At 38.8% G+C, this 68,750-nt stretch overlaps 3 pseudogenes; all 3 read left to right on the plus strand.

The window, feature by feature from the left end:
- Nucleotides 1–19,458: 19,458 nt before the first annotated feature.
- Nucleotides 19,459–44,221, plus strand: LOC145122566 (uncharacterized; annotated as a pseudogene).
- A 1,633-nt stretch (nucleotides 44,222–45,854) lies between these two features.
- Nucleotides 45,855–52,863, plus strand: LOC145122567 (uncharacterized; annotated as a pseudogene).
- Nucleotides 52,864–54,505: 1,642 nt separating this feature from the next.
- On the plus strand, nucleotides 54,506–60,100 carry LOC145122568 (uncharacterized; annotated as a pseudogene).
- Nucleotides 60,101–68,750: the final 8,650 nt, after the last annotated feature.

The following is a 68,750-nucleotide window of genomic DNA, read 5'->3' on the forward strand; positions in this document are numbered from 1 at the left end:
TTTAAATTTTACTTATATATAAAATTGTATATGTATATAAATATAAAAGTTATTTCGTCAGTTTAATTACCCTTTGTAACATGTTGAGCAAAGGATTACATGCAAAAATAGTTATTTACCAATTCATAAAGCACATATAAATTATAATAGGTATAATATATGATACATAGAACAATTATTCATGATTCAAGTATACTAGAATACATTGTTTTACATGAAACAAGGGTTTTGATTCAAAACAAAACAAGAGTTTACACTTGTCAAATACATGTTCGGAATACTAATTCAAGAACATACTGTCAATCATTTATTTCAGAATGATTGGGTTTTCATATCTAATATACATGTAACGTTTATATGCTTTTTATGAGACATTCAATTCAAGTCGTTTAATTCATTTTAGACAACCAAGGTAAAGTCCTGACATTATAACCAGAATCTCCAGTCCAGGGATCGAAACAAGTTGTGTGTAGATCTATATCGGAATTGACAACCCCGCACTCAGGCTGCTAGCTACAGTCAGGCATACACGCCAATGAGTGGCAATTGTTATCAACAGTCTAAACGCTTACAAGGCGTTTGTTTCAGGCGTTCATGTCTTAGTATGGTTATAATAACTCATTAAAAAGATATTAACAACACGTTAGTGTATAAACAACTAAACGTAAGTACATCTTCAAAGTACCAGTTTACAAAATACAAAGTACAATGGTATACTACAGTTTTCAATAACAGCTGGTGAAGCCAGGCACACTCTCAGTTTCAAGTTTTACAAATATAGAACATTGGTTTACAAAATAGAACGGTTTTATGGGAATAAAACTACTTTTCATATACAACAGAAAATATGAGATTTTCTGGAACAGTTTTCATAATCAAGATACAAAGACACCCTGTCAAACATAAAGACTTATGTACTCACTCAACTTATTGTTGATACTCTATTTTCAAATTACTTGTATTCTCAGGGAAATAATAACAGGTACTCCCCGAGCTTTTTGAGAAGATGGAGCTATTATGAGTCATATCTTCTTCTTTTGTATAACTATTTTGGTTTCAATATACAATGATTGAACACATGTAAATACTTATACTTTTAAATACAATGGTTGTTTGTACTTTGATTACTATGATGCATGTGTTGTGATACTACAAATGAAGTCCTCCACCCCCGGACGTTTCCGCCGTCTGGTTTTGGGTGTGACAGATTGGTATCAGAGCATTGTTTATAGTGAACTCAGTATATCAATCCATAAAAGATATACAAACTATAAATACATTGGGGCTAAGAGCTCTGACTACAAGTGTACTTTTTAAGAATTCTAAGTATTTTTACAAGAAGTATACTAACACTCATACCTAGAAGTACATAGTCGTAAGAACTTAAAAGTATTTGGATGTTGAACATTACAGTCAAACTCGGGCAGTTATGTAATCATATCTAGAATTAATATAGCTTGATCAACTATATTGATTTCAGATATGACCAACATGTGTTTGGGAGTGATAGTAGTGTTGTGACATGTCTAAAACTTACCAAATACAGAAGAAACTCTAGAGCAGAATATAAAATACTATAAGAATATTTTAAACATCTATATGCTTTAGATTTTCAGGCATTTCTCATAACTAGGGGTGTTCGCGGTACGGTTTGAAACCGTGAAACCGGCTAAACCGGTCAACGGTTTGGTTTTACGGTTTGTATTTTTCTTTATGATTTGGCTTACGGTTTCTAATTTTTCAAATCGTAATGAACGATTTGGCTTACGGTTTATAATTTTTCAAAGCGTATAAAAACCGGACCGGACCATAGGGTTTGTAATATATATTAATTAATTTTTTTATATATGTAAATATTATATATATTTATATATTAATTTTTATATATAAATAATAAAATTTAAAACCGATAACTCATTTAATTACACACCCCAATTAGTTTGTTACTTTGTTTTGTGAATTTTGAAGCCCAAGTGTAAAGTCTTCGATTGGAGTTTGTCCATTTTCATTCCTAATCTCGTTGTATACAACTTTATGTGTTGTAATTTGTTTGGTTCATAATGGATGGTGGTGTTTTATTTTGAATTCAGATTTTGATGAGTGAGAAACTTAATGTGATTAAGAATAGTAAAAACTTAATGTGATACTAAAATGGGCCTAAAAAGCTCAAACCGTGAAACCAAACTGGAGCCAAACCGTTAGTAACGGTTTGGTTTTGTTCGGTTTTAATTTTTGAACGGTTCGGCTTCGGTTTTCGCTTGACAAAAACCGTAACTAACGGTTTGGCTTCGGTTTGACCTAAAACCGAAAAAACCAGACCGTGAACACCCCTACTCATAACCTTATTCTCGAACAGACACAATGGCAGGACATCATCTACCAGGGGACCCTTATTTTCCAAATCATGGCAATGAAGGATGGGTAGCGGAGGATCCGGAGGAGGATCCAGAAGAATACTCAGATGAAGAACCATTTGAGGACAGCGAATCAAGTGGTACGGATACAATGCCACAAGTCTGCAACCCGGGGTTACGTCCTCGGAGGCAAGAGGAAGCAGTACCCATACCCGAGTGGGGCCAATACATAAACTATTGGAGTCGACAAGACGGCCAACGCCCTCCCTACGGAATGGAACGGGGTTTCTATAACGTCTCAGAAGGAGGAACAGCCAACAGAGCTCTTCCAGTTATAGTGAACCGAATAGCTCGACAATTCGATCAATCAAGGACGTCAATCAATCGAATCCTAGAAGTGAATGCGGTTGCGCAGGCTAACACTGCAGATATCCTTCGTCTTGAAGAAATACAAGATAATACCCAGCACCATACTGAATCCCTTCAAAGGCAACCTAATGCTGCTGAATCAGAGATCAGAGAACTGAGGGAGCATCAAGCTGCCCAAGAAAGGCGCTGGAAATCGCAAGACGAAGCAGAACCCAGTAACCATCGTAGCAACCGCCGCAAGTAGTACACTACTTTCTAGTTTAATATACTGAATGTATAGACTACTTTCAGGATATGTACAAAATCAAGTATCAATAGAATAATAAGCACTTTACTTCTACAAGAATTATTACAATTTTCACAAACATTCCATTCCAAATATTTTCGGATTATGGATATGTTCCAGTGTTATTTTTCATACTTTTCAATATGACCGCGAAAATTTTTATTTTCGGTAGGTCGGTTTGATGTCGATACTTTCGCAATATTGTGGCCCTGCTTTAAGGTCAAGTATACAGATTACATATATACCAACACAATCGACATGTATTTTCATACTCTTTGAAAAATAACCACTCCATTTTATATTATCCTGTTGCAAGTTGTACTTGCAGTGGACATCTATTTCCAATTCTTTACAAGCTTCTTGTGAATTAAGTGTTTAAGTTCAGAGATATCAAATTCATATTCATTCTTGATGTCTCACTATCTTTTTATTGACTTTTATAGAAAAATATGCCTCCTCGTAGGAATCCAAGACGTAACAATGAAACTGAAGCACCGACGCCACCTCCACCACCACCTCCTCAATTCGATGCTGCGATGTTCCAAGCGGCAGTCACGACAGCTGTAGCGGCTGCCTTATCTCATATCAATACTCCTGGTGCTAGTGGGTCGGGAGCTGGTGCACATCCATCTAACCATGTCGAGGGTCATGAGCACTCGAGAGAGTGCACTTTTAAAGACTTCCCGAATGCCAAACCCAGGACCTTTAATGGAACTAGAGGAGTGATGGTTTTAAGGCAATGGATAGAGAAGACAGAAGCAATCTTTGAAAAGCGGTGGGGTTGGGAGAATTCTAGCACTGGGTCACGAAGAAGCGGTGGCAGACCCTGCAGTGGTCACGGGTACGTTCCTTCTCAACAATACTTATGCATGCATTCTTTTTGATTGTAGTGCTGAGAGGAGCTTCGTGAGCCATAACTTTAAACATCTACTAAATCAAAACTCCCAACCACTAAAGGAAACTTTCACAGTAGAAATGGCTAACGAGAAATCCGAATCCACCAATGATATATACATAGGATGTACCCTTACCTTAAATGACTTGTCTTTCTCAATAGACCTTATGCCGGTCTCTATCAAAAGTTTTGACGTCATAATAGGCATGGATTGGTTGTGCCCCAACCATGCCGACATCCTATGCTATGAAAGAGCTATTCGTTTGAACTTGCCAACTAACGAAACTCTTGTTATTTACGGCGACAAACCTGGAACGAACCTTCAGATCATTTCTTGCATCAAGGCACAGAAATACCTTCGTAAGGAGTACTGTGCATTCTTAGCTCACGTGGTAGACAAAAATCAAGAAGTGAAAGACATCGCGAGCATTCCCGAGGTCTGCAACTTTTCCGATGTATTTCCTGATGATCTGCCAGGGGTGCCTCCCAAACGACAAGTCGAATTTCGAATCGACTTAATCCCTGGAGCTACCCCCGTAGCCAAATCCCCCTACCGTCTTGCACCTTCTGAAATGCAGGAATTATCCAGCCAGCTTAACTAACTCCTAAGCAAAGGTTTCATAAGACCAAGCTTCTCACCCTGGGGAGCACCGGTTTTGTTTGTAAAGAAGAAGGATGGATCATTCCGCATGTGTATAGACTACCGCGAGCTGAATAAACTTACAATCAAGAATCGATACCCTCTGCCTCGCATTGACGATCTGTTCGACCAACTTCAAGGAGCGAACTACTTCTCGAAGATAGACTTAAGATCCGGGTATCACCAGTTACGAATTTTAGAGGAAGACGTTCCCAAAACCGCGTTCGGAACTCGTTATGGTCATTACGAGTTTATAGTGATGCCATTCGGATTGACGAATGCACCTGCAGTGTTCATGGACCTGATGAACAGAGTGTGTCGTCCATTCTTGGACAAATTCGTTATAGTCTTCATTGACGATATCCTTATCTACTCAAAAAGCAAAGAGGAACATGGCCAACATCTTCGTCAAATATTACAAACTCTTAGATCGGAGAAGCTCTATGCGAAGTTTTCAAAGTGTGAATTTTGGATCAGGAAGGTAGATTTCCTAGGTCACGTGGTCAGTTCAGAAGGAATACACGTCGACCCTTCCAAAATAAAGGCAATTGAAAACTGGTCAGCACCCAAAACACCTACAGAAATTCGTCAATTCTTAGGTCTTGCTGGCTATTATCGCAGATTCATTCAAAATTTCTCTCGAATAGCTAAACCTCTTACTACTCTGACCCAAAAGGGTGTAACCTTTAGCTGGGGAGAAAAGCAAGAAACAGCGTTCCAAACGCTGAAGCGAGCCTTGTGTAGTGCACCGATCCTGTCTCTCCCTGAAGGGACAGAGGATTTTGTAGTGTACTGTGATGCTTCTAATCAAGGTCTTGGATGTGTTCTTATGCAAAGAGGAAATGTTATATCATATGCCTCAAGACAGCTAAAGACACATGAAGTCAACTATACAACACATGACCTTGAACTAGGAGCAGTGGTGTTTGCTCTGAAGATCTGGAGACATTACTTATATGGCACGAAATGCACAATATTCACGGACCATAAAAGTCTCCAACATATCTTCGATCAGAAAGAGTTGAATATGAGACAACGAGGATGGGTGGAGCTACTGAACGATTACGAGTGTGAAATTCTTTATCACCCTGGTAAAGCAAACGTAGTAGCTGACGCCCTTAGTAGAAAAGAATACTCGGGACGTCGGGTAAAGTCGTTGACCATGACAATCCATTCGCATCTGTCCACGCAGATCAAGGAAGCTCAACTTGAAGCCTTGAAACCCGAAAACATGGCAGGTGAAACCCTGAGAGGAATGGATAAGAACTTCGAAGTCAGGGATGATGGAGTCTATTATTTCATGAACCGGATCTGGACACCAAAGTTCGGTGGTTTGAGAGATGTGGTTATGAATGAAGCACAGAAAACCCGATACTCCATCCACCCAGATTTAGACAAGATGTATCTGGACCTTAAGAAACTATATTGGTGGCCTAACATGAAGGCCGAAATCGCTACCTTTGTGGGCAAGTGCCTTACTTGCGCCAAAGTTAAGGTAGAGTACCAGAAACCTTTAGGTTTATTACAACAACCTGAAATCCCTGAATGGAAGTGGGAACGGATTACAATGGATTTCATAACCAAGTTACCCAAGACATCAGGTGGTTATGATACTATTTGGGTAATCGTCGATAGATTAACCAAATCCGCACACTTCTTACCAATCAAGGAGACTGACAAGATGGAGAAGCTAACAAGAACATACCTCAAGGAGATTGTTAGACTGCATGGTGTGCCAATATCTATTATTTTGGACTGAGATAGTAGATTCACCTCTCGTTTTTGGCAGTCTTTACAAAACTCTCTGGGAACTAGGCTAGACATGAGTACAGCCTACCATCCGCAAACCGATGGACAAAGTGAGAGGACGATTCAAACGTTAGAAGATATGTTACGAGCTTGCGTGATAGACTTTGGAAAGGCATGGGATATTCATTTACTCCTTGTTGAGTTCTCTTATAACAACAGTTATCACACTAGCATAAAAGCTGCTCCATTCGAAGCCCTCTATGGCCGCAAGTGCAGATCCCCTCTCTGCTGGGCTGAAGTGGGTGACACGCAGCTAGCTAGAGGTCAAACTCCTGACAGTACCCTCACTGGTCCAGAAATTATTCGGGAAACTACCGAGAAGATCATACAAATTCGGGAGCGACTTAAAGCTTCCAGAGATAGACAGAAAAGCTACGCTGACAAAAGGAGAAAACCCTTGGAATTCTAGGCCGGTGACCGTGTTTTGTTAAAGGTCTCACCCTGGAAGGGCATGATACGCTTTGGAAAGCGTGACAAACTGAATCCAAGGTACATAGGACCATTCGAGATTCTTTCCCGAATTGGCCCTGTAGCTTACAAACTTTGATTACCCCAAGAACTAAGTAACATTCATCCTTCCTTCCACGTTTCAAACTTGAAAAAGTGTCTATCCGACGAGACTCTTGTGATACCACTTGAGGAAATCGAGTTAAATGAGAGCCTCAATTTTATGGAAGAACCCGTAGAGATACTAGACATGGAAGTTAAGAAAACCAAACAAAGCCGCATCCCGATAGTGAAGGTTCGCTGGAATGCAAAGAGGGGACCTGAATTCACTTGGGAGCGGGAGGATCAAATGCAACAGAAATACCCACATCTTTTTCCCTAGTCTATCTATAAAGTAAATTTCGGGACGAAATTCTCTCTAACGGGGGGATAATGTAACAAACCATTATTTCAAACCTATGTAATAGTGTAGGTCAATTTGTACTTCTTTTTAAATTAATAAAGAGAAATTTTGGCATACTGTGTATACTTACATAATTGACCCTCAAAAATAAATTATTAAATAATCTCAATTGGGATGAAACAAGTGATAGAGATTGTAACAAGGTTTCCAAAAATATAAAGAACACTAAAATCCGAGTTATAACGAAGAAGTTATGACCAATCGAAAATCCGCGACAAAACCGGCAAAACACTGTTCAGTGTAAAAACTGAATTTTTAATAAAAGGCTTTTTAGCCTTAACAATCTAAATGAAAGTTGTAGTTTATGTTAAACCGAGAACTTTCATAAAAAGAACGCCAAAATCTGACTTCGTATGAGGAAGTTATGATTTTTCTAAATTTCAGTATAACAGTGTACAGCTAAAAACTCGAAATAAAGATCGGGTGGTTTTTAGCCGACACAACCTAACCGAGAATCGAAGGTCTCGTCATTAGTAGTAAATCGGTAAAAAGACAGACAAAAACGGATGTCGGATGAAGAAGTTATGAATTTTTAACGGATTTTCCTGTCCCGGTCTGTTAAAAAGAATAATATTAAAAATAAAGTCAAAACTAGCCGACGAAGTCTAAACGAAAGTCGTAGAGTATAATTTTACCTACACGTACATATAAAGAACGTCAAAAACGGAGTTCGTATGCAAAAGTTATGAATTTTACAAGTTTTTGGCACAAAAATAAAGAAAAATAGGAAAAATAGGGAATTTTCGCATGAACAGTAATGCCACGTCACCCTCGCATGCGAGCTTCCACGTGGCGGCTGCTGATTGGACCGAAGCCATACGTGGCACCTCCTGGTTGGACCGCATCCGAGGTCCACTTAGAAGCGGACAGCTTCGCATAAGACACCCCTCGCACGCCCCTCGCACGCTCCCCTTCGCACGTGCCCTCTTCCCATTGGACCGAACTCTGGTCCAATCCGAGCCAGCCAGCAGCGAGCCTCCGGTCCGAAGAAGCTTCCCTCCCTTCGCCACATGTCCGACACGCGGCAGCCTCGCATGACCTCGGATCCGAGGCTTCGGCCTATATAAGGCATGCGAGGGTTCCGAACTTTTTTACACTTTTCACCCTAAATTTCACCCTCTTTCATATTTTCCACTTCCATAAGCTCATATACAACCCCTAAAGCCCCAGTATCAAGTCTCAAACCCTAAGCAAGCCTCCAAGCCCCGAGATTCCAGAGAAGTAACCTTTCTCCTGTCAAAACTCTGTCCGATTCTCCATCTATCAAGTGAGTTCATACCCCCGTATTTTCATAATTTCTATTGTTTTAAAGGGGGGAGGGGGGGGGGGAATACAAGTATAACACAAGAACTTTATGTTATAAATAAATAATTTCAAATCACTATAAAACTATTTTAAAGCATCAAAAATACTCCAAATATTGAACTCTTTTATAAACTTATATTTTTCCCAAATATTCATATTTGCATTTATATATTAATATAAATAAGATTTAAAAGGCTTAGGACTAATAACTCATTCTAGGTCCTTTTCCTTGTTTGGATGTGGACTTATAGTACCGGTTATTTGTCCGAAGGTCGTTTAAATTTTACTTATATATAAAATTGTATATGTATATAAATATAAAAGTTATTTCGTCAGTTTAATTACCCTTTGTAACATGTTGAGCAAAGGATTACATGCAAAAATAGTTATTTACCAATTCATAAAGCACATATAAATTATAATAGGTATAATTTATGATACATAGAACAATTATTCATGATTCAAGTATACTATAATACACTGTTTTACATGAAACAAGGGTTTTGATTCAAAACAAAACAAGAGTTTACACTTGTCAAATACATGTTCGGAATACTAATTCAAGAACATACTGTCAATCATTTATTTCAGAATGATTGGGTTTTCATATCTAATATATATGTAATGTTTATATGCTTTTTATGAGACATTCAATTCAGGTTGTTTAATTCATTTTAGACAACCAAGGTAAAGTCCTGACATTATAACCAGAATCTCCAGTCCGGGGATCGAAACAAGTTGTGTGTAGATCTATATCGGGATTGACAACCCAGCACTCAGGCTGCTAGCTACAGTCAGGCATACACGCCAATGAGTGGCAATTGTTATCAACAGTTAAAACGCTCACAAGGCGTTTGTTTCAGGCGTTCATGTCTTAGTATGGTTATAATAACTCATTAAAAAGATATTAACAACACGTTAGTGTATAAACAACTAAACGTAAGTACATCTTCAAAGTACCAGTTTACAAAATACAAAGTACAATGGTATACTACAGTTTTCAATAACAGCTGGTGAAGCCAGGCACACTCTCAGTTACAAGTTTTACAAATATAGAACATTGGTTTACAAAATAGAATGGTTTTATGGGAATAAAACTACTTTTCATATACAACAGAAAATATGAGATTTTCTGGAACAGTTTTCATAATCAAGATACAAAGACACCCTCTCAAACATAAAGACTTATGTACTCACTCAACTTATTGTTGATACTCTATTTTCAAATTACTTGTATTCTCAGGGAAATAATAACAGGTACTCCCCGAGCTTTTTGATAAGATGGAGCTATTATGAGTCATATCTTCTTCTTTTGTATAACTATTTTGGTTTCAATATACAATGATTGAACACATGTAAATACTTATACTTTTAAATACAATGGTTGTTTGTACTTTGATTACTATGATGCATGTGTTGTGATACTACAAATGAAGTCCTCCACCCCCGGACGTTTCCGCCGTCTGGTTTGCGGGTGTGACAGATTGGTATCAGAGCATTGTTTATAGTGAACTCAGTATATCAATCCATAAAATATATACAAACTATAAATACATTAGGGCTAAGGGCTCTGACTACAAGCGTACTTTTTAAGAATTCTAAGTATTTTTACAAGAAGTATACTAACACTCATACCTACAAGTACATAGTCATAAGAACTTAAAAGTACTTGGATGTTGAACATTACAGTCAAACTCGGGCAGTTATGTAATCATATCTAGAATTAATATAGCTTGATCAACTATATTGATTTCAGATATGACCAACATGTGTTTCGGAGTGATAGTAGTGTTGTGACATGTCTAAAACTTACCAACTACAGAAGAAACTCTAGAACAGAACATAAAATACTATAAGAATATTTTAAACATCTATATGCTTTAGTTTTTCAGGCATTTCTCATAACCTTATTCTCGAACAGACACAATGGCAGGACATCATCTACCAGGGGACCCTTATTTTCCAAATCATGGCAATGAAGGATGGGTAGCGGAGGATCCGGAGGAGGATCCAGAAGAAGACTCAGATGAAGAACCATTTGAGGACAGCGAATCAAGTGGTACGGATACAATGCCACAAGTCTGCAACCCGGGGTTACGTCCTCGGAGGCAAGAGGAAGCAGTACCCATACCCGAGTGGGGCCAATACATAAACTATTGGAGTCGACAAGGCGGCCAACGCCCTCCCTACGGAATGGCACGGGGTTTCTATAACGTCTCAGAAGGAGGAACAGCTAACAGAGCTCTTCCAGTTATAGTGAACCGAATAGCTCGACAATTCGATCAGTCAAGGATGTCAATCAATCGAATCCTAGAAGTGAATGCGGTTGCGCAGGCTAACACTGCAGATATCCTTCGTCTTGAAGAAATACAAGATAATACCCAGCACCATACTGAATCCCTTCAAAGGCAACCTAATGCTGCTGAATCAGAGATCAGAAAACTGAGGGAGCATCAAGCTGCCCAAGAAAGGCGCTGGAAATCGCAAGACGAAGCAGAACCCAGTAACCGTCGTAGCAACCGCCGCAAGTAGTACACTACTTTCCAGTTTAATATACTGAATGTATAGACTACTTTCAGGATATGTACAAAATCAAGTATCAATAAAATAATAAGCACTTTACTTCTACAAGAATTATTACAATTTTCACAAACATTCCATTCCAAATATTTTGGGATTATGGATATGTTCCAGTGTTATTTTTCATACTTTTCAATACGACCGCGAAAATTTTTATTTTCGGTAGGTCGGTTTGATGTCGATACTTTCGCAATATTGTGGTCCTGCTTTAAGGTCAAGTATACAGATTACATATATACCAACACAATCGACATGTATTTTCATACTCTTTGAAAAATAACCACTCCATTTTATATTATCCTGTTGCAAGTTGTACTTGCAGTGGACATCTATTTCCAATTCTTTACAAGCTTCTTGTGAATTAAGTGTTTAAGTTCAGAGATATCAAATTCATATTGATTCTTGATGTCTCACTATCTTTTTATTGACTTTTATAGAAAAATATGCCTCCTCGTAGGAATCCAAGACGTAACAATGAAACTGAAGCACCGACGCCACCTCCACCACCACCTCCTCAATTCGATGTTGCGATGTTCCAAGCGGCAGTCACGGCAGCTGTAGCGGCTGCCTTATCTCATATCAATACTCCTGGTGCTAGTGGGTCGGGAGCTGGTGCACATCCATCTAACCATGTCGAGGGTCATGAGCACTCGAGAGAGTGCACTTTTAAAGACTTCTCGAATGCCAAACCCAGGACCTTTAATGGAACTGGAGGAGTGATGGTTTTAAGGCAATGGATAGAGAAGACAGAAGCAATCTTTGAAATTTGCTCCTGTTCAGAGGGTAACAAGGTTAAATTTGCTGCCTGTACTTTTTCAGATAGGGCCCTAACATGGTGGAATGGCCATGTTAAGTCACTGACTTTGATAGTGGCTAATACTATAAGCTGGGAGAACTTAAAAACGATGTTGATGCGGGAATACTACCGGCGAGGGGAAATTCAGAAACTGGAACAAGAACTCTGGGGTCTTACCATGGCCGGTGCAGACATAACAACTTACACAAATCGGTTCTGTGACTTGGCGATTCTATGTCCGGAAATGGTTGCTCTAGAGACCAAAAAGATTGAAAGGTATATTTGGGGACTGTCACCCCAGATACAGGCAAGTGTCATTGCATCTAGGCCTGTCACCTTTGACAGTGCCAAGGAACTGGCACAGTCACTTATTGACCACGGAAATCATCCAAAATCTGTGGTTACTGCCCCAGAACAACCTGGAGAGAACAACAACAACAACAAAAATAAGGGTTGGAACAAAAGGAAGGGCAAATCTCCTCTGGAACCTTCAAAGAAGGAACAAATAGTGGCAGTCCATGATACTACTGTACCTGCTACCATACCTACTACTGTGCCTGCTGTTACCCCTAACAACCCAGCACCAACTAAACCCTATGCTGGTAACCTCCCTAAATGCAACAAGTGCAATTATCACCACACTTGAAATTGTCGAGAGATGCAGTGCCGTAACTGTAACAGGAAAGGGCATACTGCCCGATTCTGTAGAACACCACCTCAACCCCTTAACCAAGTATCTGCCGCTGGAGTAGGTCGAGCATGCTACCAATGCGGTGATGTGGGGCATTTCAAGAGAGATTGTCTAAAAGCTGGAAATGCCGGTGGGGTTGGGAGAATTCTAGCACTGGGTCACGAAGAAGCGGTGGCAGACCCTGCAGTGGTCACGGGTACGTTCCTTCTCAACAATACTTATGCATGCATTCTTTTTGATTGTGGTGCTGAGAGGAGCTTCGTGAGCCATAACTTTAAACATCTACTAAATCAAAACTCCCAACCACTAAAGGAAACTTTCACAGTAGAAATGGCTAACGGGAAATCCGAATCCACCAATGATATATACATAGGATGTACCCTTACCTTAAATGACTTGTCTTTCTCAATAGACCTTATGCCGGTCTCTATCAAAAGTTTTGACATCATAATAGGCATGGATTGGTTGTGCCCCAACCATGCCGACATCCTATGCTATGAAAGAGCTATTCGTTTGAACTTGCCAACTAACGAAACTCTTGTTATTTACGGCGACAAACCTGGAACGAACCTTCAGATCATTTCTTGCATCAAGGCACAGAAATACCTTCGTAAGGAGTACTGTGCATTCTTAGTTCACGTGGTAGACAAAAATCAAGAAGTGAAAGACATCGCGAGCATTCCTGAGGTCTGCAACTTTTCCGATGTATTTCCTGATGATCTGCCAGGGGTGCCTCCCAAACGACAAGTCGAATTTCAAATCGACTTAATCCCTGGAGCTACCCCCGTAGCCAAATCCCCCTACCGTCTTGCACCTTCTGAAATGCAGGAATTATCCAGCCAGCTTAACGAACTCCTAAGCAAAGGTTTCATAAGACCAAGCTTCTCACCCTGGGGAGCACCGGTTTTGTTCGTAAAGAAGAAGGATGGATCATTCCGCATGTGTATAGACTACCGCGAGCTGAATAAACTTACAATCAAGAATCGATACCCTCTGCCTCGCATTGATGATCTGTTCGACCAACTTCAAGGGGCGAACTACTTCTCGAAGATAGACTTAAGATCCGGGTATCACTAGTTACGAATTTTGGAGGAAGACGTTCCCAAAACTGCGTTCAGAACTCGTTATGGTCATTACGAGTTTATAGTGATGCCATTCGGATTGACGAATGCACCTGCAGTGTTCATGGACCTGATGAACAGAGTGTGTCGTCCATTCTTGGACAAATTCGTTATAGTCTTCATTGACGATATCCTTATCTACTCAAAAAGCAAAGAGGAACATGGCCAACATCTTCGTCAAATATTACAAACTCTTAGATCGGAGAAGCTCTATGCGAAGTTTTCAAAGTGTGAATTTTGGATCAGGAAGGTAGATTTCCTAGGTCACGTGGTCAGTTCAGAAGGAATACACGTCGACCCTTCCAAAATAAAGGCAATTAAAAACTGGTCAGCACCCAAAACACCTACAGAAATCCGTCAATTCTTAGGTCTTGCTGGCTATTATCGCAGATTCATTCAAAATTTCTCTCGAATAGCTAAACCTCTTACTACTCTGACCCAAAAGGGTGTAACCTTTAGCTGGGGAGAAAAGCAAGAAACATCGTTCCAAACGCTGAAGCGAGCCTTGTGTAGTGCACCGATCCTGTCTCTCCCTGAAGGGACAGAGGATTTTGTAGTGTACTGTGATGCTTCTAATCATGGGCTTGGATGTGTTCTTATGCAAAGAGGAAATGTTATATCCTATGCCTCAAGACAGCTAAAGACACATGAAGTCAACTATACAACACATGACCTTGAACTAGGAGCAGTGGTGTTTGCTCTGAAGATCTGGAGACATTACTTATATGGCACGAAATGCACAATATTCACGGACCATAAAAGTCTCCAACATATCTTCGATCAGAAAGAGCTGAATATGAGACAACGACGATGGGTGGAACTACTGAACGATTACGAGTGTGAAATTCTTTATCACCCTGGTAAAGCAAACGTAGTAGCTGACGCCCTTAGTAGAAAAGAATACTCGGGACGTCGGGTAAAGTCGTTGGCCATGACAATCCATTCGCATCTGTCCACGCAGATCAAGGAAGCTCAACTTGAAGCCTTGAAACCCGAAAACATGGCAGGTGAAACCCTAAGAGGAATGGATAAGAACTTCGAAGTCAGGGATGATGGAGTCTATTATTTCATGAACCGGATCTGGACACCAAAGTTCGGTGGTTTCAGAGATGTGGTTATGAATGAAGCACACAAAACCTGATACTCCATCCACCCAGGTTCAGACAAGATGTATCTGGACCTTAAGAAACTATATTGGTGGCCTAACATGAAGGCCGAAATCGCTACCTTTGTGGGCAAGTGCCTTACTTGCGCCAAAGTTAAGGTAGAGTACCAGAAACCTTCAGGTTTATTACAACAACCTGAAATCCCTGAATGGAAGTGGGAACGGATTACAATGGATTTCATAACCAAGTTACCCAAGACATCAAGTGTTTATGATACTATTTGGGTAATCGTCGATAGATTAACCAAATCCGCACACTTCTTACCAATCAAGGAGACTGACAAGATGGAGAAGCTAACAAGAACATACCTCAAGGAGATTGTAAGACTGCATGGTGTGCCAATATCTGTTATTTCGGACTGAGATAGTAGATTCACCTCTCGTTTTTGGCAGTCTTTACAAAACTCTCTGGGAACTAGGCTAGACATGAGTACAGCCTACCATCCGCAAACCGATGGACAAAGTGAGAGGACGATTCAAACGTTAGAAGATATGTTACGAGCTTGCGTGATAGACTTTGGAAAGGCATGGGATATTCATTTACCCCTTGTTGAGTTCTCTTATAACAACAGTTATCACACTAGCATAAAAGTTGCTCCATTCGAAGCCCTCTATGGCCGCAAGTGCAGATCCCCTCTCTGCTGGGCTGAAGTGGGTGACACGCAGCTAGCTAGAGGTCAAACTCCTGACAGTACCCTCACTGGTCCAGAAATTATTCGGGAAACTACCGAGAAGATCGTACAAATTCGGGAGCGACTTAAAGCTTCCAGAGATAGACAGAAAAGCTACGCTGACAAAAGGAGAAAACCCTTGGAATTCTAGGTCGGTGACCGTGTTTTGTTAAAGGTCTCACCCTGGAAGGGCATGATACGCTTTGGAAAGCGTGACAAACTGAATCCAAGGTACATAGGACCATTCGAGATTCTTGCCCGAATTGGCCCTGTAGCTTACAAACTTTGATTACCCCAAGAACTAAGTAACATTCATCCTTCCTTCCACGTTTCAAACTTGAAAAAGTGTCTATCCGACGAGACTCTTGTGATACCACTTGAGGAAATCGAGTTAAACGAGAGCCTCAATTTTGTGGAAGAACCCGTAGAGATACTAGACATGGAAGTTAAGAAAACCAAACAAAGCCGCATCCCGATAGTGAAGGTTCGCTGGAATGCAAAGAGGGGACCTGAATTCACTTGGGAGCGGGAGGATCAAATGCAACAGAAATACCCACATCTTTTTCCCTAGTCTATCTATAAAGTAAATTTCGGGACGAAATTCTCTCTAACGGGGGGATAATGTAACAAACCATTATTTCAAACCTATGTAATAGTGTAGGTCAATTTGTACTTCTTTTTAAATTAATAAAGAGAAATTTTGGCATACTGTGTATATTTACATAATTGACCCTCAAAAATAAATTATTAAATAATCTCAATTGGGATGAAACAAGTGATAGAGATTGTAACAAGGTTTCCAAAAATATAAAGAACACTAAAATCCGAGTTATAATGAAGAAGTTATGACCAATCGAAAATCCGCGACAAAACCGGCAAAACACTGTTCAGTGTAAAAACTGAATTTTTAATAAAAGGCTTTTTAGCCTTAACAATCTAAATGAAAGTTGTAGTTTATGTTAAACCGAGAACTTTCATAAAAAGAACGCCAAAATCTGACTTCGTATGAGGAAGTTATGATTTTTCTAAATTTCAGTATAACAGTGTACAGCTAAAAACTCGAAATAAAGATCGGGTGGTTTTTAGCCGACACAACCTAACCGAGAATCGAAGGTCTCGTCATTAGTAGTAAATCGGTAAAAAGACAGACAAAAACGGATGTCGGATGAAGAAGTTATGAATTTTTAACGGATTTTCCTGTCCCGGTCTGTTAAAAATAATAATATTAAAAATAAAGTCAAAACTAGCCGACGAAGTCTAAACGAAAGTCGTAGAGTGTAATTTTACCTACACGTACATATAAAGAACGTCAAAAACGGAGTTCGTATGCAAAAGTTGTGAATTTTACAAGTTTTTGGCACAAAAATAAAGAAAAATAGGAAAAATAGGGAATTTTCGCATGAACAGTAATGCCACGTCACCCTCGCATGCGAGCTTCCACGTGGCGGCTGCTGATTGGACCGAAGCCATACGTGGCACCTCCTGGTTGGACCGCAGCCGAGGTCCACTTAGAAGCGGACAGCTTCGCATAAGACACCCCTCGCACGTTCCCCTTCGCACATGCCCTCTTCCCATTGGACCGAACTCTGGTCCAATCCGAGCCAGCCAGCAGCGAGCCTCAGGTCCGAAGAAGCTTCCCTCCCTTCGCCACCTGTCCGACACGTGGCAGCCTCGCATGGCCTCGGATCCGAGGCTTCGGCCTATATAAGGCATGCGAGGGTTCCGACCTTTTTTACACTTTTCACCCTAAATTTCACCCTCTTTCATATTTTCCACTTCCATAAGCTCATATACAACCCCTAAAGCCCCGGTATCAAGTCTCAAACCCTAAGCAAGCCTCAAAGCCCCGAGATTCCCGAGAAGTAACCTTTCTCCTGTCAAAACTCTGTCCGATTCTCCATCTATCAAGTGAGTTCATACCCCCGTATTTTCATAATTTCTATTGTTTTAAGGGGGGGGGGGGGAATACAAGTATAACACAAGAACTTTGTGTTATAAATAAATGATTTCAAATCACTATAAAACTATTTTAAAGCATCAAAAATACTCCAAATATTGAACTCTTTTATAAACTTATATTTTTCCCAAATATTCATATTTGCATTTATATATTAATATAAATAAGATTTAAAAGGCTTAGGACTAATAACTCATTCTAGGTCCTTTTCCTTGTTTGGATGTGGACTTATAGTATCGGTTATTTATCCGAACGTCGTTTAAATTTTACTTATATATAAAATTGTATATGTATATAAATATAAAAGTTATTTCGTCAGTTTAATTACCCTTTGTAACATGTTGAGCAAAGGATTACATGCAAAAATAGTTATTTACCAATTCATAAAGCACATATAAATTATAATAGGTATAATTTATGATACATAGAACAATTATTCATGATTCAAGTATACTAGAATACACTGTTTTACATGAAACAAGGGTTTTGATTCAAAACAAAACAAGAGTTTACACTTGTCAAATACATGTTCGGAATACTAATTCAAGAACATACTGTCAATCATTTATTTCAGAATGATTGGGTTTTCATATCTAATATACATGTAACGTTTATATGCTTTTTATGAGACATTCAATTCAGGTTGTTTAATTCATTTTAGACAACCAAGGTAAAGTCCTGACATTATAACCAGAATCTCCAGTCCGGGGATCGAAACAAGTTGTGTGTAGATCTATATCGGGATTGACAACCCCGCACTCAGGCTGCTAGCTACAGTCAGGCATACACGCCAATGAGTGGCAATTGTTATCAACAGTTTAAACGCTCACAAGGCGTTTGTTTCAGGCGTTCATGTCTTAGTATGGTTATAATAACTCATTAAAAAGATATTAACAACACGTTAGTGTATAAACAACTAAACGTAAGTACATCTTCAAAGTACCAGTTTACAAAATACAAAGTACAATGGTATACTACAGTTTTCAATAACAGCTAGTGAAGCCAGGCACACTCTCAGTTACAAGTTTTACAAATATAGAACATTGGTTTACAAAATAGAACGCTTTTATGGGAATAAAACTACTTTTCATATACAACAGAAAATATGGGATTTTCTGGAACAGTTTTCATAATCAAGATACAAAGACACCCTGTCAAACATAAAGACTTATGTACTCACTCAACTTATTGTTGATACTCTATTTTCAAATTACTTGTATTCTCAGGGAAATAATAACAGGTACTCCCCGAGCTTTTTGAGAAGATGGAGCTATTATGAGTCATATCTTCTTCTTTTGTATAACTATTTTTGTTTCAATATACGATGATTGAACACATGTAAATACTTATACTTTTAAATACAATGGTTGTTTGTACTTTGATTACTATGATGCATGTGTTGTGATACTACAAATGAAGTCCTCCACCCCCGGACGTTTCCGCCGTCTGGTTTGGGGGTGTGACAGATTGGTATCAGAGCATTGTTTATAGTGAACTCAGTATATCAATCCATAAAAGATATACAAACTATAAATACATTAGGGCTAAGAGCTCTGACTACAAGCGTACTTTTTAAGAATTCTAAGTATATTTACAAGAAGTATACTAACACTCATACCTACAAGTACATAGTCATAAGAACTTAAAAGTATTTGGATGTTGAACATTACAGTCAAACTCGGGCAGTTATGTAATCATATCTAGAATTAATATAGCTTGATCAACTATATTGATTTCAGATATGACCAACATGTGTTTGGGAGTGATAGTAGTGTTGTGACATGTCTAAAACTTACCAACTATAGAAGAAACTCTAGAACAGAACATAAAATACTATAAGAATATTTTAAACATCTATATGCTTTAGTTTTTCAGGCATTTCTCATAACCTTATTCTCGAACAGATACAATGGCAGGACATCATCTACCAGGGGACCCTTATTTTCCAAATCATGGCAATGAAGGATGGGTAGCGGAGGATCCGGAGGAGGATCCAGAAGAAGACTCAGATGAAGAACCATTTGAGGACAACGAATTAAGTGGTACGGATACAATGCCACAAGTCTGCTGTTGGATAAGGTGTCTAAGTCCATAACTATTTCTAGTATGTACTTGACCCGACCCGGCATGGTCCATTTGGGTTGCATGGCACCATGCAATTGGATAAACTAAAATGAGAGAAATAACACTTATGGTTTATTAATATATTATAAGTTCTAATATATTAATAATATTATTTAATTAGTTTGATCAAGAATTAATTTAGAATTAATTAAGTGATCAAAAGATAACTAATTAAATATATGGGTAGATTATGTAAATCTTCCATATCTTATATAGTGGGCTAAAAGGCTCCATGGATAATCAAGTTGGGTTAAACCCATTGAATGCTCCCTGGAGGCTCCATGGGAGTTACAAACCCATGGGTCATGGAAATGAAGAGTCATGCCACATTAGGGTTTACATGGTGTAACCCTAGATGTGACACACTATATAAGAAACCCATTCTCCACCAAAATTGGGGACACTAAGAAACAAGAGGGCTAGAGCCGATTTTGCAAGTGTAAGATTCTCTCAAAGTTTACTCCTTTGCATTTGGTGTTGTGTGAAGCATTTGAGGCATCACACTTGGGGTGCTAGGCTCACAAGGTTTCAAGGATCATAATCAACAACAAGGTAAGTTATTCTATCTTTCATTCAAGTTAAAAATGTTCCCCATGTATGCTAGATAGGAATATAACCTTGGAATTCAACTTTGCATGATTATTAGACAAACATAGATCCAAGGTTATTAGGGTTGCATGTACACTTAGGAAGTGTTAGAATGCTCAAAACCCATCAGTGGTATCAGAGCCTAGGTTTGTTTGTTTTTTTTTTGCGTGTAAACAGCTTGAAAAAAAAAAGTTTTTCTGTTTTCTGCTCGTATGAAAGTTTGCACATTTGTTGCTGGAAATGGACTAGAAACATTACCCTAAACTGTTTTGATGTTTTAAAGCTTGTTTTAGATGGTGTAATGTTTATGCTAATCCATTTACAATGGCAATTATTAAAATTACAAGTTTTTTTTTTAAGTGTAATTTTTGATTCTTGAAAGTGTTCATATTCATGTTCTTGAACTTATGAAGATTAGATGATCATAGGAATTGTTTGTAACCTTCATGGTAGTTTAATTCATGATCATAATGTGTTTTAATGGAGTCCATAACTTGTCCTCAAGTTATGGAAAACCAAAAGTCTCACTTTTATTAAAGTCATTAAAAGAACACAAGAGTTATAAAAATGAAGAGTCTTCATTTTTATTACTCAATTAATTCATAAGTTATAAGAAATGAAAAGTTTTGGAAGTTTACAAAACTTGCCCTCAAGTTTTGGAACATGTAAAGTCTTGATTAAAACTTTAGTTCCAACCCTTAGAATTTTAATAGTTAAAATTCAACCCTTATACTTTATAATATTATAAGTTACTAATATATATATGTATAACGTCAAGTCGTCTTACCGCTAGTACGCCTCATTCACGAAGCCGGTCTATAAGGGGGGTATAAGGTTGTTGCCTATAAAATGACAACTTAATGGGTGTCCACTCTCACCCACCGCTTCCTTGATCGGTGGAGGGTCGTTAGCCGAACGGGTAAGACAAGGACTTATAAATTCTCATTAAAAGTATGATGAATATTATAACGTAACTAAATGCTTTTATTAAATTCCCAATCTTAGTTACTTTAGGAAAATGTGAATAAGGTGCTAATCCATGAAATTACACTTTACACTTTGTTTAAGTCGTTGGTGGAGCGTGTGTGGTTAACCGGCACACTAACTTGGACTTAACAAGGTAGGTAAAGGGTGACTTAAGGTTTACCATAGCATCGGTGGAGCGTGTGTGGTTTACCGGCACATCGATTGAGTGATAAACCTTGAGGGTACCAAGTGATTTGCATGGTTACTTCACACCTCGTTTTGTGATCCTCGGTATCCCAGTCACAAAACTTGGAGGGCACACTCGAGATTGAAACATGCCTTTGAAAAGTTCATTGAATCTCAAAAGAATCTAGGAATTTCTAAGAACCAATTAAAAACCTAATATTTATATTTCGTTTTTCATGGTGGAAATTGGTGAATCGTCATTCACCTACCTTTCAAATATGTTATAGCTTGGATTACGGCATACCTCTTCTAAGTTACAATATATTGTGATTGGATCCTAGCCTTAATATTACATTTGGGTGTTTTATTAAGGACTCTCTTAATATCTAAACTAATCTTGTTCTCTTCTTTCACATGTCTTCAAACAATGCTGCTTCTGGCTCTAATCCTAATGGCTCCTTTACCCTTATGAACTTGTGTGGGAAAGTCACTTTTGATGGATCCAACTTCAATGAATGGATCAGAAACATCAGGATGATTACCCGCTACGAGGACAAAGAATATGTCCTTGACAAGGAGCTTAAGGAGATTGATGAGACCACTGCAACTCCCCAGGAGATCGCTGACTTCCGGGCACATGAAAGGGATGCTACAAAAGTGGCATGCATCATGTTGGCCACCATGACAGCGGAACTCCAAAAGTCCTATGAGGACTTCTACCCTTTTGAAATGCACCAAGATCTGACGGAAAGATACCATCAAAGTGCACGACAAGAGAGGTATGAAATCATATGCTCTATCATAACAACCATGATGAAGGACGGGGAATCCGTCACGAGCCACATGCAGAAAATGCAAAGGTATGTGGATCGGTTGCTGAAGCTTAATGTGAACTTCCCAGAGGAGCTTGCAATAGATATCATTTTGCACTCCTTACCATCGTGTTATGATCAATTCCGCATGACATATCACATGAATAAGGAAGAGGTCACACTCAGCAAACTTCAGGGACTCCTCAAGACCGCAGAACAGGTCTTAAGGGTAAGTCGGTTGTTAACACTCCTACTCCAAACTCCGCCCCGGTTTTGGCAATCGGGAAAGGTAGAGGGAAGAAGAGGAAGATCTCTTCGAAGGGTACCAAGGCTAGGACCCTTGATGGCTCTTCTTCAAGTGGAACCAAGAAAGGTTTCGTCACTCCTTCTTCTGACCCAAAAGAGGCTGAATGCTTCTATTGCCATGAAAAGTCACATTGGAAGCGGAACTGCCCAAAATACCAGCAAGATGTGAAGGATGGGAAAGTTAAACCCAACCATGCAGGTATTTACACTATCTTATCTAATAACTCACCCCATTCTAACTCTTGGGTCCTTGATACCGGTTGTGGTATTCATATATGTTCTGATTTGCAGGGACTAAGAAGAAGTGAGAATGTGGAGCATGGAAGAATAAACTTAATCATGGGGAATAGGAAAGCTTTACCTGTCACCAAGATTGGAGTTTATACTTTATCGCTAAGTAGTGGGTTTAGTTTAGATTTGAATAAATGTTGTTATTCGCCAGAAATGGCAAGAAATATTATTTCCTTTCATGCATTGTATAAAAAAGGTTTCACCTTTTCATTTGATAATGAAGTTGGTTCGATTAATGCTTTCTTTAATAATGTTCTTTATTTTAAAGCATTACCTTGTGATGGTGTGTATGAAACTGTATATGTGGTTGATAACTTAGGAAATAATGTATTGTGTATTGATTCTGTTAATGATAATAACTTGGATAAAGCATCATTATGGCATTGTCGTCTTGGACATATAAGCAAGAAACACATAGGCCAACTCCAAAAGGATGGAGTATTGGAGTCATTTGACCTAAAGTCAGATGATAGTTGCGAATCATGCTTACTTGGAAAAATGACAAAGTCACCCTTCACAGGCTCTTGTAAGAGGGGTGAAGGTTTGTTGGATCTTATACACACGGATGTGTGTGGGCCCTTCAAACATGCCACAAGGGATGCTAATCGTTATTATTTGACTTTTACTGATGATTACAGTAGATATGGATATGTCTACTTAATCAAGCATAAGTCAGAGACTTTTGAGAGGTTTAAAGAGTTTAAACAGGAAGTCGAGAATCAATTGGGCAGGAACATTAAGATGCTTCGATCCGATCGAGGTGGTGAGTATCTTAGTTCAGAGTTCCTCGACTATCTTAGGGAATGTGGGATTGTCTCACAATTGACACCTCCCAGGACACCGCAGTTGAATGGTGTAGCTGAGAGGCGTAATCGAACCTTGTTGGATATGGTTCGTTCCATGATGAGTCGAGCTTTGCTACCAATCTCATTTTGGGGTTATGCCTTAGAGACTGCCGCCTATATCCTTAATCTAGTTCCCACAAAGAAAGTTGCCAAAACTCCTCATGAGATGTGGACTGGTAAAGTACCCAAACTAGACCACATTAAGATTTGGGGTTGCGAGGCTTTCGTGAGACGCGAGACTCATGATAAGCTCGAACCTCGAAGTGAGAGGTGTATTTTCATCGGCTACCCACAGAAATCCTTTGGTTACCTCTTCTACAGACCTAGTGAGAGTGTGGTCTTTGTAGCTAGGAGGGCTTTCTTTCGAGAGAGAGAGTTCATAAGCCAAGGAGACAGTGGGAGGCAAGTTGACCTTGAAGAAATTCAAGAGTCAAGTGGTGAAGGAACTTCAAACCCTAGCACTCAACTTGAGGAGGAAACTTCTGTTGAGCCAATTGACAAGTCTGTACCTCTGAGGCGTTCCACAAGGGTTAGGAATGCACCTGAGCATTACTATGGATTCCATATTACTGCGGAAGGTGATACACTTATCAGTGATGAGACACTAATAGGTCTGGATGAACCTAACAGTTACACGGAAGCCATGGCAGGCCCTGAGTCAGCCAAGTGGAAAGAGGCAATGGACAGCGAGATACAGTCCATGTATGACAATCAAGTTTGGAACTTGGTTGAGAATGTACCAGGTCGTAAGACTGTAGGGTGCAAATGGATCTTCAAGAAGAAGACCGATATGGATGGTAATGTACACACTTATAAGGCACGACTGGTTGCAAAGGGTTTCTCACAAACTCCGGGAGTTGATTATGATGAGACCTTTTCTCCAGTGGCCAAGATTAAGTCTATTAGGGTTCTGTTAACCATAGCTGCATTTCATGACTATGAAATATGGCAAATGGATGTCAAAACCGCTTTCCTTAATGGAGAGTTGGCTGAGGATGTTTACATGAGTCAGCCAGAGGGTTTTGTCAATACAAAGTACCCTAATAAAGTGTGTAAGCTTGAGAAATCCATTTATGGGTTAAAGCAAGCACCTCGCAGATGGAATCTTTGCTTTGATGAGAAAGTCAAGGAATTTGGCTTTTCTAGGAGTGAAGAAGAATCTTGTGTATATGTCAAGGCTAGGGGGAGTATAGTTAGCTTTTTGGTATTGTATGTGGATGACATACTACACATAGGAAATGACATCCCAACTCTGCAGGAAGTTAAGTCCTGGCTTGGGAAGTGTTTCTCTATGAAGGACCTAGGAGAAGCTGCCTATATTCTAGGGATAAGGATCTTGAGAGACCGGAGTAAAAGACTAATTGGACTTAGTCAGAGTACCTACTTGGATAAGGTACTGAAGAGATTCGGCATGCAGGACTCCAAGAAAGGAGAGTTACCTATCCAGAGTAACGCCAGATTGAGTAAGACACAAAGCCCTAGTACTGAGGCTGAGATAGCAGAAATGAGTCGAATACCTTATGCTTCGGCTGTAGGATCGATCATGTATGCTATGACGTGTACTCGACCTGATGTAGCCTTTGCTTTGAGCATGGTTAGCAGGTATCAGGGGAACCCTGGCAAGGCACACTGGACTGCGGTAAAGAATATCCTCAAGTACCTACGGAGGACTAAAGACTTGGTCCTTACCCTCGGTGGGAGTGAAGACTTGAGAGTTGTAGGGTATAGTGATGCTAGCTTTCAGACTGATAGGGATAATTTCCGCTCTCAGTCAGGCTGGGTCTTTACCTTAAATGGAGGAGCAATTTCTTGGAAGAGTTCCAAGCAAGAGAGAGTGGCTGATTCAACTTGCGAATCAGAGTATATAGCAGCTAGCGAGGCAGCAAAGGAGGCGATATGGCTGAAGAACTTCATTGGAGACCTTGGAGTTGTACCAGCTATTAAAGAGCCAATGGAAATTTTCTGTGATAGTGAAAGTGCAGTTGCCTTAGCCAAGGAACCAAGGGATCACGGGAGATCCAAACACATCGACAGAAAATACCATTTCATCAGACATCGAATAGAAGAAGGACTCCTCGTGGCAAAGAGGGTATCATCGGATGAGAATCCAGCAGATCCCCTCACGAAGGGACTGACTCGGGTCAAGCATCTCCAGCATGCTCGGAGCATAGGGCTGAAGGATGATATTAGATTTAGTAGTTAGATAACCTTGAAATTTGTAAAGTGTAATTGACATTAGATGATGAATAAAAGGTGTTTTATTTATGAGTAAAGTGTTGCTATCTCTTGTCGATCGTTTACTATATTTCTTTTGCATGTTTTGACTTCCAGAATAATTATGTTTGGTATATCATATTATTCGAACCTCCACAGTCGGTCATATGTCGGAAGTATGTATGAATCAAGACTGTCATGATTGGTTGCAGAGGTCTAAGTTGTTGAACATGGCTACAACACTCATGAGTGCTCATAAGTTCTGAGCATTGGACTCAACCCACGCTCACTGGAATCACTTCATGGAATTTATCTCGAGTGATCGTGAGACGGTAATATCATATAAGTCTTCAAACCTAGATATATGATTTGTTACTTATGAGTTGGTTATGCATTGATTGTATGAAAACGCATTGGTAACTCGATGTTATAAAATGTGATCTTGTGTATAATTCAATGAGTAGTAGAACAAACATATGAGTCTAAGTTTATCTGTTCCTTCTTGGATTAGAAGCTGATATCTGGGCCCCTCGATGATTTTTTTTGACCTATGTAGCGGGCCCGGTCAGAACTAAGTTGATGTGTTCAATTAAGTTCTCTGTCAAACAAATCGGAAATCGGGAAACAAACTGCTGGACAATAAGTAAGACATTGTTCCATGTATTTGTCCGGCTGATATCTAGAACAGAGGATTATATGATCACTTATCTTAAATGGCGTATCATCATCTTCTCAGTTCCGAGAGACCTTGAAAGAGCTACGATTGCCGATCGGTTCCTGAAGTATTGCAGTTATAGTTATTAGACTTATCCAAGTGAGAGACTGTTGGATAAGGTGTCTAAGTCCATAACTATTTCTGGTTTGTACTTGACCCGACCCGACATGGTCCATTTGGGTTGCATGGCACCATGCAATTGGATAAACTAAAATGAGAGAAATAACACTTATGGTTTATTAATATATTATAAGTTCTAATATATTAATAATATTATTTAATTAGTTTGATCAAGAATTAATTTAGAATTAATTAAGTGATCAAAAGATAACTAATTAAATATATGGGTAGATTATGTAAATCTCCCATAGGATGCTCCATGGATGCTCCATGGGAGTTACAAACCCATGGGTCATGAAAATGAAGAGTCATGACACATTAGGGTTTACATGGTGTAACCCTAGATGTGTCAACACTATATAAGAAACCCATTCTCCACCAAAATTGGCTACACATAAGAAACAAGAGGGCTAGAGCCGATTTTGCAAGTGTAAGATTCTCTCTCAAAGTTTACTCCTTTGCATTTGGTGTTGTGTGAAGCATTTGAGGCATCGCACTTGGGGTGCTAGGCTCACAAGGTTTCAAGGATCATAATCAACAACAAGGTAAGTTATTCTATCTTTCATTCAAGTTAAAAATGTTCCCCATGTATGCTAGATAGGAATATAACCTTGGAATTCAAGTTTGCATGATTATTAGACAAACATAGATCCAAGGTTATTAGGGTTGCATGTACACTTAGGAAGTGTTAGAATACTCAAAACCCATCACAGCCGACAGAGCTCTTCCAGTTATCGTGAACCGAATAGCTCGACAATTCGATCAATCAAGGATGTCAATCAATCGAATCCTAGAAGTGAATGCGGCTGCGCAGGCTAACACTGCAGATATCCTTCGTCTTGAAGAAATACAAGATAATACCCAGCACCATACTGAATCCCTTCAAAGGCAACCTAATGCTGCTGAATCAGAGATCAGAGAACTGAGGGAGCATCAAGCTGCCCAAGAAAGGCGCTGGAAATCGCAAGACGAAGCAGAACCCAGTAACCGTCGTAGCAACCGCCGCAAGTAGTATACTACTTTCTAGTTTAATATACTGAATGTATAGACTACTTTCAGGATATGTACAAAATCAAGTATCAATAAAATAATAAGCACTTTACTTCTACAAGAATTATTACAATTTTCACAAACATTCCATTCCAAATATTTTGGGATTGTGGATATGTTCCAGTGTTATTTTTCATACTTTTCAATACGACCGCGAAAATTTTTATTTTCGGTAGGTCGGTTTGATGTCGATACTTTCGCAATACTGTGGTCCTGCTTTAAGGTCAAGTATACAGATTACATATATACCAACACAATCGACATGTATTTTCATACTCTTTGAAAAATAACCACTCCATTTTATATTATCCTGTTGCAAGTTGTACTTGCAGTGGACATCCATTCTTGGACAAATTCGTTATAGTCTTCATTGAAGATATCCTTATCTACTCAAAAAGCAAAGAGGAACATGGCCAACATCTTCGTCAAATATTGCAAACTCTTAGATCGGAGAAGCTCTATGCGAAGTTTTCAAAGTGTGAATTTTGGATCAGGAAGGTAGATTTCCTAGGTCACGTGGTCAGTTCAGAAGGAATACACGTCGACCCTTCCAAAATAAAGGCAATTGAAAACTGGTCATCACCCAAAACACCTACAGAAATCCGTCAATTCTTAGGTCTTGCTGGCTATTATCGCAGATTCATTCAAAATTTCTCTCGAATAGCTAAACCTCTTACTACTCTGACCCAAAAGGGTGTAACCGTTAGCTGGGGAGAAAAGCAAGAAACAGCGTTCAAAACGCTGAAGCGAGCCTTGTGTAGTGCACCGATTCTGTCTCTCCCTGAAGGGACAGAGGATTTCGTAGTGTAATGTGATGCTTCTAATCAAGGGCTTGGATGTGTTCTTATGCAAAGAGGAAATGTTATATCCTATGCCTCAAGACAGCTAAAGACACATGAAGTCAACTATCCAACACATGACCTTGAACTAGGAGCAGTGGTGTTTGCTCTGAAGATCTGGAGACATTACTTATATGGCACGAAATACACAATATTCACGGACCATAAAAGTCTCCAACACATCTTCGATCAGAAAGAGCTGAATATGAGACAACGACGATGGGTGGAGCTACTGAACGATTACGAGTGTGAAATTCTTTATCACCCTGGTAAAGCAAACGTAGTAGCTGACGCCCTTAGTAGAAAAGAATACTCGGGATGCCGGGTAAAGTCGTTGACCATGACAATCCATTCGCATCTGTCCACGCAGATCAAGGAAGCTCAACTTGAAGCCTTGATACCCGAAAACATGGCAGGTGAAACCCTGAGAGGAATGGATAAGAACTTCGAAGTCAGGGATGATGGAGTCTATTATTTCATGAACCGGATCTGGACACCAAAGTTCGGTGGTTTCAGAGATGTGGTTATGAATGAAGCACACAAAACCCGATACTCCATCCACCCAGGTTCAGACAAGATGTATCTGGACCTTAAGAAACTATATTGGTGGCCTAACATGAAGGCCGAAATCGCTACCTTTGTGGGCAAGTGCCTTACTTGCGCCAAAGTTAAGGTAGAGTACCAGAAACCTTCAGGTTTATTACAACAACCTGAAATCCCTGAATGGAAGTGGGAACGGATTACAATGGATTTCATAACCAAGTTACCCAAGACATCAAGTGGTTATGATACTATTTGGGTAATCGTCGATAGATTAACCAAATCCGCACACTTCTTACCAATCAAGGAGACTGACAAGATGGAGAAGCTAACAAGAACATACCTCAAGGAGATTGTTAGACTGCATGGTGTGCCAATATCTATTATTTCAGACCGAGATAGTAGATTCACCTCTCGTTTTTGGCAGTCTTTACAAAACTCTCTGGGAACTAGGCTAGACATGAGTACAGCGTACCATCCACAAACCGATGGACAAAGTGAGAGGACGATTCAAACGTTAGAAGATATGTTACGAGCTTGCGTGATAGACTTTGGAAAGGCATGGGATATTCATTTACCCCTTTTTGAGTTCTCTTATAACAACAGTTATCACACTAGCATAAAAGCTACTCCATTCGAAGCCCTCTATGGCCGCAAGTGCAGATCCCCTCTGTGCTGGGCTGAAGTGGGTGAAACGTAGCTAGCTAGAGGTCAAACTCATGACAGTACCCTCACTGGTCCATAAATTATTCGAGAAACTACCAAGAAGATCGTACAAATTCGGGAGCGACTTAAAGCTTCCAGAGATAGACAGAAAAGCTACGCTGACAAAAGGAGAAAACCCTTGGAATTCCAGTTCGGTGACCGTGTTTTGTTAAAGGTCTCACCCTGGAAGGGCATGATACGCTTTGGAAAGCGTGACAAATTGAATCCAAGGTACATAGGACCATTCGAGATTCTTGCCCGAATTGGCCCTGTAGCTTACAAACTTCGATTACCCCAAGAACTAAGTAACATTCATCCTACCTTCCACGTTTCAAACTTGAAAAAGTGTCTATCCGACGAGACTCTTGTGATACCACTCGAGGAAATCGAGTTAAACGAGAGCCTCAATTTTGTGGAAGAACCCGTAGAGATACTAGACAGGGAAGTTAAGAAAACCAAACAAAGCCGCATCCCGATAGTGAAGGTTCGCTGGAATGCAAAGAGGGACCTGAATTCACTTGGGAGCGGGAGGATCAAATGCAACAGAAATACTCACATCTTTTTCCCTAGTCTATCTATAAAGTAAATTTCGGGACGAAATTCTCTCTAACGGGGGGATAATGTAACAAACCATTATTTCAAACCTATGTAATAGTGTAGGTCAATTTGTACTTCTTTTTAAATTAATAAAGAGGAATTTTGGCATACTGTGTATATTTACATAATTGACCCTCAAAAATAAATTATTAAATAATCTCAATTGGGATGAAACAAGTGATAGAGATTGTAACAAGGTTTCCAAAAATATAAAGAACACTAAAATCTGAGTTATAACGAAGAAGTTATGACCAATCAAAAATCCGCGACAAAACCAGCAAAACACTTTCATAAATGAAAGTTGTAGTTTATGTTAAACCGAGAACTTTCATAAAAAGAACGCCAAAATCTGACTTCGTATGAGGAAGTTATGATTTTTCTAAATTTCAGTATAACAGTGTACAGCTAAAAACTCGAAATAAAGATCGGGTGGTTTTTAGCCGACACAACCTAAACGAGAATCGAAGGTCTCGTCATTAGTAGTAAAACGGTAAAAAGACAGAGAAAAACGGATGTCGGATGAAGAAGTTATGAATTTTTTACGGATTTTCCTGTCCCGGTCTGTTAAAAATAATAATATTAAAAATAAATTCAAAACTAGCCGACAAAGTCTAAACGAAAGTTGTAGAGTATAATTTTACCTACGCGTGCATATAAACAACGTCAAAAACGGAGTTCGTATGCAAAAGTTATGAATTTTACAAGGTTTTGGCACAAAAATAAAGAAAAATAGGAAAAATCGGGAATTTTCGCATGAATAGTAATGCCACGTCACCCTCGCATGCGAGCTTCCACGTGGCGTCTGCTGATTGGACCGAAGCCATACGTGGCACCTCCTGGTTGGACCGCAGCCGAGGTCCACTTAGAAGCGGACAGCTTCGCATAAGACACCCCTCGCACGCCCCTCACACGCTCCCCTTCGCATGTGCCCTCTTCCCATTGGACCGAACTCTGGTCCAATCTGAGCCAGCCAGCAGCGAGCCTCCGGTCCGAAGAAGCTTCCCTCCCTTCGCCACCTGTCCGACACGCGGCAGCCTCGCATGGCCTCGGATCCGAGGCTTCGGCCTATATAAGGCATGCGAGGGTTCCGACCTTTTTTACACTTTTCACCCTAAATTTCACCCTCTTTCATATTTTCCACTTCCATAAGCTCATATACAACCCCTAAAGCCCCGGTATCAAGTCTCAAACCCTAAGCAAGCCTCGAAGCCCCGAGATTCCCGAGAAGTAACCTCTCTACTGTCAAAACTCTGTCTGATTCTCCATATATCAAGTGAGTTCATACCCCCGTATTTTCATAATTTCTATTGTTTTAAGGGGGGGAGGGGGGGGAATACAAGTATAACATAAGAACTTTGTGTTATAAATAAATGATTTCAAATCACTATAAAACTATTTTAAAGCATCAAAAATACTCCAAATGTTGAACTCTTTTATAAACTTATATTTTTCCCAAATATTCATATTTGTATATATATATTAATATAAATAAGATTTAAAAGGCGCATCAAGCTGCCTAAGAAAGGCGCTGGAAATCGCAAGACGAAGCAGAACCCAGTAACCGTCGTAGCAACCACCGCAAGTAGTATACTACTTTCTAGTTTAATATACTGAATGTATAGACTACTTTCAGGATATGTACAAAATCAAGTATCAATAAAATAATAAGCACTTTACTTCTACAAGAATTATTACAATTTTCACAAACATTCCATTCCAAATATTTTGGGATTATGGATATGTTCCAGTGTTATTTTTCATACTTTTCAATACGACCGCGAAAATTTTTATTTTCGGTAGGTCGGTTTGATGTCGATACTTTCACAATACTGTGGTCCTGCTTTAAGGTCAAGTATACAGATTACATATATACCAACACAATCGACATGTATTTTCATACTCTTTGAAAAATAACCACTCCATTTTATATTATCCTGTTGCAAGTTGTACTTGCAGTGGACATCTATTTCCAATTCTTTACAAGCTTCTTGTGAATTAAGTGTTTAAGTTCAGAGATAACAAATTCATATTCATTCTTGATGTCTCACTATCTTTTTATTGACTTTTATAGAAAAAGATGCCTCCTCGTAGGAATCCAAGACGTAACAATGAAACTGAAGCACCGACGCCACCTCCACCACCACCTCCTCAATTCGATGCTGCAATGTTCCAAGCGGCAGTCACGGCAGTTGTAGCGGCTGCCTTATCTCATATCAATACTCCTGGTGCTAGTGGGTTGGGAGCTGGTGCACATCCATCTAACCATGTCGAGGGTCATGAGCACTCGAGAGAGTACACTTTTAAAGACTTCTCGAATGCCAAACCCAGGACCTTTAATGGAATTGGAGGAGTGATGGTTTTAAGGCAATGGATAGAGAAGACAGAAGCAATCTTTGAAATTTGCTCCTGTTCAGAGGGTAGCAAGGTTAAATTTGTTGCCTTTACTTTTTCAGATAGGGCCCTAACATGGTGGAATGGCCATGTTAAGTCACTGACTTTGATAGTGGCTAATACTATAAGCTGGGAGAACCTAAAAACCATGTTGATGCGGGAATACTGCCCGCGAGGGGAAATTCAGAAACTGGAACAAGAACTCTGGGGTCTTACCATGGCCGGTGCAGACATAACAACTTACACAAATCGGTTCTGTGACTTGGCGATTCTATGTCCGGAAATGGTTGCTCTAGAGAGCAAAAAGATTGAAAGGTATATTTGGGGACTGTCGCCCCAGATACAAGTAAGTGTCATTGCATCTAGGCCTGTCACCTTTGACAGTGCCAAGGAACTGGCACAGTCACTTATTGACCACGGAAATCGTCAAAAATCTGTGGTTACTGCCCCAGAACAACCTAGAGAGAACAACAACAACAACAAAAAGAAGGGTTGGAACAAAAGGAAGGGCAAATCTCCTCTGGAACCTTCAAAGAAGCAACAAATAGTGGTAGTCCATGCTACTACTGTACCTGCTACCATACCTACTAATGTGCCTGTTGTTGCCCCTAACAACCCAGCACCAACTAAGCCCTGTGCTTGTAACCTCCCTAAATGCAACAAGTGCAATTTTCACCACACTGGAAATTGCCCAGAGATGCAGTGCCGTAACTGTAACAAGAAAGGGCATACTGCCCGATTCTGTAGAACACCACCTCAACCCCTTAACCAAGTACCTGCCGCTGGAGTAGGTCGAGCATGCTACCAATGCGGTGATGTGGGGCATTTCAAGAGAGATTGTCCAAAAGCTGGAAATGCCGGTGGGGTTGGGAGAATTCTAGCACTGGGTCACGAAGAAGCGGTGGCAGACCCTGCAGTGGTCATGGGTACGTTCCTTCTCAACAATACTTATGCATGCATTCTTTTTGATTGTGGTGTTGAGAGGAGCTTCGTGAGCCATAACTTTAAACATCTACTAAATCAAAACTCCCAACCACTAAAGGAAACTTTCACAGTAGAAATGGCTAACGGGAAATCCGAATCCACCAATGATATATACATAGGATGTACCCTTACCTTAAATGACTTGTCTTTCTCAATAGACCTTATGCCGGTCTCTATCAAAAGTTTTGACATCATAATAGGCATGGATTGGTTGTGCCCCAACCATGCTGACATCCTATGCTATGAAAGAGCTATTCATTTGAACTTGCCAACTAACGAAACTCTTGTTATTTACGGCGACAAACCTGGAACGAACCTTCAGATCATTTCTTGCATCAAGGCACAGAAATACCTTCGTAAGGAGTACTGTGCATTCTTAGCTCACGTGGTAGACAAAAAGCAAGAAGTGAAAGACATCGCGAGCATTCCCGAGGTCTGCAACTTTTCCGATGTATTTCCTGATGATCTGCCAGGGGTGCCTCCCAAAGGACAAGTCGAATTTCGAATCGACTTAATCCCTGGAGCTACCCCCGTAGCCAAATCCCCCTACCGTCTTGCACCTTCTGAAATGCAGGAATTATCCAGCCAGCTTAACGAACTCCTAAGCAAAGGTTTCATAAGACCAAGCTTCTCACCCTGGGGAGCACCGGTTTTGTTCGTAAAGAAGAAGGATGGATCATTCCGCATTTGTATAGACTACCACGAGCTGAATAAACATACAATCAAGAATCGATACCCTCTGCCTCGCATTGACGATCTGTTCGACCAACTTCAAGGGGCGAACTACTTCTCGAAGATAGACTTAAGATCCGAGTATCACCAGTTACGAATTTTGGAGGAAGACGTTCCCAAAACCGCATTCAGAACACGTTATGGTCATTACGAGTTTATAGTGATGCCATTCGGATTGACGAATGCACCTGCAGTGTTCATGGACCTGATGAACAGAGTGTGTCGTCCATTCTTGGACAAATTCGTTATAGTCTTCATTGACGATATCCTTATCTACTCAAAAAGCAAAGAGGAACATGGCCAACATCTTCGTCAAATATTACAAACTCTTAGATCGGAGAAGCTCTATGCGAAGTTTTCAAAGTGTGAATTTTGGATCAGGAAGGTAGATTTCCTAGGTCACGTGGTCAGTTCAGAAGGAATACACGTCGACCCTTCCAAAATAAAGGCAATTGAAAACTGGTCAGCACCCAAAACACCTACAGAAATCCGTCAATTCTTAGGTCTTGCTGGCTATTATCGCAGATTCATTCAAAATTTCTCTCGAATAGCTAAACCTCTTAGTACTATGACCCAAAAGGGTGTAACCTTTAGCTGGGGAGAAAAGCAAGAAACAACGTTCCAAACGCTGAAGCGAGCCTTGTGTAGTGCACCGGTCCTGTCTCTCCCTGAAGGGACAGAGGATTTCGTAATGTACTGTGATGCTTCTAATCAAGGGCTTAGATGTGTTCTTATGCAAAGAGGAAATGTTATATCCTATGCATCAAGACAGCTAAAGACACATGAAGTCAACTATACAACACATGACCTTGAACTAGGAGTAGTGGTGTTTGCTCTGAAGATCTGGAGACATTACTTATATGGCACGAAATGCACAATATTCACGGACCATAAAAGTCTCCAACACATCTTCGATCAGAAAGAGCTGAATATGAGACAACGACGATGGGTGGAGCTACTGAACGATTACGAGTGTGAAATTCTTTATCACCCTGGTAAAGTAAACGTAGTAGCTGACGCCCTTAGTAGAAAAGAATACCCGGGACGCCGGGTAAAGTCGTTGACCATGACAATCCATTCGCATCTGTCCACGCAGATCAAGGAAGCTCAACTTGAAGCCTTGAAACCCGAAAACATGGCAGGTGAAACCCTGAGAGGAATGGATAAGAACTTCGAAGTCAGGGATGATGGAGTCTATTATTTCATGAACCGGATCTGGACAACAAAGTTCGGTGGTTTCAGAGATGTGGTTATGAATGAAGCACACAAAACCCGATACTCCATCCACCCAGGTTCAGACAAGATGTATCTGGACCTTAAGAAACTATATTGGTGGCCTAACATGAAGGCCGAAATCGCTACCTTTGTGGGCAAGTGCCTTACTTGCGCCAAAGTTAAGGTAGAGTACCAGAAACCTTCAGGTTTATTACAACAACCTGAGATCCCTGAATGGAAGTGGGAACGGATTACAATGGATTTCATAACCAAGTTACCCAAGACATCAAGTGGTTATGATACTATTTGGGTAATCGTCGATAGATTAACCAAATCCACACACTTCTTACCAATCAAGGAGACTAACAAGATGGAGAAGCTAACAAGAACATACCTCAAGGAGATTGTTAGACTGCATGGTGTGCCAATATCTATTATTTCGGACTGAGATAGTAGATTCACCTCTCATTTTTGGTAGTCTTTACAAAACTCTCTGGGAACTAGGCTAGACATGAGTACAGCTTACCATCCGCAAATCGATGGACAAAGTGAGAGGACGATTCAAACGTTAGAGGATATGTTACGAGCTTGCGTGATAGACTTTGGAAAGGCATGGGATATTCATTTACCCCTTGTTGAGTTCTCTTATAACAACAGTTATCACACTAGCATAAAAGTTGCTCCATTCGAAGCCCTCTATGGCCGCAAGTGCAGATCCCCTCTGTGCTGGGCTGAAGTGGGTGAAACGTAGCTAGCTAGAGGTCAAACTCCTGACATTACCCTCACTGGTCCATAAATTATTCGGGAAACTACCGAGAAGATCGTACAAATTCGGGAGCGACTTAAAGCTTCCAGAGATAGACAGAAAAGCTACGCTGACAAAAGGAGAAAACCCTTGGAATTCCAGTTCGGTGACCGTGTTTTGTTAAAGGTCTCAGGCTGGAAGGGCATGATACGCTTTGGAAAGCGTGACAAATTGAATCCAAGTTACATAGGACCATTCGAGATTCTTGCCCGAATTGGCCCTGTAGCTTACAAACTTCGATTACCCCAAGAACTAAGTAACATTCATCCTGTTGGATTAGTGTCTAAGTCCATAACTATTTTGGTAGGTACTTGACCCGATGGTGCATGGTCCTTTTGGGTTACCTTCACCAAAGCAACTTGATAGGATGAATTATGGAGAGAAAGGATTAAATATGATTTATTAATATATTATGAGAATAATATATTAAAGGAGAAATCATATTGTTTAATTAATATTAGTCAATAATTAATTGGTAATTAGTTTTGTGGCTAAAAGAGATTAATTAAACTTAAGGGACTAGAACTGTCAATTGTATGATAGTTGAATATTGAGCTAATGGACTACATATTAAAGGGGTGGACGAATTCTATGGGGATACCCATTAGAAATCGTCCTAGGCCTTTAAGGAAGGAGTCCATGGGTTGCTTAGGGCTTAAGCATCCAAATTAGGGTTTCCTTGTTTGATAACCCTAATAGCCTCTCTATTTAAAGGACCCTTATGACTCAAAAACGTGGTGAACTTGTTGATTAGGGTTTCCACACGTTTTTGGTAGCCTCCTTCTCTTCTCTTCTTCATCCTCTTACTCTTGGTGTTTGTGAACCATTAGAGGAGTGACATTTGTGACTCTAAGCTTTCTAAAGTCAATACAAGAAGGATTTGAGATTGTTATTGCTACATAACAATTAAGGTATGATCTAAACCCTAATTTATATGTTATATTGATTATCATATACTAGATCTAGGATTTAAAGTCTTGGATGAATTGCATATACAATAGAGAAACCTAGATCCAAGCATTAGGGTTTGTATGAGCACATAGGATGTTCTTATGGCCTAAACCCATCACATCCTACCTTCCACGTTTCAAACTTGAAAAAGTGTCTATCCGACGAGACTCTTGTGATACCACTCGAGGAAATCGAGTTAAACGAGAGCCTCAATTTTGTGGAAGAACCCGTAGAGATACTAGACATGGAAGTTAAGAAAACCAAACAAAGCCGCATCCCAATAGTGAAGGTTCGCTGGAATGCAAAGAGGGACCTGAATTCACTTGGGAGCGGGAGAATCAAATGCAACAGAAATACCCACATCTTTTTCCCTAGTCTATCTATAAAGTAAATTTCGGGACGAAATTCTCTCTAACGGGGGATAATGTAACAAACCATTATTTCAAACCTATGTAATAGTGTAGGTCAATTTGTACTTCTTTTTAAATTAATAAAGAGAAATTTTGGCATACTGTGTATATTTACATAATTGACCCTCAAAAATAATTTATTAAATAATCTCAATTGGGATGAAACAGGTGATAGAGATTGTAACAAGGTTTCCAAAAATATAAAGAACACTAAATTCCGAGTTATAACGAAGAAGTTATGACCAATCAAAAATCCGCGACAAATGAAAGTTGTAGTTTGTGTTAAACCGAGAACTTTCATAAAAAGAACGCCAAAATCTGACTTCGTATGAGGAAGTTATGATTTTTCTAAATTTCAGTATAACAATGTACAGCTAAAAACTCGAAATAAAGATCGGGTGGTTTTTAGCCGACACAACCTAAACGAGAATCTAAGGTCTCGTCATTAGTAGTAAAACGGTAAAAAGACAGACAAAAACGGATGTCGGATGAAGAAGTTATGAATTTTTAACGGATTTTCCTGTCCCGGTCTGTTAAAAATAATAATATTAAAAATAAATTCAAAACTAGCCGACAAAGTCTAAACGAAAGTTGTAGAGTATAATTTTACCTACGCGTGCATATAAACAACGTCAAAAACGGAGTTCGTATGCAAAAGTTATGAATTTTACAAGTTTTTGGCACAAAAATAAAGAAAAATAGGAAAAATCGGGAATTTTCGCATGAATAGTAATGCCACGTCACCCTCGCATGCGAGCTTCCACGTGGCGTCTGCTGATTGGACCGAAGCCGTACGTGGCACCTCCTGGTTGGACCGCAGCCGAGGTCCACTTAGAAGCGGACAGCTTCGCATAAGACACCCCTCGCACGCCCCTCGTACGCTCCCCTTCGCACGTGCCCTCTTCCTATTGGACCGAACTCTGGTCCAATCTGAGCCAGCCAGCAGCGAGCCTCCGGTCCGAAGAAGCTTCCCTCCCTTCGCCACCTGTCCGACACGCGGCAGCCTCGCATGGCCTCGGATCCGAGGCTTCGGCCTATATAAGGCATGCGAGGGTTCCGACCTTTTTTACACTTTTCACCCTAAGCAAGCCTCGAAGCCCCGAGATTCCCGAGAAGTAACCTCTCTCCTGTCAAAACTCTGTCCGATTCTCCATATATCAAGTGAGTTCATACCCCCGTATTTTCATAATTTCTATTGTTTTAAGGGGGGGAGGGGGGGGGTGAGAATGCAAGTATAACACAAGAACTTTGTGTTATAAATAAATGATTTCAAATCACTATAAAACTATTTTAAAGCATCAAAAATACTCCAAATATTGAACTCTTTTATAAACTTATATTTTTCCCAAATATTCATATTTGTATATATATATTAATATAAATAAGATTTAAAAGGCTTAGGACTAATAACTCATTCTAGGTCCTTTTCCTTGTTTGGATGTGGACTTATAGTACCGGTTATTTGTCCGAAGGTCGTTTAAATTTTACTTATATATAAAATTGTATATGTATATAAATATAAAAGTTATTTCGTCAGTTTAATTACCCTTTGTAACATGTTGAGCAAAGGATTACATGCAAAAATAGTTATTTACCAATTCATAAAGCACATATAAATTATAATAGGTATAATTTATGATACATAGAACAATTATTCATGATTCAAGTATACTAGAATACACTGTTTTACATGAAACAAGGGTTTTGATTCAAAACAAAACAAGAGTTTACACTTGTCAAATACATGTTCGGAATACTAATTCAAGAACATACTGTCAATCATTTATTTCAGAATGATTGGGTTTTCATATCTAATATACATGTAACGTTTATATGCTTTTTATGAGACATTCAATTCAGGTTGTTTAATTCATTTTAGACAACCAAGGTAAAGTCCTGACATTATAACCAGAATCTCCAGTCCGGGGATCGAAACAAGTTGTGTGTAGATCTATATCGGGATTGACAACCCCGCGCTTAGGCTGCTAGCTACAGTCAGGCATACACGCCAATGAGTGGCAATTGTTATCAACAGTTTAAACGCTCACAAGGCGTTTGTTTCAGGCGTTCATGTCTTAGTATGGTTATAATAACTCATTAAAAAGATATTAACAACACGTTAGTGTATAAACAACTAAACGTAAGTACATCTTCAAAGTACCAGTTTACAAAATACAAAGTACAATGGTATACTATAGTTTTCAATAACAACTGGTGAAGCCAGGCACACTCTCAGTTACAAGTTTTACAAATATAGAACATTGGTTTACAAAATAGAACGGTTTTATGGGAATAAAACTACTTTTCATATACAACAGAAAATATGGGATTTTCTGGAATAGTTTTCATAATCAAGATACAAAGACACCCTGTCAAACATAAAGACTTTTGTACTCACTCAACTTATTCTTGATACTCTATTTTCAAATTACTTGTATTCTCAGGGAAATAATAACAGGTACTCCCCGAGCTTTTTGAAAAGATGGAGCTATTATGAGTCATTTCTTCTTCTTTTGTATAACTATTTTGGTTTCAATATACAATGATTGAACACATGTAAATACTTATACTTTTAAATACAATGGTTGTTTGTACTTTGATTACTATGATGCATGTGTTGTGATACTACAAATGAAGTCCTCCACCCCCGGACGTTTCCGCCGGCTGGGTTGGGGGTGTGACACTTGCTTTCATCTTTTATTGGTATCATTTGTCATTAATTTCATTTTTATTTTATATCTGTAGGTGCGTTCATGGATGCCATCAGTAACATGGATTTTGAGTTTGTTGCTTCTGGACATTATGCAAAAGTTATTCACCCCCTTATAGATGAAACCAATGATCTTTCATTTCTTCATCTGTCAAAGGATATGGTAAAGATATGCTCTACTTATTTTCATTACCAACATACTGACACCTGTTAGTGAAGGATACATGTTAGAATTTCAGGTGAAGGATCAGACCTACTTTCTTTCATATCTCTCACAAGCTCAGCTTAAAAGACTAGTGCTTCCTCTTGGATGTATTTACTATTTAAACCAATCAAATTATCAGGATGAATTCCGAAGGCTTTCCCGGATAGTGGATTTGCCTAACCAAGAAAGAAGGGATTCACACGGAATATGCTTTCTTGGGAAGGTATGTTTATGTTATGTTTGTTAACAAAAATCCCAACTTTGGAAGACATATTGGTGGAAAAGAAGGTATATTATTAGAAGCTGAAACAGGTGATTTTTTAGGAAGCGCCCTCTCAAAATTGCGGTTCTTCTCAGTGGTGGCGTTGATAGCAGTGTCGCACTTCGCCTCCTCTACGCAACCGGACATTCCTGCACCGCTTTCTACCTTAAAATCTGGTTCCAAGTGCGTATGCTTTTCTTTTGATTGACATTACATTGCATATACGAATAAAATCATTCAGGTTTATGCCCACAATGTCTGGTTTCGAATATAAACTTAATTTTGTTGGTTATCTAAAATTCAAATTGTAAGTTTTTGCAAATTTGCTCATCTCTTGTCATATGATACATCTGCTCCAATTCATGAATTTAACATCGATTTTTGTGGTGGATGATATGATTGAAATGAACAAAAATCTCCTCTCTTATTGGTTTCTTATTTTACTTGTACCTTTCTCTTTGTCTTTGAGCTTTTTGAAGCTTGAAACCTATAATTCCTTAGCTAGTTCTGGTAATGAATTCGTCCGTAGGAAGATTTCGAGAAATTTTGGTCAGAATATCCATGGGAAGAGGATTTGAAGTACACAAAAGCTGTTTGCAATCAGGTTGTTTGATTCACCTTCATATTATCCATCTCATTTTATCTTCAGATTTCCGTTAGTTCTTAACTGAATTTGAAGGCTAAAAACACTTCCCTGCTTTGTTTTAACAAATTAACTTCTCGATTCTATCACTCAAATCCCTAATTATGTGATCTTTTTCTTTGTTTCTTCCAAGTTTGATTAGTATTGAAGGATATATATCAACATTTTTTTTTCAGGTAGCTGTTGCACTGGAAGTTGTACATCTGACAGATGAATATTGGGACAAAGTGGTTAGTCATACCCTCTTGATGCATTTTCTCACATTCATCATCATCAATGAAACTTATTGCTTACAAGTTACAATGTTGCAGGTATCTTACCTTATTGATGAGTATTAATGTGGGCGTACACCTAACTAGACCTGTCAATTCGTGTATTCGTGTCATGAAAACGTGTCAGCCACGAATTTGACACGATACGATTACACGACGAGAAATAAGCTTTATCTCAATTTTTAAGATGTATTCGTGTCGTGTATTTGTGTCGTGTTGTGTCTCTCATAGATTCGTGTCTTCGTGTCTGAAATTGCCAGGTCTACACCTAACCCTGATGTTCTTTGCAATACAAGAATCAAATTTGGTGCGTAATCATATTGCTTGCTTTCATCTTTTATTGTTCTCATTTGTCATTAATTTCATTTTTATTTTATATCTGTAGGTGCGTTCATGGATGCCATCAGTAACATGGATTTTGAGTTTGTTACTTCTGGACTAGTGTTGTAAAACTCGCCGAGTTGACCGAGTACTCCTCTGAGTACTTGCTACTAGGCCCCTTACCGAGGCGAGTTGCAAAATCCCGAGTACTCCCCGATCGACCCTTTACCGAACTGAGCAGTGTTGTAAAAGACGGTCAACTCGGCGATTAATATGTATAATATACTTAATGATCTATTATTTAACACACATACATGTGATTATTACTACATATATATCTTAAATTTTCAGTAGTTATTCATGAAGTGAGACCATTATGTGTTTTTCAATTTTTGTGTATTCACATGTATAAAATTTTGTTATATATTTAAATCAACTTATGATTTTAACTTAAATTTTGACATATATAATGTCCCTAAAAATATTTCTACATGAATTACCGAATCTGAGTACTCCCGAGTACTCGCTACTGGGTAGTCGGTCGAGCAGGTGCCGAGTAACGAGTTCTACAACCTTGTACTGCACATTACGCAAAAGTTATTCAACCCCTTACAAATGAAACCAATGAGCTTTCATTTCTTCAGCTATCAAAGGATATGGTAAAGATATGCTCTACTTATTTTCATTACCAACTTACTAACACCTGTCATTGAGGGATACATGTTAGAATTTTAGGTGAAGGATCAAACATACTTTCTTTCATATCTCTCACAAGCTCAACTTAAAAGACTAGTGCTTCCTCTTGGATGTATTCCAAAAGTAAGTAAGTTTGCTTTATGATAAACAAAACACAATTTATGAATTTACTATTTAAACCTATCAAATTATCAGGATGAAGTCCGAAGGCTTGCCCGGAAATTTGATTTGCCTAACCAAGAAAGAAGGGATTCACAGGGAATATGCTTTCTTGGGAAGGTATGTTTATGTTATGTTTGTTAACAAAAATCCCAACTTTGGAGAATATATATATATATATATATTAAATGGAAATTTATGTAATTATTTTACAGATTAGGTATAGTGAATTTGTTGAAAGACATATTGGTGAAAAAGAAGGTATACTATTAGAAGCTGAAATAGATGATTTTTTAGGAGTCCACAGGGGCTTCTTGTTTTACACAATTGGTCAACGCCAAGGTTTGGGTCTTCCAGGAGGACCATGGTAAACCTTTTATTATTATTATTATTATTATTATTATTATTATTATTATTATTATTATATAAAAATATTTGAAGATTTATTTATTTATAAAAAAATACATGTTATGTTTCCATGCAGGTATGTTGTTGAGAAAGATGTAAAAAATAATGTGGTTTTTGTATCAAGAAATTATTATTCGGTTGATAAAATAAGACGATCATTTCTTGTTGGATCCTTTAGATGGATCAGCGGATCTCCTCCTCACAACTTAAACCACTTAAGATGCAAGGTAAACATAAACATTACATGACTTAAATTTTTCACTTAATAACAGACTTAATATACATTTACACGTGTTTTTGATAGGTTCCACATGGCCCGCTTTTCTATGATTGCAGTTTGCATATAGAAGAAAAAGATGGTATTGGCACTGTCCAATTACCTGAAGATGATCAGGGTCTCGCTGCTCGCCAATTTGCAGCTTTTTATCAACAAGAGCTTTGTGTGGGGTCAGGGGTAATTTTGGAATCATGGGATGATGCTAAGGGGTTTCCTGTTTCTGTTTCTGACAAGGCTCGTCATATTGCAAAAATGGAAGATAAATCTAAGCTTGGTAAACCCGTCAAGATCAAACCAAAACATCAAGATTGTTTGAGGGATTCGATATGCTAAGGGGTTTCCTGTTTATGTTTATGTTCAAATATATTTATTTAATATTATAGAAAACTTGAGTATCAATTAATTGTTAAAAACTAACAACCTTACTTTGGATAGAGTAAACAATACTTTTTACATAGTTAGATTAAAACAATAATGAAAAAAAATTTAAAAAAATTAAACTACAACTCAAAGTAGGAGGTTTTTAATAGGAAGGGAAGAAGCTATAAGAAAGCCCTTGTTGCTGTTCCTTTTTTTTCTGCCCAACCAATAATCGACTCCCCTTTTCATCTACCATTGTAAGCCTCTGACCAAAACACCAATAATAATGAATTGATGATGTTACTGCTTTTACTAAAATGATTATAATGAAATTAACTTGGACATTTTACTTGCTCGAGGCATCTTCTTGATGAAGTCCAAAGCAAGCGCAATCACAATATTAGCCATTTCAATCTCCTTATTTGTAGCATTTTTCTTCTACTCAATTGTTTAAAGTTTACAACCATCTATATGCAGACGTCACAATCAAATGATCTTTGCATAAACTTATTACAGTTGACTTTCCACTTCCACTTGGAACAAAATTCATGTCTTTTGTAAGTGTATATGTGTGGTAAGAATAAAACAGTACAACTTACTAGCATGTAACGTCACTTTCATATCATTCTTACACCAGACACCTGTAATGCAAGGCTCATCCCCGTCATCGGCATTCTCGGCATTCTGCGCCTCCAACTCATCTCCGTCTCCGACATTCTCAACATTCTGTTCTCGACATACATTTTTTTCTTTTGGTATCGAACCAGAAAGAAAACAAGAGCAGCTAAAGAACGAAATTAACCTTGAAGAAAAGATTTTTAACCCAAGCTAACCGTACATACATTCTCTCATCTCTTCTTTCTTAATTAACGTGTGTGTGTGTATGTATATATATATATATATATATATATATATATATATATACATACATACATACATACTAGTGGTGTACCCGCTCAAACCGGTGGCGACAAATAGTTTCCGGGCGGTAATTAGCTCATTTCGTCGACTAGTTTCCTTGTGGCAAAACAGTGAATAAAAATTTAATAATGAATCTTGCACATCAAATTGTCACGTATGAAAGAACCATTAACCATAACAAATAAAAAACAGTAAACAAACGATCTATCCTCCTAACTACTATGCCCTGAAACGAAAGGTTCACGTGCATCAAATCAATCACTCGTATAGCTTTTGCAAATCATCTTTAAATTTGGCCTTCAATTGTTCCCTCTTTAACTTGAGTGCGCCACCAACTCATCTCCGTCTCCGGGATTCTCAGCATTCTGTTCTCGACATACTTTTTTTTTCTTTTGGTTTCGAACACAAAGAAAACAAGAGCAGCTCAAAAATGAAATTATCCTAGAAGAAAAGATTTTTAACCCTAGCTAACCGTACACACCAGTTATTGTGTTTATTTAGTACATATCAAAAAGGACTAAAGTTGGAATTTTTTTTTAACAAAAACACCAATTAATGACGACATTAGTTTTACGTGATGATCTGTTCCTCAGCAGGTCATGGGACCAACTTTGGAGAGAGATTGTGTTTTTGTTGACAAAAACACCATTAATCGAAAATTATTGTGTTTAACCCAATACCGACGATGGGAGAAGATCTATTCGGCATTCTCGGCATTCTGCACCTCCAACTCATCTCCGTCTCCGACATTCGTAGCATTCTGTTCTCGACATGCATTTTTTTTCCCGTGGTTTCGAACAGAAAGAAAACAAGAGCAGCTAAAGAATGAAATTAACCTAGAAGAAACTATTTTTAACCTATCTAACCGTACAGACCAGTTATTATGTATCATTAGAAGTCTCTGCACACCAGGTTCTTGAGCAATGGGCCAAAAGTGGTGGCATTAGTTACAATGATTATGTTGAGCTTTGTGCTAAAAAAGAGGCTGTATCCGAGGTCCACCAATCTCTCTCCAAATTTGGTTTTAATTTATATTTCAATGAGGGTGTTTATGTCTTTGTTCATCACATCCTCCCACCTTTTTCTTATGAATTGTGTTTTGTAGTTAGGAAAAGAGGCAAAGTTAGACATGCTTGAGCTTCCTGCAAAGATAAAGTTGCTGCCAGATCCATGGACACCTGAATCTGGATTAGTGACAACTGCACTCAAGTTAAAGAGGGAGCAATTAAAGGCCAAATTTAAGGATGATATATAAAAGCTATACGAGTGATTGATTTGATGCGCGTGAACCTTTTGTTTCATGGCATAGTAGTTAGGAGGATAAATCGTCTTATTACTGTTTTTTATTTGTTATGGTTAATAGTTCTTTCATACGTGACAATTTGATGTACAAGATTTTAAGGAATAATTAATTCTCTAAACGTTAAAAATCTGATTTTTTCGATAATAAATATATTAATTTGTACATTCTAAAGGAATATGTTTATGATTATCTTGAAAAAAAAATATTAAATTCTGACAAAATATCATAAACATGTATTATCAAGATTAATAATTTTTAATGAATACAAATTTCTTATGAAAAGAATTTTTATATCTTAAAATCCGTAATTATATTCATTCTTAACAAAACAATTATGAACATTCATTCTAAAAGAATATAAGTAATAATGGTTAACAATTACATTTATTCTTTAAGAATAAAACTGAGAATGATTAAAAATCAAATCAAAACATTGAAATCTAAGTAAAATACTAATACATTATGATAGAATATAGTTACTAATCATTCATATAGAAAAAATGAAAATCCATTCTGAACGAATATTGTTGCCTTACTTTGCATTTTTCACTAGTCTTCAAACCGAGTTTCCATTCTTCACAAAGCTTCTTTTTCTTTACTTGATATTATTTCTTTCTGAATTTATAGCTTCATAAGAATTTATAACCTTCTTAAACTTTGCTTCATTGTTGTAAAAAAAACATTACAACTTGCTTAAGCATGAAAATTTCTAGTCGGAAACATAAGAATTTTGTTGAAACATTTAATATGCAAACCAAAAATTAATAATGGTTAAGCATGAGTGAAGGCCAAATTTAAGGATGATTAGCAAAATCTATACAAGTGATTGATTTGATGCATGTGAACCATTTGCTTTATGGCATAGTAGTTAAGAGGATAGATCGTCTATTTACTATTGGTTTTTATTTATTATGGTTAATGGTTATTTCATTCGTGACAATTTGATGTACAAGATTCATTATTAAATTTTTATTCACTGTTTTGCCACAAGGAAACTATTTAACAAAATGAGTTAATTACCGCCCGAAAACTATTTGTTGCCGCCGCTTTGTATAGGTACACTACTAGTGTGTGTGTAAATATATATATATATATATATATATATATATATATATATATATATATATATATATATATATATACACACACACACACGTTAATTAAGATAGAAAAGATGAGAGAATGTTTGTACGGTTAGCTAGGGTTAAAAATCTTTTTATTCTAGGTTAATTACATTCTTTAGCTGCTCTTTTTTTCTTTCTGTTCGAAACCAAAAGAAAAAAAATGTATGTCGAGAACAAAATGCTGAGAATGCCGGAGACAGAGATGAGTTGGAGGTGCAAAATGTCGATGACGGGGATTAGCTGTTGCGAGCCTAGCATTATAGGTGTCTGGTGTAAGAATGATATGAAAATGACATTACATGCTAGTAAGTTGTACTGTTTTTGCAAATTAAAGAGGTGTTTAACTTATATTTCAATAATTATGCTGAGCTTTCTATTGGGCTAGTAGCAGTGTTTAAATTTTTATGTCTTGATATAAAAGTGACAGGAAATTTAAAGTATAAGGGTGAAAGTGTAAATGGTTCTTTCTAAATTATTATTTTCACGCACAGTGTCATCAACACGGCACAAAAGCTCGATGAAATGATGCTCAGAATAACAACGGCAGCTCTGTTTCACCCCACCACCAAGCTGTACTATTTACCCCTCAAGGCTTTCGTCTCACACTCGCTTCACAAACCCCAGCGGTTAATAAATCGACAAAGCTACCCTCAAGCTGATAGAACAATCTTATCCATCAACACACCTCGTTCTCTATCATCTACAACAGTTCCCCAAATTTCTAACGTCACGACTTCTGATTTGGACAGCAGTTACTTATCTTGCTCAATGACCAATAGCAAGCACCCTCTCAAAATTACGGTTCTTCTCGGTGGTGGCGTTGATAGCAGTGTCACACTTCGCCTCCTCCATGCAGTCTGACACTCTTGCACCGCTTTCTACCTTAAAATCTGGTTCAAAGTGCGTATGCTTTTCTTTTGATTGACATTACAATGCATATACGAATCAAATCATTTAGGTTTATGCCCACAATGTCTAGTTTCGAATATAAACTTAATTTTGTTGGTTATCTAAAAATTCAAATTGTAAGTTTTTGCAAATTTCTCATCTGTTGTCGGATGATACATCTGCTCCAATTCAAGAGTTTAACATCGATTTTTGTGTTGGATGATATGGTTGAAATGAATAAAAATCTCCTCTCTTATTGTTTCTTATTTTACTTTTACCTTTCTCTTTGTCTTTGAGCATTTTGAAGTTTGAAACCTATAATTCCTTAGCTAGTTCTGGTAATGAATTCGTTCGTAGGAAGATTTCCAGAACTTTTGGTCTGAATGTCCATGGGAAGAGGATTTGAAGTACGCAAAAGCTGTTTGCGATCAGGTTGCTTTCTTCACCTTCATATTATCCATCTTATTTTATCTTCAGATTTCCGTTAGTGCTTAACTGGATTTGAAGGCTCAAAAACACTTCTCTGCTTTGTTTTAACAAATTAACTTCTCGATTCTATCACTCAAATCCCTGATTATGTGATTTTTTTCTTTATTTCTTCCAAGTTTGATTAGTATTGAAGGAAATATATCAACATTTTTTTTCAAGTTGATGTAGCACTGGAAGTTGTACATATGACAAATGAATATTGGGACAAAGTGGTTAGTCACACCCCTCTTGATGCATTTTCTCACATTCATCATCATCAATGGAACTTATTGCATACAAGTTACAATGTTGCAGGTTTCTTACATTATTGATGAGTATAAATGTGGGTGTACACCTAACCATGATGTTCTTTGCAATACAAGAATCAAATTTGGTGCGTAATCATATTGCTTGCTTTCATCTTTTATTGTTCTCATTTGTCATTAATTTCATTTTTATATTATATCTGTAGGTGCGTTCATGGATGCCATCAGTAACATGGATTTTGAGTTTGTTGCTTCTGGACATAATGCAAATGTTATTCACCCCCTTATAGATGAAACCAATGAGCTTTCATTTCTTCAGCTGTCAACGGATATGGTAAAGATATGCTCTACTTATTTTCATTACCAACTTCCTGATAACTGTCAGTGAGGGATACATGTTAGAATTTTTGGTGAAGGATTAGACCTACTTTGTTTCATATCTCTCACAAGCTCAGCTTAAAAGACTAGTGCTTCATAGTAGATGTACTCCAAAAGTAAGTAAGTTTGCTTTATGAAACACAAAACAGAATTCACGAATTTACTATTTAAACCAGTCAAATTATCAGGAAGAAGTTCGAAGGTTGCCCGGAAATTTGATTTGCCTAAGTGGAAATTTATGTAATTATTATACTGATTTGGTTCAGTGAATTTGTTGGAAGACATATTGGTGAAAAGAAGGTATATTATTAGATGCTGAAACAGGTGATTTTTAGTAGTCCACAGGGGCTTCTGGTTTTACACAATTGGTCAACGCCAAGGTTTGGGTCTTGCAGGAGGACCGTGGTAAACCTTTTATTATTATTATTATTATTATTATTATTATTATGTAAAAATATTTAAACATTTATTTATTTATAAAAAAAATACATGTCATGTTTCCATACAGGTATGTTGTTGAGAAAGATGTAAAAAAATAATATGGTTCTTGTATCATGAAACTATTATTCTGTTGATAAAAGAAGGCGATCATTTCGTGTTGGATCCTTTAGATGGATCAGCGGATATCCTCCTCATAACTTAAACCACTTAAGATGCGAGGTAAACATAAACATTACATGACTTCAATTTTTCACATAATAACAGACTTAATATACATTTACACGTGTTTTTGACAGGTTCGGCATGGCCTGCTTTTCTATGATTGCAGTTTGCATATAGAAGAAAAAGATGGTTTTGGCACTGTCCAATTACCTGAAGATGATCAGGGTCTCGCAGCCGGCCAATTTGCAGCTTTTTATCAATTTGCAGCTTTGTGTGGGGTCAGGGGTAATTTTGGAATCATGGGATGATGCTAAGGGGTTTCATGTTTCTGTTTCTGACAAGGCTCGTCATATTGCAAAAATGGAAGATAAATCTAAGCTTGGTAAACCCATCATGATCAAACAAAAAACTCAAGATTGTTTGACAGATTCGATATGCTAAGGGGTTTCCTGTTTCTGTTTATGTTCAAATATATTTATTTAATATTACAGAAAACTTGAGTATCAATTAATTGTTAAAAACTAACAATCTTACTTTGGATTGAGTAAACAATACTTTTTACATAGTTTGATTAAAGCAATAATGAAAAAAAATTTAAAAAAATTAAACTACAAGTCCAAAGCAGGAGGTTTTTAATTGGAAGGGAAGAAGCTATCAGAAAGCCCTTGTTGCTATTTTTTTTCTGCCCAACCAATAATCGACTCCCATTTTCATCTACCATTGTAAGCCTCTGACCAAAACACCATTAATGATGAATTGATGATGTTACTGCTTTTACTAAAATGATTATAATGAAATTAACTTGGACATTTTACTTGCTCGAGGCAACTTCTTGATGAAGTCCAAAGCAAGCGCAATCACAATATTAGCCACTTCAATCTCCTTATTTGTAGCATTTTCTTCTACGCAGTTGTTTGAAGTTTACAACCATCTATATGCAGACGTCACAATCAAATAATCTTTACATAAAATTATTACAGTTGACATTGCACTTCCACTTGGAACAAAATTCATGTCTTTTGTGAGTGTGTATGTGTGGTAAGAATAAAACAGTACAACTTACTAGCATGTAACGTCACTTTCATATCATTCTTACACCAGACCCCTATAATGCAAGGCTCATCCCCGTCATCGGCATTCTCGGCATTCTGTGCCTCCAACACATCTCCGTCTCTGACATTCTCAATATTCTATTCTCGACATACATTTTTTTCTTTTAGTATCGAACCAGAAAGAAAACAAGAGCAGCTAAAGAATGAAATTAACCTAGAAGAAAAGATTTTTAACTCAAGCTAACCGTACATACATTCTGTCATCTCTTCCTTCTTAATTAACGTATGTGTGTATGTGTGTGTATATATATATATATATATATATATATATATATATATATATATATATATATATATATATATATATACATACATTCTAGTGGTGTACCCGCGCAAAGCGGCGACGACAAATAGTTTCCGGACGGTAATTAACAAATTTTGTCGAATAGTTTCATTGTGGCAAAAAAATGAATAAAAATTTAATAATGAATCTTGTACATCAAATTGTCACGTATGAAAGAACCATTAACCATAACAAATAAAAAACAGTAAACAGACGATCTATCCTCCTAACTACTATTCCATGAAACAAAAGGTTCACGTGCATCAAATCAATCACTCATATAGATTTTGCAAATCATCTTTAAATTTGGCCTTCAATTGTTCCCTCTTTAACTTAAGTTCGCCTCCAACTCATCTCTGTCTCCGACATTCTCAGCATTCTGTTCTCGCCATACATTTTTTTTTCTTTTGGTTTCGAACAGAAAGAAAACAAGAGCAGCTCAAAAATGAAATTAACCTAGAAGAAAAGATTTTTAACCCTAGCTAACCGTACACACCAGTTATTGTGTTTATTTAGTACAGATCAAAAAGGACTAAAGTTGGAATTTTTTTTTAACAAAAACACCAATTAATGACGACATTAGTTTTACGTGATGATCTGTTCCTCAGCAGGTCATGGGACCAACTTTGGAGAGAGATTGTGTTTTTGTTGACAAAAACACCATTAATCGAAAATTATTGTGTTTAACCCAATACCGACGATGGGAGAAGATCTATTCGGCATTCTCGGCATTCTGCACCTCCAACTCATCTCCGTCTCCGACATTCGTAGCATTCTGTTCTCGACATGCATTTTTTTCCCGTGGTTTCGAACAGAAAGAAAACAAGAGCAGCTAAAGAATGAAATTAACCTAGAAGAAACTATTTTTAACCTATCTAACCGTACAGACCAGTTATTATGTATCATTAGAAGTCTCTGCACACCAGGTTCTTGAGCAATGGGCCAAAAGTGGTGGCATTAGTTACAATGATTATGTTGAGCTTTGTGCTAAAAAAGAGGCTGTATCCGAGGTCCACCAATCTCTCTCCAAATTTGGTTTTAATTTATATTTCAATGAGGGTGTTTATGTCTTTGTTCATCACATCCTCCCACCTTTTTCTTATGAATTGTGTTTTGTAGTTAGGAAAAGAGGCAAAGTTAGACATGCTTGAGCTTCCTGCAAAGATAAAGTTGCTGCCAGATCCATGGACACCTGAATCTGGATTAGTGACAACTGCACTCAAGTTAAAGAGGGAGCAATTAAAGGCCAAATTTAAGGATGATATATAAAAGCTATACGAGTGATTGATTTGATGCGCGTGAACCTTTTGTTTCATGGCATAGTAGTTAGGAGGATAAATCGTCTTATTACTGTTTTTTATTTGTTATGGTTAATAGTTCTTTCATACGTGACAATTTGATGTACAAGATTTTAAGGAATAATTAATTCTCTAAACGTTAAAAATCTGATTTTTTCGATAATAAATATATTAATTTGTACATTCTAAAGGAATATGTTTATGATTATCTTGAAAAAAAAATATTAAATTCTGACAAAATATCATAAACATGTATTATCAAGATTAATAATTTTTAATGAATACAAATTTCTTATGAAAAGAATTTTTATATCTTAAAATCCGTAATTATATTCATTCTTAACAAAACAATTATGAACATTCATTCTAAAAGAATATAAGTAATAATGGTTAACAATTACATTTATTCTTTAAGAATAAAACTGAGAATGATTAAAAATCAAATCAAAACATTGAAATCTAAGTAAAATACTAATACATTATGATAGAATATAGTTACTAATCATTCATATAGAAAAAATGAAAATCCATTCTGAACGAATATTGTTGCCTTACTTTGCATTTTTCACTAGTCTTCAAACCGAGTTTCCATTCTTCACAAAGCTTCTTTTTCTTTACTTGATATTATTTCTTTCTGAATTTATAGCTTCATAAGAATTTATAACCTTCTTAAACTTTGCTTCATTGTTGTAAAAAAAACATTACAACTTGCTTAAGCATGAAAATTTCTAGTCGGAAACATAAGAATTTTGTTGAAACATTTAATATGGAAACCAAAAATTAATAATGGTTAAAGATGAGTGAAGGCCAAATTTAAGGATGATTAGCAAAAGCTATACGAGTGATTGATTTGATGCATGTGAACCTTTTGTTTCATGGCATAGTAGTTCGGAGGATAGATCGTCTGTTTACTACTATTTTTTATTTGTTATGGTTAACGGTTATTTCATTCGTGACAATTTGATGTACAAGATTCATTATTAAATTTTTATTTACTGTTTTGCGACAAGGAAACCATTCAACGAAATCAGTTAATTACCGCCCGAAAACTATTTGTCGCCGCCGCTTTGCGCGGGTACACCACTAGTGTGTGTGTGTGTGTATACACACACACACACGTTAATTAAGATAGAAAAGATGAGAGAATGTGTGTACGGTTAGCTAGGGTTTAAAATCTTTTTATTCTCGGTTAATTACATTCTCTAGCTGCTCTTTTTTTTCTTTTTGTTCGAAACCAAAAGAAAAAAAATGTATGTCGAGAACAGAATGTTGAGAATGCCGGAGACAGAGATGAGTTGGGGGCGAATAATGCCGACGATGGGGATGAGCCGTTGCGAGCCTAGCATTATAGGTGTCTGGTGTAAGAATGATATGAAAATGAAATTACATGCTAGTAAGTTGTACTGTTTTTGCAAATTAAAGAGGTGTTTAACTTATATTTCAATGATTATTCTGAGCTTTCTATTGGGCTAGTAGTAGTGTTTAACTTTTTATGTCTTGATATAAAAGTGACAGGAAATTTAAAGTATAGGGGTGAAAGTGTAAAAAGTTCATTCTAAATTATTATTTTCACGCACAGGGTCATTAACACGGCGCAAAAGCTCGAAGAAATGATGCTCAGAACAACAATGGCCGCTCTGTTTCACCCCACCACGAAGCTGTACTCTTTACCCCTCAAGGCTTTCGTCTCACACTCGCTTCACAAACCCCAGCGGTTAATAAATCGACAAAGCTACCCTCGAGCTGATAGAACAATCTTATCCATCAACACACCTCGTTCTCTATCATCTACAGCAGTTCCCAAAATTTCTAACGACACGACTTCTGATTTGGACAGCAGTTACTTGTCTTGCTCAATGACCAATAGCAAGCGCCCTATCAAAATTACGGTTCTTCTCATTGGTGGCGTTGATAGCAGTGTCGCATTTCGCCTCCTCCACGCAGTCGGACACTCCTGCACCGCTTTCTACCTTACAATGCATATACGAATCAAATTATTCAGGTTTATGCCCACAATGTCTGGTTTCGAATATAAACTTAATTTTGTTGGTTATCTAAAAATTCAAATTGTAAGTTTTTGCAAATTTCTCATCTCTTATCGGATGATACATCTGCTCCAATTCAAGAGTTTAACATCGATTTTTGTGCTGGATGATATGATTAAAATGAATAGAAATCTTCTCTCTTATTGGTTTCTTGTTTTACTTTTACCTTTCTCTTTGTCTTTGAGCATTTTGAAGTTTGAAACCTATAATTCCTTAGCTAGTTCTGTTACTAAATTCGTTCGTAGGAAGATTTCCAGAACTTTTGGTCTGAATGTCCATGGGAAGAGGATTTGAAGTACGCAAAAGCTGTTTGCAATCAGGTTGCTTTCTTCACCTTCATATTATCCATCTCATTTTATCTTCAGATTTCTGTTAGTGCTTAACTGGATTTGAAGGCTCAAAAACATTTCCCTGCTTTGGTTTAACAGATTAACTTCTCGATTCTATCACTCAAATCCCTGATTATGTGATCTTTTTCTTTGTTTCTTCCAAGTTTGATTTGTATTGAAGGAAATATATCAACATTTTTTTTCCATGTTGATGTAGCACTGGACGTTGTACATCTGACAGATGAATATTAGGACAAAGTGGTTAGTGACACCCCTCTTGATGCATTTTCTCACATTCATCATCATCAATTGTGACAACTCGAAACTTTTAATCCTGTACAATTAATCTGTATATCAATATTACACTCAAACTTATCATCTCTTAGCGAAATTTTGGGTCCATATGAGTGCTTTAGGCTTAGTATAACACATATATGAGTCTTAAGAAGGGTTAGAAAGTGTGTAGCATCACAAAATCGAGCCAATCACACCAAGGAAGGTGTGTGCGGCCGCACACCCGAGTACGTTCTGTTCGACCCTATATATCGTAGAGAACCCCCTTTCAGTCACTTTTTCTTCTTTGGTTGCACACTACTCTCTCTCTACTTCTCTCTCTAAAAACTTCATCCAAGAACACTCTTAAGGTCTCAAAAACGTGAACTACTTCACCATTCAGCTTGTTATAGTGGTAAGAGACCTAAATCTAAGCCTAAAACTCATAGTGTTCTTCGTGTTCTTCATCCATTGAAGGAGTGCGGCCGCACACCTTCATAAGGTGACCGCATACACTCAAATACCCTCCAAAGTGAGAGTATGGCCTCTATAATCGAATTAAGACTTAGTTTGGAACTTGAAACACCTCAAAAATCGACATTTCGGGCACAAAATGAGGAGTGTACGACCGCACACTCCTGTATACGGCCGCACACACCCCCTGTACGGCCGCACACTCCTGTGTGCAGCCGCACACACAAGTCTGGCTGCACTCCCTGGCCGCACACCCACTTTTATGGCCATACACCCACTCTAATGCTCATATTTGGCCTTAAACTTGTAAAGATCACTAAGTATGGAACATGGGACACTTAGTTCTAGTGATTCCAAGTCTTTAGGGTGGTTTTCCATCATGATTTGTCATGAGATACCCAATCTAATACATATATGTGCAATATATGTTAATAGGGTCCACACGCGTACAAAACATCGGTTGACACTCGACACTCATAACCAATTGAACACTCGAATCCTACGTTAAACTGTGAGTTCATACCCCTACAATTTTCCGAGTTTTTCATGTTTTTAGGGGGGGGGGGAATACAAGCTAAACATAAAGGTTTTCATAACTTAAAAACTGATGCAATTACAACGATTTTCTATCAAACGTTTAGATACAATTATCCCTTTTGTATTATGCGGAGCATAAGGGGTGTTTTCAATTTATAATTGCATAGTTTCAAAACCTTATGCGAACGTAACAAACCATTCAAACTATAGTAGGTATAGTTTGGGATTTCATTACCAGTCTTATAGATTCAAACTTCATGCAAAGTCAAACATATAAACTATGTCAGATTTAGTTTATCCATTACTACGAATACAAAACTAGAGTATCATGCTAAATAATTATTTTATGTATAATTATTTATACTCTACACCGTTACAAACGATTTCGAACTCGAGAACAACCGAACAAACACGTAAACTAGTTAATACAGGATTGTGAGACTATCTTCGTTTTGCCCCTCGGGGTACCAATTAATCCTCACCTTAAGTATAACCAGAGTCTCCTGGAGGGAGAGCGTGAAATTTGTGAATAGATCTATTCGGGACTGACAATCCCACACCTGAACTGTTAGCTACAGTTAGGCGGGCACGCCTGGGGTGACAAATTTTGGTTATACGACTCACAATAAGTATAAACTAATCATTGTTTACGGGATTTCCTTCTTCAATAGTTTTATTTTAAGTAATAAAACTACTATACATACTGGTGGTAACCACGGTTTCCGAACGATCATACATTACATACTGGTGGTAGCCAGGGTTTTCGAACAGAACGTACTTTTCATACATAAACCAACAAACATGTTAGAAAATATTGGATTTTCTTGGTAAGCATGTAAACATATTCCAGAACTCGGTAACAACGGTTTTCGATACAAACGATATTTACTTATAATGGAAAGAAACTATTTATACAAACTCAGTGACTAGTTTTCAATACAAAAACATGCTTATGAACTCACCAGCTTTATGCTGATACGTTTTCAAAACCGCTTGTATTCTCAGGGCAACGATAGACAGGTACCATACCAGCTTTTGGAGAAGACGGAGCATTTTTGGAGTCTCGTCTTTATCTTTTGTAATATAATGTTTTGTACAAACTATGTTCTCAAACAGTTGTAAATATTCACATTGTAATGTAATGGTTGTGTTTACTTTGATTGCTATGATACGATTGTTGTGATACTACGAATAACGTCGCCGCCCCCGGACATTTCCGCCGTTGTTTTTCTGAAGGTTCGGGGGTGTGACATCAATGTAACTTATTGCTTACACGTAACAATGTTGCGGGTATCTTACCTTATTTATGAGTATAAATGAGAGTGTACACCTAACCCTGATGTTCTTTGCAATACAAGATTCAAATTTGGTGCGTAATCATATTGCTTTCTTTCATCTTTTATTGTTCTCATTTGTCATTTATTTCATTTTTATTTTATATCTGTAGGTGCGTTCATGGATGCCATCAGTAACATGGATTTTGAGTTTGTTGCTTCTGGACATTATGCAAAAGTTATTCACCCCCTTACAGATGAAACCAATAAGCTTTCATTTCTTCAGCTGTTAAAGGATATGGTAAAGATATGCTCTACTTATTTTCATTACCAACTTCCGGATGCCTATCAGTGAGGGATACATGTTAGAATTTCTAGTGAAGGATCAGACCTACTTTCTATCATATCTCTCACAAGCTCATCTTAAAAGACTAGTGCTTCCTCTTGGATGTATTCCAAAAGTAAGTAAGTTTGCTTTATGAAAAACAAAACACAATTTATGAATTTACTATTTAAACCTATCAAATTATCAGGATGAAGTCCGAAGACTTGCCCGAAAATTTGATTTGCCTAACCAAGAAAGAAGGGATTCACAGGGAATATGCTTTCTTGGGAAGGTATGTTTATGTTATGTTTGTTAACAAAAATCCCAATTTTGAGGATGATATATATATATATATATATATATATATATATATATATATATATATATATATATATAAACCTATCAAATTATCAGGAAATTTAAGTAATTATATATATATATATATATATATATATATATATATATATATATATAACCTATCAAATTATCAGGAAATTTAAGTAATTATTATACAGATTAGGTTCAGTGAATTTGTTGGAAGACATATTGGTGAAAAAGAAGGTATACTATTAGAAGCTGAAACAGGTGATTTTTTAGGAGTCCACAGAGGCTTCTGGTTTTACACAATTGGTCAACGCCAAGGTTTGGGTCTTGCAGGAGGACCATGGTAAACCTTTTATTATTATGATTATTATTATATAAAAATCTTTAAAGATTTATTTATTTATAAAAAAAAATACATGTTATGTTTCCATGCAGGTATGTTGTTGAGAAAGATGTAAAAAATAATGTGGTTTTTGTATCAAGAAATTATTATTCGGTTGATAAAAGAAGACGATCATTTCTTGTTGGATCCTTTAGATGGATCAGCGGATCTCCTCCTCACAACTTAAACCATTTAAGATGCAAGGTAAACATAAGCATAATTCATGAATTTACTATTTAAACCAATCAAATTATCAGGAAGAAGTCCGAAGGTTGCCTGAAAATTTGATTTGCCTAACCAAGAAAGAAGGGATTCACAGGGAATATGCTTTCTTGAGAAGGTATGTTTATGTTATGTTTGTTAACAAAAATCTAAACTTTGGAGATGATATATATATATATATATATATATATATATATATATATATATATAAGTAGAAATTTATGTAATTATTATACTGATTTGGTTCAGCAAATTTGTTGGAAGACATATTGGTGAAAAAGAAAGTTTTTATTATTAGATGCTGAAACAGCTGATTTTTTAGGCGTCCACAGGGCTTCTGGTTTTACACAATTGGTCAACGCCAAGGTTTGGGTCTTGCAGGAGGACCATTGTAAACCTTTTATTATTATTATTATTTTTATTATTATGTAAAAATATTTAAAGATTTATTTATTTATAAAAAAATACATGTCATGTTTCCATGCAGGTATGTTGTTGAGAAAGATGTAAAAAAATAATATGGTTTTTGTATCAAGAAATTATTACTCTGTTGATAAAAGAAGGCGATCATTTCGTGTTGGATCCTTTAGATGGATCAACGGATATCCTCCTCACAACTTAAACCACTTAAGATGCAAGGTAAATGTAAACATTACATGACTTCAATTTTTCACTTAATAACAGACTTAATATGCATTTACACGTTTTTTTGACAGGTTCGGCATGGTCCGGTTTTCTATGATTGTAGTTTGCATATAGAAGAAAAAGATGTTATTGGCACCGTCCAATTACCTGAAGGTGATCAGGGTTGCATCTGGCCTATTTGCAACTTTTTATCAACAAGAGCTTTGTGTGTGGTCAGGGGTAATTTTGGAATTATGGGATGATGCTAAAGGGTTTCCTGTTTCTTTTTCTAACAAGGCTCGCCATATTGCAAAAATAGAAGATAAATCTAAGCTTGGTAAACCCATGCAGATCAAACCAAAACCTCAAGATTGTTTGAGGGATTCGATATGGTTGTGAGATTAGTTTAGTTATTATAAATTGTATGTTAAATTAATTTACAAAAGGGCAACATTTTTATTAGATGATTGATACATCTTCAAGGCAGTGGTTTTGTTGCATATGATATAAGCAGTATATGTATTTCTTAATCAGTAACCATATAATGTTTGGTGAAGATGAATAGATAAAAAGGAAAAACATTCCACGTGTAATAGTTTGACTAGATATTTATGTTCAAATATATTTATTTAATATTACACAAAACTTGAGTATCATTTAATTGTTATAAACTAACAACCTTAGTCTGGATTGAGTAAACAATACTTTTCACATAGTTTGATTAAAACAATAATTAAAAAAAATTAAAAAAATTAAACTACAAGTCCGAAGCAGGAGGTTTCTAATTGGAAGGGAAGAAGCTGTCAGAAAGCCCTTGTTGCTATTCTTTTTTTTTTCTTCCTAACCAATAATCGACTCCCATTTTCGTCTACCATTGTAAGCCTCTGACAAAAACACCATTAATAATTAATAGATGATGTTACTGCTTTTAGTAAAATGATTATAATGAAATTAACTTGGACATTTTACTTGCTCGAGGCAACTTCTTGATGAAGTCTAAAGCATGCGTAATCACAATGTTAGGCACTTCAATCTCCTCATTTGTAGCATTTTCTTCTACGAAATTGTTTGAAGTTTACAACCATCTATATGCAGGCATCACAATCAAATAATCTTTACATAAACTTATTAGAGTTGACATTCCACTTCCACTTGGAACAAAATTCATGTCTTTTATGAGTGTGTATGTGTCGTAAGAATGAAACAGTACAACTTACTAGCATGTAATGTCACTTTCATATCATTCTTACACCAGACACCTATAATGCTAGGCTCGCAACGGCTCATCCCCGTCGTCGACATTCTCAACATTCTGCGCCTCCAACTCATCTTTGTCTCCGGCATTCTCCGCATTCAGTTCTCGAGATACATTTCTTTTCTTTTGGTTTCGAACAGAAAGAAAGCGAGAGCAGCTAAGGAATGAAACTAACCTAGAAGAAAAAAATTTAACCCTAGCTAATCGTACAGACCAGTTATTGAGTATCATTAGTAGTCCCTGCACACCAGGTTCTTGATCAATAGGCCAAAAGTGGTGGCATTAGTTACAACGATTATGCGGAGCTTTGTGCTAAAAAGAGGTTGTCTCTGAGGTCTACCAATCTCTCTCCAAAGTTTGTTTTAACTTATATATCAATGAGGGTTTTTATGTCTTTGTTCATCACATCCTCCCACATTTTTCTTCTGAATTGTGTTTTGTAGGTAGGAAAAGAGGAAAAGTTAGACAAGTTTGAGCTTCCTGCAAAGAAAAGTTGCTGCCAGATCAAAACACCTGAATTTGCATTAGTGACAGCCGCACTCAAGTTAAAGAGGGAACAATTGAAGGCCAAATTTAAGGATGATATGCAAAACCTATATGAGTGATTGATTTGATGCACGTGAACCTATTGTTTCATGGCATAGTAGTTAGGAGGATAGATCGTCTGTTTATTGTTTTTTATTTGTTATGCTTAATGGTTCTTTCATACGTGACAATTTGATGTACAAGATTCATTATTAATTTTTTATTCACTGTTTTGCCTCAAGGAAACTATTCAACGAAATGAGTTAATTACCGACCGGAAACTATTTGTCGCTGCCGCTTTGCGCGGGTACACCACTAGTGTATATATATATATATACACACACACACACACGTAAATTAAGAAAGAAAAGATGAGAGTGCCTGTACGGTTAACTAGGTTAAAAATCATTTCTTCTAGGTTAATTTCATTCTTTAGCTGCTCTTGTTTTCTTTTTGTTCAAAACCAAAAGAAAAAAATGTATGTCGAGAACAGAATGTTGAGAATGCCAGAGACGGAGATGAGTTGGAGGCGTTTGTAGCACCCAGTTCCTGGTATGAATTTCATTCAAGCATTATTCATTTTTGGCCTAGAACTCGGCGAGTTGATGGCCAACTCGACGAGTAGGAGCGAACTGGACCCGGGAGTTTAATGACCTACTCGACGAGTCGGCAGACAGACTCGACGAGTAGGCCCTGATTGGACAAAGCTCTAATTTAAGGGATTGCACCCTATTTAAGCATCTCATTCAGCCTCCCTTCGTCCCTATTGCTCTCAAGAACTCTCCATATCAAACCCTAATCGTTTGTGTAAAGATCTAAGGCCTTTGTGGTGGTTTTTGGAGATTTTGGAACACAAGAAGGAAGAGAAAGGCTTGAGGAATCAAGAGGAGGCCAGAGGAGTTCGAGTTTGTACACCCTCTGCAGTTCCTTAAAGGTATAAAGCTGATACCTTGCTCTTTCATGTTTTAGATCCCTTTTGGGGTGATTTAGGGCTTTTAGGAGCCATTCTTGGTGACCAATCATGAGTGCAAGCATGGTTAGGGGCTAAGACTTCAGATCCAAGGTCTTTAAGGGGTTACAAGGCAGAAAGGGACTGATTTTGGAGCCTTAGAGAGCCCCATGCATCTTAAGAGTCTCATTTAGGGCCATTTGAGCTCATAGTCCCATGCATGCATGTAAAGTTTGTAACTTTACGTGCTAGATCGATCCTAGAAGCCTAGATCTATCTTTTGGTCAAGTGTTGTACATCAGAAATCAAGAAATAAGACTAGGTTATTCTCGACTCGGCGAGTCGTTCTTGGGACTCGGCGAGTCCATGGCTTGACTTCCGTTTTCTGTTATGGTTCGAAGGAACCCAGTGAGTGTTAGAGTGGTCTTAGAGGGGTCCGGGGGAATGACCGAACGCATTGGACTTAGCCATAGACCTGGGAATCATAGGACTCGATGAGTGTGTGAACAGACTCGGCGAGTCCAAGGCAATCTCCCAACGTTCGAAGATGAACTCGACGAGTTGTTCATACAACTCGGCGAGTCAAGGGCAGGACTTGTTCATAGGATGGAGATGAACTCGACGAGTTGTTCATACGACTCGACGAGTCGGATGAAGGTTCATTCGGGGTTGTTCTAGAGGGAGAACTCGTCGAGTCGTTGCCAAACTCGACGAGTAGAGGCGTGGAGAAGGACTGATGAAGGGATAGGGACTCGACGAGTTGGCGGCCCAACTCGGCGAGTCGAGTTAACTGGAAGTTGACTTTAACTTTGACTTGGTCAGGGGTAAAATAGTCATTTTACCCTAAGAGTAGTTATCAGTGTCTGATGAAGTGTTTTATGGATTTATAGCCGGAGGATCACCGGAGCAGCAGTCATACATCTGCCAATCAACTTTTCAGCAGTCAGCCTTACGAGGTGAGTTAGCTTCCAGTAGAAGTGGGTCTAAGGCACCAATGTCAGCCCACCAGTAGGAGTCGTATGTTAGATGATTGTCTTTGTGATATTCATCTATTTTTGCTACTACCTGATATGTTATGTGCCAGTATGATATGATGTTATATGCTAGTAGCAGTAGGGGAGATAGTCCCCAAGATTTTCGGTCGATAGGGCCGAAGGGGGTAGTCATACCCAGTCATGCTAGATAGAATATGATTATGTGTTACATGTTATGTGGTAGTAGTAGAGCGGTGAAATAGTCCCCAGTATCCGGTCGAGAGGACCGAAGGGGAGGCCAGCACCCAGGTATGCTAGGTAGTATCAAATCGAGAGGATCGAAGGGGAGGCCAGCACCCAGGTATGCTAGGCAGTATCCGGTCGAGAGGACCGAAGGGGAGGCCAGCACCCAGGTATGCTAGTCAGTATCCGGTCGAGAGGACCGAAGGGGTAGGTCGGGCACCCATATATGCCTGACAGTATATGTATGTTATGTGATTGTATGGTATGTGGTACGATGGGGGAACTCACTAAGCTTCGGGCTTACAGTTTTCAGTTTTGTTTCAGGTACCTCTTCAGCGAAGGGGAAGGAGCCGGCGCGGTAGCTGCACATCATACACACATTGGATTCCGCCTTATGAGATTTCTCGGGATTGTACTCTGACATTGTTACTACTTTTATGATATGATTTTCAGACATGAGATTATGGTTTTATGAAATGATATGACATGGTGATGTTTTTTTATGATAAATGTTTTCTAAATCGGTATATCAAAATTGAAATTTTTGGACTCGGAATTTGGGATGTTACAAGTTGGTATCAGTGCCTTGGTTTGAGGGATTCGGACACACCCTCGGGGGTGTCTGGACTCAAACCGAGGGATTAAAAGATTTTTACAAAGGAAACGGTTTTCTAAAATCTAAGTTAAAGAGTTTTAAGAAAGAACAAGGTGTGTGATGTGCGCGACCGGCCGAGCTCAAGTAAGTTTTCCCCAAAGTACCCATACAAGTTTATGTTATGATTATCAGTTCAGTAGAACATCATGCTAGATTAGAACTAAGGATCTAGGAAGGATGCCTTATGTGCCTGTTATATGTGCTCTTGAGCTACATGATAGTGTTGATTAGACAAAGATAGAATAGCCTGTTTAGGTTATGCCTGGTTATATGAGCTTATATCGCATGCTAGTACAGATTCTTGTTTTGTGGATAGAATTGCTCGAGCTTTTTTCATTTTTGTCTGAATGCTACTTGCTTTGTGCTTTGCGGGACTCGGAGTGATGGGAGTTAGCTATTAGGTCGGTACGTTAGGTCACATGCAATCAGGGTTGAATAATCTCAGAGTGTTGGATTTGACCCTATTGCGTAGCTCTTGTCTGAGTCCTAACCGTTGTAGGGATGAGTCCCTTACTCGAAGGATTATCTGAACCTCGTGGCATGTGATTGTATCCATATGGTGTCTAATTGGCGTTGCAAAGAGGCCTTCAGCAACTGAGGACTGGTTTGGGTGGAGTTAGAGGTACCCTAGGGCAAGCCTATGATGAGAGTAGCAGAGATCAGTAGCAATAGAAGGGACTTGGTGGAGTCGACGCAGTTCTTGAGGGAAGTACGGATAAATGTGGAAGGTAGTATGGGCCCGTACTACTGAAAGCAGAGGATCCGTACTTGAGTCGAGGAAGGCTGAGACGAAACTAGGAAACTTGTGATAGATGTGATCCCTCTAGATGTATCAGTATCACTGACGATTGTCATTATGTGTTGCAGAATGGTGGTACTACGTCCGAGGCCAGCAGTTGGCAGTTCAGGAGAGGGATCGGGTTCGGGTTTAGGTTCCGAACCAGTGGATGAGAGGCTACGCGAGTTCATCGTGTCCGAGATCACTAGTGGCATCGTTGATGCGACCCCGGTCATCTTTGGGTCGATCAAGGAAGGGATCATCAAGATGATGGAAGATCACCTCAGGGCGTTCAGGAATGACATGGCAACCAGCCAGTCAGAATCACGCACACTGTCCTTTAAGGACTTCAGCGGAAGTGGTGCGCCGGATTTCCATGGGGCGAAGGACCCCATTGCTGCCAGACGATGGATTGCAGACATTGAGTCTGCACAGTTGACTAGCTTCTGCCCCGAGGGGTCGAAGGTGCGATATGCAGCAGGATGCTTGAGGGACCGGGCCAGGGATTGGTGGGAGTCGGTTGGTGACTCTCTGGGAGCCTCGGCTATTGAGGCTATGACATGGCCGAATTTTGTGACCCGGTTCAGAGCTGAGTTCGTGCCTGCGGTGGAGCTCCAGCAGTTGGCCCGGGAGTTCCTGGATATGAGACAGACGACTGAGACAGTGGCGGAGATCACAGCCAAGTTCCGGGAGAGGGCGTTACTGGTGCCCCAGTATACGGGAGACGAGGATATGAGGAGGACCCGCTACCATGACATGCTGCGCGCCGACATTCGGGAGCATGTCAGTTTTTCAGATTGCCCTACCCTGGATTCCAAGATTGCCAGGGCAAGGGAGAGGAAGATTGACCTAGAGCACGTTCGCAAGAGGAAGGCCGAGTAGGGACAGGTGACTGGGGCTTCGGGGAAAAAGCCCAAGTGATCAGACGCTGGGCCAAAAGGCCAGCAGGGCCGAGGCCACTGCAGGAAATGCGGCAAGTCACATGAGGGAGCGTGCAAGTTGGGATCGTCGAGCTGCTATAAGTGCGGCAAGTTGGGGCATTTCACCAAGGATTGTACCGCCCCATCACCCACTATTCAGACATCCGAGTTGCTGTGTTTCCACTGCAACCAGGGGGCAATAAGAGGGCCAATTCCCCCAGTTGACAGCATCAGCGCCAGTGAAGGCGCCAGCACCAGCGACCCTGCGGATTACGGATGGCCGGCAGGGCAAGTCCGAGGCTCCAGTGGTGAGGAGTCGGGCCTTTCAATTGACTACCGAGGAGGCACGCGCCACACCCGATGTAGTGATATATATGATTCTTTCTCCCTGGTTTATTCATATGATGCTTATGATATTGATATATGCTCTCTATATATATGTTTAGGATCGTTCCATGTGAACGGTATCCCAGTTCAGGTGTTGTTCGATTCGGGCGCTACCCGATTGTTTGTTTCTCTTGCGCTTAGCAAGAAGTTTCCTGAGTCCTCGGGTAAGTTGGATTGCCCTCTAGAGGTCGAGATTGCGGACGACCGGTCTGTGCGAGCATCAGAGGTCTTCCGGGATTGTGTTTTAAGGTTGTTCGAAGAGCGTTATCTAGTGGATTTGGTTCCCATACCGTTGAGGGGGAACAAGGTTATTATTGGTATGGATTGGCTAAGCCCCAATGGGGCAGTGATTGACTGCGCGCAGCAGTTGGTTCGGATCAGGACCCCAGGTGGGGGAGAGTTGGTGATTCAGGGCGAGAGGCCACAGCGAGGACCAGCTTTATGTTCGGCAGCGAGGGTTAGGCGCTACCTTCAGCAGGGTTGCGTAGAATACGTCGCCTATGTTATGGACACCCGGGAGACGGGAGGGGCGACGATGGGTGATGTGCCAGTAGTGCTTGAGTTTGCGGATGTATTCCCCGAGGAGTTGCCCGGGATACCTCCGGAGAGGCAGGCGGAGTTCAGGATCGACCTAGTCCCAGGTGCGGCTCCGATAGCCAAGGCACTGTATCGGTTGGCTCCTCCTGAGATGTAGGAGTTGTCTACACAGCTGCAGGAGCTGTTAGACAAGGGATTCATTAGACCGAGCAGTTCGCCCTGGGGAGCCCCGATTCTGTTTGTAAAGAAGAAGGACGGGTCGCATCGGATGTGTATTGATTATCGGGAGCAGAATAAGGTAACGGTGAAGAACCATTATCTACTCTCGAGGATCGATGACCTCTTTGACCAGCTACAGGGAGCATCTTGGTTCTCCAAGATTGATTTGCGTTCAGGTTATCATCAGATGAGGGTCAGAGAGGAGGATGTACAGAAGACTGCCTTTCGGATGCGTTATGGTCACTATGAGTTCGTGGTGATGCCTTTCGGGCTCAGCAATGCTCCTGCCGCGTTCATGGATCTCATGAACCGCGTGTGCAGACCGATGTTGGATCGGTCCATGATAGTTGTCATTGATGACATCTTGGTTTATTCCTAGACGCAAGAGCAGCATGAGGAACACTTGCGGGAGGTTCTGGATACTTTGAGGAGGGAGAGCTTGTATGCTAAGTTCTCCAAATGTGAGTTCCGGTTGCGCGAGGTGCAGTTTCTTGGGCACCTTGTCAACCAGAATGGGATATCGGATGACCCAGCCAAAGTGGAGGCCGTGATGAGATGGGAGGTTCCGAGGTCTCCATCTGAGATTCGGAATTTCCTAGGATTAGCCGGATATTATCGGAGATTCATCTAGGATTTCTCCAAGATAGCCGTACCCCCGACTAGGCTGACGAGGAAAGCCGTGGTCTTTCGCTGGGGGCCTGAGCAGCAGGTTGCATTTGAGACATTGAGACAGAGATTGTGCGAGGTGCCAATCTTAGCTCTGCCAGAGGGCATGGAGAATTTTGTCGTATACTGCGATGCGTCCATCTCGGGTTTGGGCGCAGTTTTGATGCAGAGAGGACATCTTATTTCTTACCCTTCGAGGCAGCTGAGGCCTCACGAGGCGAATTATCCGACGCATGATTTGGAGTTGGGGGCTGTTGTTTTTGCCCTCAAGATTTGGCGTCATTACCTCTATGGGGTTCGTTGTACCATCTACACGGACCACAAGAGCCTGTGGTATCTCATGGACCAGCCGAATCTGAATATGAGGCAGCGTCGGTGGCTTGATATGGTGAAGGATTATGATTGCGAGATCCTCTACCATCCGGGGAAGACCAACGTTGTGGCCGACGCGCTTAGCCGCAAGGCAGCGCCGATCAGGGGTATCTGTATGAGGATGACCGTGGTGGCTCCGCTGTTAGAGCGGATCTGAGAGGCCCAACAGGAGGGGATGAAGGAGGAACACCGAAAGAGCGAGCGTATTGTGGGCTAGGTTTCCTCTTTTGACTATGATAGTCGAGGGTTGTTGACCCTTCACCGTAGGGTGTAAGTCCCCTATCATGGAGGCGTGCGTCAGATATTGATGGAGGAGGCGCACAAATCCAGGTTTTCTATTCATCCCGGGGCGAAGAAGATGTATAGGGATCTTCGTCTTGACTATTGGTGGCCCTGCATGAAGCGGGACGTAGCATGGTATGTGGAGCGGTGCTTGACCTGCAGGAAGGTCAAGGCCGAGCACCAGAGGCCACACGGCAAGATGCAGCCGTTGGATATTCCCATGTGGAAATGGGAAGATATTACCATGGACTTCATCACCAAATATCCCAGGACCGGGCGGGGAGTGG

This window comes from Lactuca virosa, chromosome 6, assembly GCF_052849685.1.
Source record: "Lactuca virosa cultivar CGN04683 chromosome 6, Lactuca_virosa_CGN04683_v6, whole genome shotgun sequence".
NCBI classification, from domain to species: Eukaryota; Viridiplantae; Streptophyta; class Magnoliopsida; order Asterales; family Asteraceae; genus Lactuca; species Lactuca virosa.